The sequence below is a fragment of the Ixodes scapularis genome, unplaced genomic scaffold (genome assembly GCF_016920785.2).
Source record: "Ixodes scapularis isolate PalLabHiFi unplaced genomic scaffold, ASM1692078v2 PGA_scaffold12__126_contigs__length_90152505, whole genome shotgun sequence".
Lineage (NCBI taxonomy): Eukaryota > Metazoa > Arthropoda > Arachnida > Ixodida > Ixodidae > Ixodes > Ixodes scapularis.
The window spans coordinates 59,796,930-59,869,018 of record NW_024609838.1 but is presented as its reverse complement, the minus strand read 5'-3'; the positions used below and the strand labels follow the sequence as shown (position 1 = coordinate 59,869,018).

Below are 72,089 nucleotides of genomic sequence, written 5' to 3'. Positions count from 1 at the left end.
ACTATCCGAGTGTGTCCTGGTGTAAGCATCAGACAAACCGAATCTGATGTGATGTAAACACCAAACCATCCGAATATGTCCTTGTGCAAACACCAGACTATCTGAATGTGTCATTGTGTAAACACCAAACGATCCGATTTTGTCTTGGTGTGAACACCAAACTTTCCGATTGTGGCCTGGTGCAAATTCCAGACTCCTTTATGTGTTTTGGTGTGCACAATAATTCACATATTGCGTTTTGGTTTACACATCAGACTCATGTACTGTGTTTCGGTGTGCACATCAGACCCGCATATGTGTTTCTGTGTGCACATCAGTGACCCCACTAAAGTGTTTTGGTGTGCACATCAAACCCACTTAATGTGTTGTGGGTGCACACTACACTAGACTAGTAGTATTCTGATGTGCAAATCAGAGCAGCTAATCTGCCTTGGTGTGACAGTACACCAGACTAGCGTATGCTAATGTGCCCTACAGACCAGCCTAATGTGTTTTAATGTACATGAATGCACGCCTGAACACACACACACATGCAAAAAGTGTTTTGGAAATCACAAACATGCACAGATGCATACGAACACAAACACGCCCACGTACAGCCACATATAAGCACAAAGGCACCCACGCACAGCTGCACGCCTGCGCACACACGCGCATGTGCGCACGCTACTACACTCTTAATATTCTTCCACTTAGGTTCCAGTTAAGTTCCGCATAAGGTGGGCGTTCCACTAACTTCGACTGAGCCAAGGGCAATGTTTAGTGAAGCAGATGATTTTAAGTGGAAGGCTTATTTTTTGTTCCATAATCGACTTGTTTACATGGAACAGTGAATTTGAAACAGGATGATCAGCTGTTCCTCTTAAATCTGTTTCATTTACTAAAATCATGTTCCGCTTAAACTGTTCGCGCATTTTTTACAATTATATGCGACTCTTCTTTTATGTGATGTGTTGCGGAGAATCACGACAAAGTAGGAAGCTTTGGTTTTTGAAAATATGCCACTTTGTCAAGGACTGGGACATCCTGTACAAGCTTCTCATCCGAAAATAAAGAATAACTTTGAGCTCTCCACTTTAAGTGCAAATGCTTTCTAATGAAAATTGCATTCGCACGACACTCCCTGGAAGTCACGTGAAGTGCAGAGATGCTGCTTCGTTCCAGTGAAAGACTTGACAATTTGGTCTCTGGCCGAGGCGGCCACAACAGCAGTCGAGACGCTCTGCACGACACCACTGCATTCATTTTGGGAAACACAGATCTTTGGGCAGCCGAAGGAAGAAGAGTTTGCACCAATGGAGCACGGGCAGACAGAAACCTCGCACGAAACACAGTGGAAGTCACGTAAAGTGCAGAGAACCAGCTTCGTTCCAATGGAAGACTTGGCAATTTGGCGTCTGGCCGAGACGGACACAACAGCAGTCAAGACACTCTGCACGGCACCATTGCATCCATTTTGGGAAACACAGAGCTTTGGGGCAGCCGAAGGAAGAAGAGTTTGCAACAATGGAGCACGGGCAGACAGAAACCTCGCACGAAACTCGCTGGAAGTCATGGGAAGTCGAAAAGCTGCTTCGTTCCAAAGGAAGACGACAATTTGGCGCCTGGCCGAGGCGGACACAACAGCAGTCAAGACACTATGCGCGGCACCATCGCTTCCATTCCGGGAAACACAGAGCTTCGAGGCAGCCGAAGGAAGAAGAGTTTGCACCAATGGAACACGGGCAGATAAAAACCTCGCAAGAAACTCGCTGGAAGTCACGTGAAGAGCAGAGATGCTGCTTCGTTCCAGTGGAAGACTTGGCAATTTGGTGTTTGGCCGAGGCGGGCACAATAGCAGTCGAGACGCTCTGCAAGGCACCATCGCGTCCATTCCGGGAAACGCAGAGCTTTGGGGCAGCCGAAGGAAGAATAGCTTGCATCAGTGGAACACGGGCAGACAAAAAGATCCCACGAAACTCGCTGGAAGTTACGGGAAGTGCAGAGAAGCTGTTTGGTTCCAGTGGAAGACTTGGCAATTTGGAGGCTGGCCGAGGCGGACACAACAGCAGTCGAGACACTCTGCAGGGAACCATGGCTTCTATTCCGGGAAACACAGAGCTTTAGGACAGCCGAAGGAAGAAGAGTTTGCACCAATAGAACACGGGAAGACAGAAACCTCGCACGAAACTCGCTGGAAGTCACGTGAAGTGCAGAGAAGCGGCTTCGTTCCAGTGGAAGACTACGCAATTTGGCGTCTGGCCGAGGCGGATACTATAGCAGTTGAGACACTCTCCACTCCACCATCGCCACCATTCTGGGGAACACAGAGCTTTGGGGCAGCCGAAGAAAGAATAGTTCGCATCAATGGATCATGGGCAGACAGAAACCTCGCACGAAACTCGCTGGAAGTCACGTGAAGTGCAGTGAAGCTGCTTCGTTCCAGTGGAAGACTTGGCCATTTGGCGTCTGGCCGAGGCAGACAAAACGGTAGTCGAAACACTCTGCATGTCACCATTGCATTCGTTTTGGGAAGCACAGAGCTTTGGGGCAGCCGAAGAAAGAATAGTTTGCACGGATGGACACGGGCAGACACAAACATCGCACGACACTCGCTGGAAGTCATGTAATGTGCAGAGAAGCTGCTTCGTTCCAGTGGAAGACTTGGCAATTTGGCGTCTGGCTGAGGCGGACAACGGCAGTCGAGACACACTGCACGGCACCATTGCATCCATTTTCGGAAACACAGAGCTTTGGGGCAGCCGAAGGAAGAAGAGTTTGCACCAGTGGAACAAGGGCAGATAAAAACCTCGCACGAAACTCGCTGGAAGTGACGTGATGTGCAGAGAAGCTGCTTCGCTCCATGAAAGACTTGGCAATTTGGTGTCTGGCCGAGGCGGACACTATAGCCGTTGAGACACTCTCTACTGCACCATCGCCACCATTCTGGGGAACACAGAGCTTTGGGGCAGCCGAAGAAAGAATAGTTTGCATCAATGGATCATGGGCAGACAGAAACCTCGCACGAAACTCGCTGGAAGTCACGTGAAGTGCGGAAAATCTGCTTCGTTGCAGTGGAAGACTTGGCAATTCGGCGTCAGTGCAAAGCGGACACAATAGCAGTTGAGACACTCTCTACGGCACCATCGCGTCCATTCAGGGGAACACAGATCTTTGGGGTAGCCAAAGAAAGAAGTGTTTGCACCAATGGAACACCGACAGAGAGAAATCTCGCACGAAACTCGCTGGAAGTCACGAAGTGCTGAGAAGCTGCTTCGTTCCAGTGGAAGACTTGGCAATTTGGCCTCTGGCCGAGGCGGACACAATAGCGGTCGAGACACTCTGCACGGCACCGTCGCGTCCATTTTTGGAAACACAGAACTTTGGGGCAGCCGAAGGAGAAAGAGTTTGGAGCGATGGGACGGGCGGACAGAAACCTCGCACGGAGCTCGCAGAAAATCACGTGAAGTGCAGACAAACTGCTTCGTTCCAGTGGAAGACTTGGCAATTTGGCGTTTGGGCGAGGCAGACACAATAGCAGTCGAGACACTCTGCATGGCACCATCGCGTCCATTCCGGGAAACACAGAGGCAAAGGAAGAAGTATTTGCACCAATTGAACACGGGCAGACAGAAACCTCGCAAGAAACTCGCTGGATGTCACGTGAAGTGCAGAGAAGCTGCTTCGTTCCAGAGGAAGTCTTGACAATTTGGCGTCTGGCCGAGACGGACACAACACTAGTCGAGACACTCTGCGCGGCACCATCGCTTCCATTCCGGGAAACACATCTTCGAGGCAGCCGAAGGAAGAAGATTTTGCACCTACAGAACACAGGCAGACAGATGCCTCGCACAAAACTCGCTGGAAGTCACGTGAAGTGCAGAGAAGCTGCTTTGTGTCGGTAGAAGACTTGGCGATTTGGCTTCTCACCGAGGCGGACACAGAAGCAGTCGAGACACTCTGCACGGCACCATCGCTTCCATTCCCGGAAACACAGAGCTTTGGAGCAGCCGAAGGAAGAAGGGTTTGCACCAACGGAACACGGGCAGTCAAACCTTGAATGAAACTCGCTGGTAGTCACGTGAAGTGCAGAGAAGCTGCTTCGTTCCAGTGGAAGACTTGGCAATTTGGCGTCTGGCCGAGGCGGACACAATAGCAGTCGAGACACACTGCGCTGCACCATAGCGTCCATTCCGGGAAACACAGAGCTTTGAGGCAGCCGATGGACGAAATGTTTGCACCATTGGAACTTGGGGGACAGAAACCTCGCACGAAACTTGCTGGAAGTCACATGAGGTGCAGAGAAGCTGCTTCGTTCCAGTGGAAGACTTGGCAATTTGGCGTCTGGCCGATGCGGACACAGTAGCATTCGAGACACTCTGCAAGGCACCATGGCTTCCACTCCGGGAAACACAGAGCTTTAGGGCAGCCGAAGGAAAAAGAGTTTGCACCAATGGAACACGGGCAGACACAAACCTCGCACGAAACTCACTAGAAGTAAAGTGAAGTGCAGAGAAGCCGCTTCGTTTCAGTGGAATACTTGGCAAGTTGGCGTCAGTGCGAGGCGGACACAATAGCAGTTGAGACACTCTCTACGGCACCATCGCGTCCATTCTGGGGAACACAGAGCTTTGGGGGAGCCGAAGTAAGAATTGTTTGCATCAATGAAACACGGGCAGGCAGAAACCGCGCACGACACTCGCTGGAAGTCACGTATGTGCAGAGAAGCTGCTTCGTTACATTGGAAGACTTGGCGATTTGGCGCCTGGCCGAAGCGGACACAACAGTAGTCGACACACTCTGCATGGCACCGTTGCATCTATTTTGGGAAACAGAGTTTTGGGGCAGCCGAAGGAAGAAGAGTTTGCACCGATGTTGCACGGGCAGACACAAACCTCTCACAAAACTAGCTGCAAATCACGTGAAGTACAGAGAAGCTGCTTCGTTCCATTGGAAGACTTGGCATTTTGGCGTCTGGCCGAGGTGGACACAACAGGAGTCGAGACACTCTGCACGGCACCATCGCTTCCATTCGGGGAAACACAGAGCTTTGGGGCAGCCAAGGAAGAAGAGTTTGCACCAATGGAACACCGGGCAGATAAAACCTCACACGAAACTCGCTGGAAGTCACGTGAAGTCCAGAGAAGCTGCTTCGTTCCCGTGGAAGGCTTGGCAATTTGGCGACTGGCCGAGGCGGACACAACAGCAGGCGAGATACTCTGCACGGCACCATTGCATTCATTTTGGTAACAAAGAGCTTTGGGGCAGCCAAAGAAAGAAGTGTTTGCACCAATGGAACACCGACAGAGAGAAATCTCGCACGAAACTCGCTGGAAGTCACGAAGTGCTGAGAAGCCGCTTCGTTCCAGTGGAAGACTTGGCAATTTGGCCTCTGTCCGAGGCGGACACAATAGCGGTCGAGACACTCTGCACGGCACCCTCGCGTCCATTTTTGGAAGCACAGAACTTTGGGGCAGCCGAAGGAGAAAGACTTTGGAGCGATGGGATGGGCGGACAGAAACTACGCACGGAACTCGCAGAAAATCACGTGAAGTGCAGACAAGCTGCTTCGTTCCAGTGGAAGACTTTGCAATTTGGCGTTTGGGCGAGGCAGACACAATAGCATTCGAGACACTCTGCACGGCACCATCACGTCCATCCCGGGAAACACAGAGGCAAAGGAAGAAGTGTTTGCACCAATTGAACACGGGCAGACAGAAACCTCGCAAGAAACTCGCTGGAAATCACGTGAAGTGCAGAGAAGCTGCTTCGTTTCAGTGGAAGTCTTGACAATTTGGCGTCTGGCCGAGGCGGACACAACAGTAGTCGAGACACTCTGCCCGGCACCATCGCTTCCATTCCGGGAAACGCAGCTTCGAGGCAGCCGAAGGAAGAAGATTTTGCACCATCAGAACACAGGCAGACAGAAGCCTCGCACAAAACTCGCTGGAAGTCACGTGAAGTGCAGAGAAGCTGCTTCGTGTCAGTAGAAGACTTGGTGATTTGGCTTCTCGCCGAGGCGGACACAGAAGCAGTCGCGACACTCTGCACGGCACCATCGCGTCCATTCCGGGAAACACAAAGCTTTGGGGCAGCCGAAAAACGAAGACTTTGCACCAATGGAACACGAGCAGACAGAAACCTCGCACGAAACTCACTGGAAGTCACCTGAAGTCCAGAGAGGCTGCTTCGTTCCATTGGAAGACTGGGCGATTTGGCGAATGGTCTAGGTGAACACATCGGCAGTCGAGACACTCTGCACGGCACCATTGCATCCATTTTGAGCAACACAGAGCTTTGGTGCAGCCGAAGGAAGAAGAGTTTGCACCGATGGGACACGGGCAGACAGAAACCTCGCAAGAAACTCGCTGGAAGTCACGTGAAGTGCAGAGAAGCTGCTTCGTTCCAGTGGAAGACTTGGCAATTTGGCGTCTGGCCGAGGCAGACACAAGAGCAGTAGAGACCACTCTGCGTGGCACCATTGCATTCATTTTGTGAAACAGAACTTTGGAACAGCCGGAGAAAGAAGAGTTTGCACCAATGGAACACGGGCAGATAGAAACCTCGCACGAAACTCGCAGGAAGTCACGTGAAGTGCAGAGAAGCTGCTTCGTTCCAGTGGAAGACTGGACAATTTGGCGTCTGGCCGAGGCGGACACATAAGCAGTCAAGACACTGCACGGCGCCATCGCGTCCATCCCGGGAAACACAGAGAGCTTCTTGGCAGCCGAAGGAAGAAGTGTTGGATGAATTGTACACGGGCAGAAAGAAACTTCGCACGAAACTCGCTGGAAGTCACGTGAAGTGCAGAGAAGCTGCTTCGTGTCAGTGGAAGTCTTGGCGATTTGTCGTCTCGCCGAGGCGGACACAGTAGCAGACGAGACACTCTGTGCGGCACCATCACGCCCAATCCGAGAAACACAAAGCTGTGGGGCAGCCGAAGGAAGAAGAGTTTGCACCAAGGAACACGGGCAGACAGAAAACTCGCACGAAACTCACTGGAGGTCACCTGAAGTCCAGAGAAGCTGCTTCGTTCCAGTGGAAGACTTGGCCATTTGGTGTCTTGCCGAGGCGGACACAACAACAGTCGAGACACTCTGCACGGCACCATCGCGTTTATTCCGGGAAGCGCAGAGCTTTGGGCAGCCGAAGGAAGAAGAGTTTGCACCGATGGGACACGAGCAGACACAAACCTCGCACAACACTTGCTGCAAGTCACGTGAAGTCCAGAGAAGCTGCTTCGTTCCAGTGGAAGACTATGCAATTTGGCGTCCGGCCGAGGCGGACACAACAGCAGTCGAGACCACTCTGCACGGCACCATTGCATCCATTTTGGGAAAGAGAGCTTTGGGGCTGCCGAAGGAAGAAGAGTTTGCACCAATGAAACACGGGCAGAGAGAAACCTCGCACGAAACTCGTAGGAAGTCACGTGAAGTGCCGAGAAGCTGCTTGTTCCAGAGGAAGACTGGGCAACTTGGCGTCTGGCCGAGGTGGATACATAAGCAGTCAAGACACTCTGCACGGCAGCATCGCGTCCATTCCGGGGAACACACAGCTTCTTGGCAGCCGAAGAAAGAAGAGTTTGTACCAAAAGAACACGGGCAGACACAAACCTCGCACAACACTTGCTGCAAGTCACGTGAAGTCCAGAGAAGCTGCTTCGTTCCAGTGGAAGACTTGGAAATTTGGCGTCTGGCTGAGGCGGACTGAACAGCAGTCGAGACACTCTGCACGGCACCATCGCTTCCATTCCACGAAACACAGAGCTTTAGGGCAGCCGAATGAAGAAGAATTTTCACTAATGGAACACGGGCGGACAGAAACCTCGCACGAAACTCGCTGGAAGTAACGTGAAATGCAGAGAAGCTGCTTCGTTCCAGTGGAAGACTTGGCAATTTCGCGTCTGGCCGGAGACGGACACAACGGCAGTCGAGACACTCTGCACGGCACCTTTGGATTCATTTCGGGAAACATAGAGCTTTGGGGCAGCCGAAGAAAGTGTTTGCACCGATGGGACACGGGCAGACACAAAACTTGCACAAAAATCGCTGCAAGTCACGTGAAGTACAGAGAAGCTGCTTCGTTCCAGAGGAAAACTTGGCAATTTGGCGTCTGGCCGAGGCGGACACAACAGCACTCAAGACGCTCTGCACAGCACCATCGCTTCCATTCCGGAAACACAGAGCTTTGGGTCAGCCGAAGGAAGAAGAGTTCGCATTAATGAACATGGTCACACAGAAACCTCTCACGAAACTCGCTGGAAGTCACGCGAAGTCCAGAGAAGCGGCTTCGTTCCAGTGGAATACTTGGCGATTTGTCGTCTGGCCGAGGCGGACACAACGGCAGTCGAGACACTGCACGGCGCCATTGCATTCATTTCGGAAAACACAGAGCTTTGGGGCAGCCAGGGGAAAAAGAGTTCGCATTAATGGATCATGGTCGGACAGAAACCTCGCACGAAACTCGCTGGAAGTCACGCGAAGTCCAGAGAAGCTGCTTCGTTCCAGTGGAAGACTTGGCAATTTGGCGTCTGGCCGAGGCAGACACAACAGCAGGCAAGAAACTCTGCACGGCACTATTGCATTCATTTTGGGAAACAAAGAGCTTTGGGTCAGCCGAAGGAAGAATAATTTTCACCAATAGAACACGGGCAGACGAAAACCAAGCACGAAACTCGCTGGAAGTCACGTGAAGGGCAGAGAAGCTGCTTCGTTCCAGAGGAAGACTTGGCAACTTGGCGTCTGGCCGAGGCGGACACAACAGCACTCAAGACACTCTGCACGGCACCATTACATCCATTCCGGGAAACACAGAGCTTTGGGGCAGCCTAAGGAAGAAGAGTTTGCACCAATGGAACAAGGGCAGACAAAAACCTCGCACGAAAATCACTGGATGTCAGGTGAAGTGCAGAGAAGCTGCTTCGTTCCAGTGGAACACTTTGCAATTTGGCGTCTGGCCGAGGCGGGCGCAGTAGCAGTCGAGACACTCTGCATGACACCATCGCGTCCATTCCGGGAAAGAGAGAGCTTTGGGGCAGCAAAAGGAGGAAGGGCGTGCACAAATGGAACATGGGCAGACAGAAACCTCACACGAAACTCGCTGGAAGTAGAGTTAAGTACAAAGAAGCTGCTTCGTTCCAGTGGAAGACTTGGCAACTTGGCGCCTGGCCGAGGGAGACACACTAGCAGTCGAGACACTGCACGGCACCACCGCGTCCATTTTGGGAAACACAGAGCTTTGGGGCAGCCGAAGAAATTGGAGTTTGAAGTGATGGGACTTGGGCAGACCGAAACCTCGCACGAAAATCGCTGGAAGTGACGTCAAGTGCAGAGAAGCTGTTTCGTTCCAGTGGAAGACTTGGCAATTTAGCGTCTGGCCGAGGCGGACACAATAGCAGTCGAGACACTCTGCACGGCACCATCTCGCCCATTCCAGAAAACACATTGCTTTGGGGCTCCCGAAGTAAGAAGAATTTGCACCAATGGAACACGGGCAGACAGAAAGGTCGCATGAAACTTGTTGGAAGTCACGTGAAGTGCAGAGAAGGTGCTTCGTTCCCGTGAAAGACTTGGCAATTTGGCGTCTGGCCAAGGCGGACATAATAGCAGTCGAAACACCCTGCACGGCACCATTGCATTCTTCTTGGGAAACATAGAGCTTTGGGGCAACTAAAGGAAGAGTTTGCACCAATGGGACACGGGCACACCGAAACCTCGCACAAAACTCGCTGGAAGTCACGTGAAGTTTGGGTAAACTGCTCCGTTCCAGTGGAAGACTTGGCAATTTAGCGTCTGGCCGAGGTGGACACGATAGCAGTCGAGACACTCTACATGGCACCATGGCGTCCATTTCGGGAAACACAGTGCTTAGGGGCTGCCGAAGGAAAACGTGTCTGCACCAATGGAACAAGAGCACACAGAAACCTGCCATTACAGTAGCTAGAAGCCACGTGAAGTGCAGAGAAGCTGCTTGGTTCCAGTGAAAGATTTGGCAATTTCGCGTTTTGTCGAGGCGGACACAACAGCAGTCGAGACACTCTGCACGACACCATCGCCTCCATTCCGGGAAACACAAAGCTTTGGGGCAGCCAAAAAAAGAAGACTTCGCACCAATGGAACACGGGCAGACAGAAACGTCGCACGAAACTCAATGAAAGTCACCTGAAGTCCAGAGAAGCTGCTTCGTTCCAGTGGAAGACTTGGAAATTTCGCGTCTGGTCGAGGCGGACACAGCAGCAGTCGAGACACTCTGCATGGCACCATCACATTCATTCCTAGAAACACAGAGCTTTGGGGCAGCCTAAGGAAGAAGAGTTTGCACGAATGGGACAAGGGAAGACAAAAACATCACACGAAAATCGCTGGAAGTCACGTGAAGTGCAGAGAAGCTGCTTCGTTCCAGTGGAAGACTTGGCAATTTGGCGTCTGGCCGAGGCGGACACAACAGCAGTCGAGACACTGCGCACGGCACCATCTCGTCCATTCCAGAAAACACAGCTTTGGGGCAGCCGAAGGAAGAAGAGTTTGCACCTATGGAACACGGGCAGACAGAAACCTCGCACGAAACTTGCAGGAAGTCACGTGAAGTGCAGAGAAGCTTCTTCGTTCCAGTGGAAGACTTGGCAATTTGGCCTCTGGCCGAGGCGGACACAATAGCTGTCGAGACATTCTGCACGGCACCATCGCGTTCATTTTGGGAAACACAGAGCTTTGGGGCAGCCGAAGGAAGAAGTGTTTGCACCGATGGGACACAGGCAGACACAAACCTCGGCCAACACTTGCTGGAAGTCACGTGAATGGCAGAGAAGCTGCTTCGTTCCAGTGGAAGACAGCAATTTGGCGTCTGGCCGAGATGGATACAACGGCAGTCGAGGCACCCTGCACGGCACCATTGCATTCATTTTGGGAAACACAGAGCTTTGGAGCAGCCAAAGGAAGAACTGTTTGCTCCAATGGAACACGAGCAGACGGATAGCTCTCACGAAACTCGCTGGAAGTCACGTGAAGTCCAGAGAAACTGCTTCGTTCCAGTGAATGACTTGGTAATTTTGCGTATGGCCGAGGCGGGCACAACTGCAGTCGAGACTAGGGATGCCGGGAACGTTTTTCGAATCGAAGTTTCGATGATCGAATCAGGCGGTTCAAAAGGTTCGAAAGATATCGATTTTTTTAATATCCTGCATTGTAAAATTCGACGGAAGTCAAATTTTCGAACTTGTTAAGCTAAGACGTTCGACGCTTTTCGAACCATCGAACTTATTACGCTAAAAAAATTCATCTTTTTCGAACTTTCGAACTGATTGCGCTGCAAATTTCGATGCTTGTCGAACTTCCGAGCTTGACTGACCAAAACATTCGATGAATTTCGAAGTTTTGAGCCTATTTATTAAGGGAACTCGAAAAGTTTCGAAGTTTCGAATCCTGAAAAGTAAAAAGTTCGACGAACTTCGACCTTTTCGGGTAAAAGTTCGACGTTCGTCAAACTCCGAAAGACCGGCGGACGGTTTCATTTGAATTCAAGTAGTGAGGTACATTCGTAACTTATTTTCTCGAACTTTTACACGTGGTGCTGAGTTCCTTACGAAAGACAATGCCCTTTGTTTCATTGTTCTGGCATGCTTAGTTTTAAAGAAATAAATTCCCGAAGGCGCAACGAAGGACGACGGGTTTTTGACGATTATCGTTTGTGGCAGATTTGAAGCGCGCTGTTGCCGAAGCTGTTTGTGGTAGAGATGTTATATTTTTAAAAATGATCTATGTATAGCCTAGGTCAGTGTCGTTTTAAGATGTGATTATTGTTATTCAATGTGAGTTTAGAAGAAATGTCCAAACATGTACCCAGGTAGCACGCCCGGGGAATGCCCAACTTGTGCGAAGTTCTGGCAAACATAAGGGCCCAAGTTTGGCGCGGTTAGGTTTTTGCACCATGGCACTCATCAGTGCCAAAGTACGGTGCCTAACTGTAGACTTAGTTGAACGATCCTAGGGCATGCCAAAGTTTGTCTGTTCTCTGGTACGCCGGAGGAGTGCCAAAGTTGGTGCCACACTTGAGCAATAACTCCCATTGTAAATCCTAATCTGGGAATTCGGGGCATGCCAATGTTTGGCTTTTCTGTGGTCCACCAGAGGAGCGCCAAAGTTGGTGCCATACTTCAGCCATAACTGCCAGAGCAACGAATAATTTCGGTATTTGGGACGTGCCAAAGTTTGGCTTTTCTCTAGTCCGCCAGAGGAGCGCCAAAGTTGGTGCCATACTTCAGCCATAACTGCCATAGTAAAACCTAATCTAGAATTCGGGGCATGCAAAGGTTTGGCGTTTCTCTGGTCCGCCAGAGGAGCGCCAACGTTGGTGCCATACTTAAGCAATAACTGCCGCAGCAACACCTAATTTCGTAATTTGGGACGTGCCAAAGTTTGGCTTTTCTCTGGTCCGCCAGGGGAGCGCCAAAGTTTGTGCCATCCTTCAGCCATAATAGCCAGAGGAACGCATAATTTGGGTATTTTAGACATGGCAAAGTTTGGCTTTTCTCTTGTCCGCCAGAGGAGCGCTAAAGTAGGTGCCACGCTTCAGCCATGACTGCCAGAGCAACGTCTATTTTGGGTATTTTTAGACATGCCAAGTTTGGCTTTTCTTTGGTCCGCCAGAGGAGCGCCAAAGTTGGTGCCATACTTCAGTCATAACTGCCAAAGCAACGCCTAATTTGGATATTTTAGACATGCCAAAGTTTGCCTTTTCTCTTGTCCGCCACAGGAGTGCCGATGTAGTGCCATACTTGAGCCATAACTGCCGCAGTAAATCTTAATTTGGCGATTCGGGGCATGCCAAAATGTGGCTCTTCTCTGGCTACCCACTGAAGTGCCAAATAAGTGCCAAAGAAAGCCAAGACGCCTTCTCAAGTTTGGAATATCTCTGGTGTGTCACAGAAGTGCTCTTTCGCGCGCCCCAGAAGAGAATTAAATTAAATAAGCGTTGGAAACATGATGGTCAGACGTCATAACCTCCGTTCCAAAGCAGCACGGCAATACTTTGCAGTATCGTGACAGTGCCGGTCGAAACTCGGTTCCAATACCACTCAAACGTCCAGTTTTGCACCACCGTTTGATATCCGGCAAGCATTGCCGTACAGCCGTTTCGCCCCGGCCTAGCGTTCGCGCAATATTGTCCGAATACTCAACGATGCGTCTGCTCCGTTTTGACCGAACGTCGCCCAGGTAACAATTTATGTTGTGGAGACAGTCGGCGCAACAAAGTTCCGCAACAAGAAACAGTTTTACTGCAATCGCGCAACATTGTTGTAGCAACAGTCATAACACTGCAGAAGTGTCCGCTGCTAAAGCACTGTGGCAACTGTGTCGGTCAACCGTTGATTGTTACATGCTCGCAACAGTAACCGAAGCATTGCTTTTACCCAGCAAAATGTGTGCTGTCCTGATGTTGCTAAACTGTTCCTGTGGCGGGTTCCAAAACAGTTTGCGTTTACACTGCCAGAATGCAGTCGCCAAACATTGCTTTCCAAAAGTGTTCCAACCGTACGACACAACAGTTTCGCGCTAGGTTGGAATAGATTGTCGAGGAATTGTTGCGAAAACACTGGACACCATTGCTGGTTGACTGTTGCTCAAACCTATTCGGCAGACGTTGTGTGCCACAACGGGACTGTAGCTGAACATCATTTTTTGCCAACTGTTGCCGCATGCATCTGCTCAACATTTGCACTGCATGACCAGGCAGCACTCCTCGCGACAGTGCTTCCCCATGATCGGGGCAACAATGTCTTGCTTTTGTTGCTAGAGTCTGTCATGCCACAGCTGCGTGGCATAGTTTGGCGGGTGTTCCTCACTTGTCTCGCTACATTAGGAAACAGTCCGGCAGCCTTTTGGTAACTATTGCGGGCACCTTACAGCGGAACAGTAGTACAGCCAACGTTAATAGAACTCAGTATACTGCCATGGAACATTCCCCAGAGAAGTTGCACCGATCTGTACGTTGAAACCTAACTATCGGCGATCCCAACGCTGCCACTTCTCCCACTACAACCACTTAGGAAACAGCACAACTCTTTGAACTGGTTCAGAGTATCGGATTCGATAGCGTCTACTGCTACTCTTCCATTTTGGCTTTCATTGGCAATATCGTAGCCGACACAGACTAGGTAACAGGGATCTGAAGGTTGCCAAACTTCGTCTCCCCTGCGGACGTACCGTAGATGCCTGCGGAAGTCAGCACGCACCCTACTCTGGACTCGCTACCTCAAATCTCCGGTGAGTCGAGGTTGTATAAAAACAATAGTAATTATGCCGCAAAAGCTTGTAAACAAATTTTTTAAAAGCCATCCCGTGCCTGCCATTTTGTACCAATCTCCAATGAAGGTTCCTACAAAAAGAGTTTATTTCCGTTTGTTTTTATGCAAAGAACTAGCTTTCTTAAAACATGCCCGCCAAAGATGTTGCTCTTTCTGTGGATGCTAGTAGAGGGCGCCACCGCCGCGTTTTTTTGGAGTTCTCCGGCCCCGAGCACCGCGGGGGGAAGGGCGTAACCACACATGTTCGCCCTGCTGCGAGCGTTGGCGGGGCCTAAGCCGAGGCCGCCGTACAGTTCGCGTTTTCCACTTTTTCACGTTTCCTCCTCTCCTGCCCTCCTTTCCTTCCTTCGCCGCCCTCCGCCAAGGAGCCAACACGGAGAATGGATTAGGAGACGCCTCCGTTAATCCGGTTCAACCCGCCGAAAAGGGGGCCTGCTGCTTGACTATACTCCGTTTCTCCTTCAGTCCGAGCGCAGCGGACACTAGGAGTAATCCCAGCCAATCCAGCGTGGAGAGAGTGTCATGTGACCTTGAGCTCCCTGTGTCCCTCTGCCCAACCGGCAGGTCACGCGATTTTCTCCCGGCGCTGGATCGGCTGGGATGGCCTGTGGCGTCCACTGCGCTCAGACTGAAGGTGGAACGGAGTATAAAAATTATTTCCCTGCTCGATAAATACGAAAAAAAAAATTACAAAAACGCCCCGGGCATCGACCGAATGCGCTTTGCCGGATGCGCAACGCTTCGTCCGCCTTGAACAAGCTTTTATGCATTGGACTAGCATTTTTCGAAGCGCGGCAGGTTTAGAGTAGGTCCTATCATATGGTCCTGCAAGACCTCCCTGTCCGCCACAAGCTAGCCAATAATTGAAGGACATAACGACGGCAGCGTATTCAAACCGTGTAAAAAAATGTATATAATATTTATAAGAACACCATTGTCTTCACTGCTTGACTTTCAAATTTTTAGTACTGCAAATTATCGTAATCAAAATATTTTTATGATTGAAGACCCCTCGTCGTGCTTCGAACCCAAGATTACGCTTACGTGAAACGTGATTCGGCGCGGGTGCGAATCAAGTCACCGTAAACTTTTTTTTTTATTCAACATGGATAATGATATTTAATCTAGCTGAGGTACCACTGGCAGAATACGAATCACACACTTAAAAGGTATATACCGTTCCGGCGCCACTCATTTTCCAAGATGGCGGTTATAGTGAGGGTCGGAGATGCGTGCCACTGTTGAGCCTGTCTAGTGTGTTGGCTTCACTGAGCGACACAAATTATTTCCGGCAATACGAGGAAGCTAGGGTGTTATGACCGCAGGTCACCTTTTTACCCTGAAAACAAGAACGGTGTTAAGTGCATTATTTAAGCAAGGATGCGCATTTTAATTCTGGAGCTATACGGAAACTAACCTCTATTTTGGATTTAATTTCTCGATATAGGTCTTAATTTCGGATTCTTTCATAACTCCAGATGTGTCTTACATCGTAATTACTTGGTTAGAGACGTTGTTCGCGAAAACTTTATTTTGTGACATAAATGTTCGATACAGGCTGATATTTGTAGTTGTTGGAAGCATCAGTGCATATATTTGCGCGTTTTCGCTGCCTTTTCTCGCTCAGGTAATTGTCATGGTAAATTATGAACTGCGGGCCATTTAATTGGTTTTTTAGGTATCTAGATGATTAAGCACTGCAACAACCCAAAGACGAATCCATGTCCGATAGCTGAAATGTGTGTGTGCGTTTTTATAGCAACGCGTTACGCATATGACTTTATATTCCATCCAGTGTTTGACTGTTTGTCTATCTTGATAACGATGTCAGAGTTTTTTCATATGCTAAAAGAAATATACCTTTCTGCAAAGACTATTACGGTTAAATGGCGTTTTTTTGTGATCTTGGCATATATTGCCGTGATTTGTATTAATAATATCATTAAACTTAAGATATTTTAATACGTAATTTTTCAAGCTTTAATGTAATTGTTGCTTATGATCTAATTTCGAACGCGCGAGCACATATGACAATCAAAAGTGTGCTAATAATCGTCACTGGTGCCAATTGTAGCATTTTTAATTATTCAGAAATACAATAAAGATAGTCTGAAATCAATGAAAACATTCTAGCTAATGTAGAAAATCCATGTAAAATTACGTTAATTGTGGGTAAAGTATATTTTGCTATCAAAGTCGCGACTTTTGACAATGGGCAAAAGTCCAAAATCGGCGCCAATATTCATCTAGACAAAATTCCCCCCCCCCAAAATAAATGAAGTTTTTCTAATTACAAATTTTTTCATAACGTCTAGGTACTTTCATTTTTACGCTCCGTCGTCTTGACAATCTCAGCCTTTCCAGTTCGAACGAACGCCTACCTGCTTGCACCTCTGTTAATTGCGCCACCACGTCTTTCGTTGGCGTTGGAAGCCGGTCAAACAGTAGTAAGTCTTCGTACTGCTTATACGAGCGAACGCAAGCGCTGTGTGTTTACGTTAGCTTTGCGTGTTCCTCACTGCGCGTGCGCGGAGTCCAAAACTGCCGTCTTGGATGGCGCATGGTGATAAGGCGCACACACAACGTGGGGCACGCAACTCTAACGCAACCACACACCGCTTGTGTTTGCTTCTACGCGCAATACTAAAACTCTCCAGTAAGGTACAATCCCACACCGGCTTCAGCACTACGTTGGGACAGTGAAGAGTATTGTTTGCATACAGAAATGACAATTCGAAAGCCATGATCGCGACCAGCTCCACCATGCCCGTTGAGCAGGAGAATCGGGGGACCCTCACTAGAGCGCTTACCGTTTCCGCCGCGGAAGGGCGAGCGTCGAGCTGGAGACGCGAATACTCCATCTGAAAACTCATATACCTGGTTGGATGAATGCAATGCTATCGCATTAGTTGAAGCTCGATTTGTTGATTCAAACTTCAACAAATCACACGCACCCATTCTCCCTATTCCTGTTTACCCAGTCATAGTCGTTCCCTCACGATGCAACACGAGTACAAGTAATGCCAGTTTATACAATCTTGACGTTGCACAGCCGTGATCGCACGGTTTTTAGAAGCGCTCTAGAACGAGCACAAGCGTCGAATTTCGGTACACTGATTTCTGTCTCCGCGCCGTGACACCACACGAGAAAAGCGATTTCGTTCTGTCTGTGAAATTAGGAACACAGAAATCAAGATATAATCCCGGTAATAAAACAAAGCGAAATAGATATCTGCAGCCAATACCCAACCGTTCGGGAGGTGAATAGGCAAAAGCGTATATAATTTCCGTGCCTTTACCCTCTGCACACCCGCCAGAGAGAGTCATACAAACTTCTTTGCGCTATTATCCACACGATTGCTTTTGCAAGCCGGTAGTTTGACTCGGCTGGAATTCGTCCCTTCTGGCTTTCATAGCTCTCTATGAAACCAGAAAGGTAGATGATTTGCTACATAGGGTGGGCTTGCCCGGGGCCTCCAGTTATTTACGACCAAAATCACACTGGAGGCGCTTCAGCAATGTTCACTCTGGTCGACACACGTGCTCTCTAAAAATGCCCGTCGTCTACCTTCCCAAAAGTTACTTGAAGAGCCCATCATAGAGACCGACGGATAACGAGGCCGAAATTTTGCTTATATCTCAAAAAAAAAAAAAATAACACAAATTTGGCCTCGTCATTCCCCTACTGGTTGCCGGAAGAAATTCTCTATGCGAATTGCAAGCCAGGGTTGGTTATAGTAACATAAGATACGTACGGCAGAATTTCCTGCCATAAATAAAATGATTTGGGTAACGCCAAAGCAGCGCGAAATAGGTGCAAACAGTTTTGCGAAAGGGAGCGTAAACCGAAAAAAAGGGAAAAAAAGGCAGAAGAAAAGGAGAAGTAACAAAAAATCTCTAGGTGACGTGCCAAAAAAAATGTTTGTTCATGTGATTTTTCTTGTCACGTGACCGAACAAAAAAAAATAAACGAAATGAAAAAAGGAACACGATAAAAAAAAAAAAAAACAATCCCCTGCCCGGTTTTTAAGCTAGGCCCTCTTGATCGTGAAACTAGCGCGCTATCCGTTGCGTCAACATAACTTTTTTTTCTTTCTTTATTGTAAGTTGCGCCAACATAACTCTGCCTGTAATGCTCACGCATTCTCACATCATAGGCGAAAGCTTAGGTGCCTTCGAAGTTTTTCATGCATGTGTTATTTTTATTTGTGGCAAGGGTTCACGTTCCAGAATGCTTTTAGAGTTTTGGAGCAAAACGAGTTTTCTTCATCCGAGCCAGTAGACCGCACTTGGTCGTCGAGCTAATCAAGCAGCTATTTTCAAATTCTCTGACGTGCCCGTCCTCGCATCCAAGGTCGCCGTTTGACAAGCTCATCTTTCTTCCACCTGGTAGCCGGAACCCCCACGGCCAGCTTTGTTCCGTCCCCACTCTTTCTCGAGAGGATGGCTCGCCCCGAGACTAATCCCATTTTCTAGACGCTCTTTCCATCCAACGCTGGCCCTTTCCCTCCCCGTGCCCCAGTTTCGGGAGAGAAGGTTTTTCCCTACAAAACGTCCCGTTTGTACAGCGGCCTTTAAGGCCGCGGGCGTGCAAATTTTGTAAACTCCGCGCGTGCGCGCGCGTATGTGTGTGTGAGCGTGTATGCGCGCGCCCGCGCGCGCTTTGCTCTGCTTTGTTTTGGAATGGCGCAGGTTTGTTACCCGTTTTTACACGTGTATCTTTCTGTTTTGAGTTTGTATTTATTTTCCTCTCCCGTATCCCTTTCCCTGCTTGGTGGTGGGCTAGCAGCGTCTCATCAAGGGTGTCATCAACCTTTCTGCCTAGCCTTGCAAACTGCCAAGTGGGTATCGCAATCTGTGCGAATAAAAATTATCATTATTATTATTATTATCCCCATTGTCACAAGGTCTGTGCCGAAAAATACAGTCCTACAGTGGCGAAAATTCAAACGCTCCTTGCAACTAGTAAACACGGCCGTTCATTGGTTGTTGCCTTCTGGACGCAGCGGGAGACGCGACGCCTAGACGCAAAATATCTGGCTCCTCCAGATACGTCGGAATGCGCCTAAAAGCGCTGCGTTTCTACCCGGCGCCGGAAGTGACGTCAAAACGCAGGCGCAGACGCGACGCAGACGCGGAGAAAAACGCGCCATGTGGGCTAGCCTTTAGGCGAAGCTCTGTGCGACGACCGCCGTTTTGGTGGCATTTATTTTAAAACGAATTGTTCCGAAACCTTATGTTTTAGGAGTATCATGAAACTGCCTATTATTCACGTGCTTTACGGCTGCCTGTAGTTCACTAATTCGGTAAATGGTGCGATATCACCGTCCGCGCCGTTATGAGCACTATCAGGCTACCATGCCGCTGAGACAAAAAATAACCACCCAATGACTCAGCTGAAAGTGACATCCTCAAAGATTAGCAGAGCATCCCACTCACGTAATACACCCCCCCCCCTTTGCATTTATATTCATATTGTAATACGCTTAATGCAGTCATGAAATTAGTTTTCATTCCTCCTTAGCTTTAATCCTCAACTCAAAAGCGGATTGAGAAATCACGTGGTCGTGACAGGCTTTTGCATTGGTGCGATGACTCGAAGCTTTCACCGTGCTTTTTCAAGCACAACATATAACTTATCACGACAAGTTATATGTTGTGTTCAAATATCCGCCTGGTCCGGCTATCGAACCCGGGACCTCTCCACCTGTAATGGACAGGTCCCGGGCTCGATACTCGGACCAGGCGGATGTTTTCGGTCGCGCACCAGTCACCTAGCTGTGCTTGGAGATTGATGTTTGTCCTTTGTCCCTCTTGTTCCCCTCTCCGGGGTTTATTTTCGTGATTACAAGTAATTTGATTACTTGTAATCCGTACGGTACAAGTCTGCAGGTCACGCGCACCCAGTGGCGTAGCCAGGATTTTATTTCGGGGGGGGGGGGGGGGGTCGACACCCCCCCCCCTTTCCACTGTCTTTTTGTCTGTATCAAGACGACTGCTCAAAGCAAACAGTTAGTTTCATTCGCCTAGAGCATTTCGTTTTTTTTTTTTTTCCAGCTTACTTTGAGATAGCTGGGACACCCTGTAAATGCATTAAAATGCGATTGCTTCAAAAGACGTAGATTTATTTGACGACGCTGCAAGAGGGAACCACTTTTCCGGTCTTGACCGAGGAGTGACGCCAGGGCTTGCGAGTTTGGAAATATAAAATGAAGGGTGGAGAGGGCGACTTTTTGATTTTTCTATTTAGGACAAGGGGGAAACAGTTTGCGAAACAATGAACAAGAAGTTTACAACCTCTGCTGGTCCAGACAGCGCCTTAGCCGCTGAGGCGTTGCACCGGACAGACAGAGCTTGTGGGTTCAATTACCGCTCCTGGGCATTCCCCTATCTCCCCGACCCAGTGACCTTGCCCGCAAGGGCTCTCCTGAGTCTTCTCACCCCCGCTCGGGGGACGGCGACTCGCTCTGTGCTATGCCATGCTCTGCGGTTAGCGGGGTTCGTGACACAGAGCACAAAGACCGATGCCGCCTTCCGAAAAGTCGCCGAAGCTAGATGAGACATCCAGGAGCCCCTAATTGGAAAGCACCAAGGCTGGCGGGGTCTAAAAGCTATTACCTCTCGAAGGGGATTCCCGCCGTCCTTACGCAGGGGAAGAGAGGAGAGTTCCATGATAGTGTATGCAGGCCGCAGACCCCGGCTTTTACTTTTTCTCCCCATCCTCTTGGAGTTGCCGCGTCGTCCGCGGTTTCCTGACACTTTGCTTCGCAATTTTTTTCTGGAATTTCACGGACGAAGGTTGTGCCGCAATCCGGTGGGTAACCCGCACTTTGGCGCAGTCCGGCACGACGAGGCTCGTAGAGGCGTGGGAGCACCTGAGGTCGGTTGCCTGCGATGGATTCTGTCTCGACGTGGCCGCGGTGCGCCAGAGGCGGTGGTTGTTAGCTTCAGACGCTGTCGCGTCACGGACGGTCGACGCACTGGGGTATTCCGGCAGAGGAAGACCGCATGCAGAGTAGCATCACACGAGCAGGGGACGCTCTGTGTCCAGACGGGTATTCCCCTTTACCGCGGTGCCCGAGGTTACGCCCGGAGCCGATAGGAAGAGCGGGTTGCGCTCTCGAACCTCCCAAGTCGACTGCCGCGCCGTTTCCCAGTTTCAACCTAACGGCGCTCTTTGCTAATAAAGTAAACAAAACACACCCGCTCCCCTACAATCACGAAACACTCACACACACACACACAAAAAAAAAGATCGTCACTGCGGCGAAGACACTCGTTGCCCCCAGCTCCAAACAGAGTCAACACCAAAAACGCTCAACTGGGGCATCTGGCAAACTCATTTCCGGATTCTAAGAAGTGGTAGCGCCCAAGCATCGAGCAAAAGCGTCTCCCGAATGGGAGTCGCAGAGGCCATAAACAAGTCAAGTTAGGGTCCCAGTCGGGACCGGTGAGGTGCTAACTAGTGCCAACCAGGGAGTGTCACACCAGCCGCGGCGAGTGGCGACCATATGGTCCCGCAGGCAGCCGACGCGGCGCCCTTTACAATACACGTGGCCCGGCGGGACCAGGCCGGTTTTTGTTACAGAAAAACACGCCGGAAAAAGAAGATTCAATCGCCACACGTCGACGATACAATACGCGAAATCCCACATGTGAAATAAGAAAACAATACGAAAGATCCTCGCTTTTTTCAGTATGTCAAAATGATGAAAAAGGAGGCAGGAGAACCGACTGATACGGGCTGGAAGCGGTCTCCTGCTCTCTAGGGTTCCCCCCCCCCCCCCCGGAATATCGGGGGGTGGGGTTCTGACCCCCCAAACTCCCCCCCCCCCTATGCCACTGAGATCGACGGTCAGGTTGGCCACAAAATCGTTTAAACTTTTGATGACTAGGCTTCACAACTATTGCAAGGCGCCCCCTCTTACTGTTTAGACTCCTTGACGTTAGCCATAAATCGCTACCTGTTGCAGTCGTGGAACGGATTTGTCGCGGTAGTTCTCGAAGCAGCAAGATGTAACCCACCCCTCAGAACCACGATAGCGAAGCACACAGACCGGACTGGCGCGGCGTGGCGGTCATCTTCAATTGCGTCCCTCGCTCGCTTTCCCAGCCCTTATCCCGCCAAGACTCGTTTTACGAGACCCACGCTAGCACGCCGCGCTACGCACCTCGCTATTTTGGTCCGATAGCGCGCCTCTGCTAGCCTCGGCAGCTCCGCAGTGTTTCCGCTAGCAGCGCGCATTCGCAGTAGCGTCGTCGCTCTAGCGCGTAGCGTAGCGGGAGAGCCAAAACTATTTACTAAAACGCAATATCTTCGTCGCTGAAGATTTCTTTTCCCGTCGGGACGGCAAAACGGTCTTCTTTCGCAATGCTTTTTTGTGCAATCCTTAGCACTGCATAATGGCATCGCGTTGTCGTCGAAATCCTGGTGAAAACGAAAAAAAAAAAAAGAAAACGGCCGGACCGTAAACAAAGGAGCTACCGCTACGCCTCGCCCAGTGATGGCGTTGGTGGCTAGCAGACCAGCGAATCGCGCGGGGTCAGAAGAACGCAACGGTTACGTGTCGCGCCAGATCCAATTGAAGAGAGGGAAAAGAGAAATTTTGAGAGGGAAAGGGCACGGAGTAGGAGAAAGTTGTCTTCCCCATTTCAGACAATGGTTTGCGTTACCTTTCAGTCTCGATGGACTCTAGCTTCCCAGGTTTCAAGAGTGAGTTTCCCAACCCCAGAAGGCAACGCGCTGCCTTTCCTCGCCCCCATCTTTTCTTGAGCTACATCATGACACAAGAGAGCAAGGAATCTCCATCCGTCCGTTGTTTCCGAAAGCGTGTCCTATAATGCCTCTCCGCGCCTGTCTGCTCCCGCAGGCGGTCGTTGATACACCTGCCAGTCTGGCCTATGCTTTCTCCACCGCAGGGGAACGGGATGGAGTAGACCCTCTCTTGTTTACAGGGGACGAACTGATGCCCGCGCATCATAGAGCAGGTCTTACTTAGGGGAGTGCAATTAGCCATTTTGTTAACTGAGTTTGAATTTGCAGCGGAACGCCACCCCTACTTCGAATCTAGACGCGAGCGCTTTTAGCCGATGCGCTGTGTTGTGTATATAAGCAATGACGGCCACTTTTCCCTTCCCTTGCCTGGATGCCGGTGTTGGAGTAGGAGGGGCGAAACTTATCCTCTTGAGCAAGTTGTCCAGCAAGTAGTCGGGAAAGCCAGCCTTCCTCAAACTCCACGTCTGCAGCCGGACAATATTCTCCGCATAACGGGGGCAAAATCTAGAACGCGCTGACGTCATAAGGGACCTTACAAGACCTGGTTTATTTAACAGTCTTGGAGTTAGCGCTAGCGAAATGCAGAACTGGCTTCTTCCGTCCCTTGCCTAAACTCCTAGCAGATTCCCCCGGGATGGATTGCCAAACGCAGGTCTAAGTACCGGTCTAAGATTTGGAGAGTTCCGTCGGAGGTGTTTTCCTTTTTAAAGACGAGGTCTGCGGGACCCGACGAGAAGGCCTGCAGGATAGTCTCAGGGTCTGTCTGCTCTTCATGCATGATTAGGTAGTCATCTACATAATGGTACGGCCAGCAGCCCGGCGCGGAATCATTCAGTCGCTCCCTGATTCCCCGATTTACGTACGTGAGAATAAATTGAGCATAGTTGCAAACTAGAGACTGGGGGAGGAGGGGGGGGGGGGGTGACCAACAACAGTTTAGGAATCAAGCGAAACTTTGTATCGGATAATTATACGTCTACGTCGACTCCCATTTGATGATTATCGTGTTTTATATACTCCGTACACAGGGTGGTTTTCAGCGGTGGGCTTTTTATCTGACTGCAAGCTAGAACGCGAGCCAGAACGCACTACGGCCGCAAGCCGTCGCGCTCTTCCCCTTCTTCTACGTGTCAATAAACATTCAAATACCTGGGCGAAGCCGTCAATCGTGCTGGTGTCGGGAACCAGCAACCGCTCATTCACACTGGAAGCGGATCCGCATTCGCAAAGCGGTTGCGAACGCGGTTGTATAAAGATGCAGTACAATTGCACCCGCGCATGATGTCATCGAGTGCGCGTGCAATTTACTGGACCCTTTTAGAACCGCGTTCGCAACCGCCTTGCGAACGCGGATCCGCTTCCAGTTTGAATGAGCGGCAAGTCTGACCCTTGAAATGCAGGCGTGACGCAAAACCCAGAGGCGTCTCGTTCGCCCACTTACGTTCTTCCCAGGCGGTGCGGACTGTTGTTTAAAGGGGAATATCTTCTTAACAGTAATGCAATAGAGAGTTTTAGGGAACCGGAACAAAATACGATCGATAAACAAAAACGATCGATACCTCGGATCGGGCGTGTGGACCGATCGTGTGCCCTGAAACGGCTTTGGGGGAACCGTATTTGCAGACGATAGCAGACGGTAGGTACAGGTCGCGCACCCTGGCAACAGAAACTTGCATCCGCCTCATCGAGAAAAGACAAATCGGCGTGTGGTTGTACAAATCGCAGAAACTCAAGTAAATAAAGATCGCACCCTAAATATATAAAGAACCTAAAGTATTGTATACCTACTTATAATTCGTCTCGTTTTTTTACTGGAATGAATGCGCTTCCGTAATGCAAAACCTGGCGCCCCATGGCGTGGCGCCACTGGCATGCGAAGTTCTAAAATGTTCGTCTGCTAAAGGAGCAGTCGAGCTTTCCGACAAGAATGGCGCTCGATCTTTTTGACGATGGCTTGAAATTGGCTCTATTCGGCGAAAATAATTTAGAAAAAGTTCTTTTATACGACTGTTTGCGCACTAAGAGAAGGTGCCCTGGCGGCAAGGCATGGAACGTTTAACTTGGCCTCGATGTACGAGGAGGACGTCGTACGGCAGTTCAGGTTTACAAAGGAGGATCTGCCCCATCTCCGATCGGCGCTGCGCATCCCGGAGACGTTGACAACCAACGGCTGGGTCCGGGTGTCAGGGGACGAGGCCCTCGCGATCGGGCTGAAGAGGCTGGCCTACCCCAACCGCCTCTGCGACCTTGAGCTGATGTTCGGCCGCCACTCCTCGACGCTGTCCATCGTCTCCAACCAGGTGCATCGTCACATCGCGCACACGTTCGATCACCTGCTGAGAGATCTTACCGCACACAGCTGGCTTGACCCTGACCAGCTTGACGATTTTGCGGAGGTGAGCAACACTATTTCTTCTATATAAGAAGGCAGCTCTAACTGCAAAACACCTATAGATCCCGCGCGTGCATGCATGAGTGCTGCAAAACGTTTGAAAACTTGCGAAAACAAAAACACACGTCCTTAAAATATTTAGGCACTGTAAAAATTGTAACAATTGGCACGACAACCTCCGGGAAAAAGTTCTCCGCGAGAAAACATCCTCCGGAAACACAAGACTACAAATGTTTTGGAATATCGAATCCACAATTTGAACTTAAAATAGCTATCCCAAAAGATCCCTCTAAAACCAGAATTGGTGAAAAGGGAACAGGCAGGATGATATATCACAAAGAGAACTGCTCAGAACGTTTAATCAAAATTATTCACGTGAGAATGATGGGTTTTTAATTAGAAGCGGATAGTGGTTTTGGGCGAAGAGTTTTTAAATGAATATCGAATAGTTTCTTTGAGCCCTTCACTACTGCACAGTGTAAAAAAAAAAACCAGCTGAACTTGTGAAGGAATCGAACCCAAGCTTCCGCTTGTTTATGCCTAAACGAAGTTATTTTTATTAAACTCCAATGTTGATCGCGGCGGTTTAGTCCCGTTAAGTGTGCTTCTTTTCGAGAATCCGTGTACTGCGAAAAAGCAACATCCGTAAAAGCTAGCTTCGCAGTTGTGCTTCTCCGCAGTGCACCGATGCTCGGTAAGAAGCGCGCTCAACTGGGCGAACCCGCCGCAATGAACGCTTGAAAATGAGGAATATCGCGGTTCATATCGAAGTAAATAACGAATAGCGTAATATTTAGAACTACTATTCGAAAAGTTGAATACTGGCACAATCATAGTCACAAGACGACTTCTAGTCAAAAGCTCTTTTGGCCGGTCTTTTAAATGCATAAATCGCTTGACTATCACCAGTATCCCATTTAGTAGTCGGCTATCTTTCAGTGTTCACTTTAAGTGCAGCAAACTGAATGAAAATGAGAGGCTAATTTTTCGCACTCGGGTATCGCTTATAGCATAATGTTATAGGTATACTGCAAATGTAATCATTATAAGTTGAATAAGAAGATGTATGTAACCAATAAAGAAATTGTGCTGCTAAAATTTCAGGGTTGTATTTTTACACTCGTCATTAGGTCAAGTAAATTATGTGATAGGACGTCTTTGTCACATTTTGTTTCTGTGATCTGTCTAGATTCCTTTGTAAGCATAACGAAACATCAGCAAAAATATTTTTAACCAATCACTTTATTTTTTTTTAGGCCGTCCACAACCAGGGAGCCCCATTAACGAACTGCTGGGGGTTTGTCGACGGTACTGCCAGGGCCATGTGTCGGCCGACGTGGCACCAGCGGAAGTTTTTCTCGGGGCACAAGAGGTACCACTGCACCAAATACCAAGCAGTCATGTGCCCCAATGGCATCATTGCCAGGCTGGATGGGCCGTATAAGGGATGCAGGCACGACGCGGGTGAGGATTTTCTGCCACTGTTTTAGTTCCACTCATTGTGGTTTTCTGTGGAACTGACATTTTCTAAGACAGCTCAAAAGTCATTCAATATGTTTGTGTGCCAGTACAAAGAATGTGGCACAATTTAAATGAAATTATTTTTTTAACTAATACATGGATATTATGAATGGGATACAACACAATGAACTCCCTAGAAAGTACAGAGCAAAATCATCAACACTAAAATAACCGAACATACGTGTACTGTGGTGGAATCATCATTTATTTTGGGAAATATTTTAAATAACAAATCTTGGAGGACTACAGTGTGCATATGAGCATGTGCTTCTTGATAGTGTATGCGGTCCTCCAAATCTTCTCAAGTAATTAATGACATTTAATACGACAAAAGTGACGCAGCGTGAGCATGTAACATATTATATCAGCCTAACATATAGACATTACACTCCTCGGAGAGGTCATGAATAGGTTCGTGATGCACGCCGCCCAAGGAATCTTGTGACAGATAGAAGAATTAAGCTTGTCGTAAGCGTGAAATTACCTCAACTTGGAGATTCTAATCCTAAAAACATAATAAGAGATGCCATAGTACCATGGTACAAAAACTTACATTATCCTTATGATATAATTTAACTATAATTTTCGTTATTCTGCAGGCATCTTGAGGGAGAGTGGGTTGTACGCAGACTTGGAGGTGCTGATGAACCCGAAGCCCTTCGTTCTCTACGGGGACCCCGCCTACCCTCACCGAGAGCTGCTGCAACGCCCCTTTGGGGGTGCGAGCCTCACTGTGGGGCAGGCTACATTTAATTACAAGATGAGCCGAGTCCGCCAATCAGTTGAGTGGGGCTTTGGGAAAGTGGCCACTGAATTCGCTTTTCTTGATTACAAAAAAAATCAGAAGTTGTTTCTTCAGCAGTTGCCCATCATGTACAAGGTAGGCGTAGTCTTGACAAACTGCCACACCTGTTTGTACGAAAGTCAAACTTCGAAGTTCTTTTCTGTCGCTCCTCCAACACTGGAGGAGTACCTAACCGTATAACACATTTTACACTGTATTTTTAATACTATAAGGCAATACTTGATTTCATGATTATTTATTTAGAAGCTACTACTGACAATGTTCTATATATTTTCCAAACTGACTTTCCAGTGACCTGGAATGACTTGACAAACTGCCATAGTTCTTTATATGGCAGTGAAACTTGCAAATTTGATTTTTGTTTTGCTTCTTCTATGACACTGCAGGAGTACTGTGTAATGTCTTTTGACATATTCAATTTTATTATTTGGAAAACGAGTCTTTTTGAACATGATTTATTTCATTATTTTTTACCATTGACATTGTACATAATTTTCAAACTGACTTCCCAGTACACTGAACTCTAACCTGGCAAACTGCCATGCCTCTTAGAATATGACAGTGAAACTTCCAGGTTCTTCTCCGGTAATCCTTCGACACTAAAGGACTGTAAGGTAGTATAGCATATTCCAACACATTTGTTTTTGTTACTGCAAGAAAAGTTTTTTTAAGATGATTTAGTTTTGGTGCTGTTAACCATTGGCCAGGTATGAGTTCATTCAAACTTAGAATATAAGAACCTTGGATTAGCATGGGCAGCACAGGCATGTTACTAGGAAATGCAGCGCTTCTCCAGAATAGAAAAAGCCTGGCATGTCTATGCCATGATATTTGAAAAATTGTTTTGAACCAAACACGAAATGCCTTGAGAAATGGTGTCTGTAAAATATTCCAGGATTGGTTGACATGCGTTACGTTCAGAGGGTGTGATGGAGTCGTAAATCACAGGTAAAAAAAGAGATTGCGCATAACGATTAGATAAATGTTACCACACCTCAACGAGGTTCAAGTTTATATACTTTGATGGCCCTACAAGCATCGTCAGTTTAAATGTGGTAAATGCTGCAGGATGCAGGTCCCTGCATTAGTAGCAGTGCTTCATTTTTCTTGATTTCCCACAACAAATATATAGAATGTCCATAGCAGTTCAAACCAACTTGTGGCTGCCAGAAATATACATGGAACTGATTGCCTTTTATTATGATAGAAGTGCTTGTTGTGCCCTTCATGGTGGCTAAGGGTTTCACGAGTCGAACTATCCTTCTGGCATGTGCATGTGTAAGGGCAATTATTTTTTGTCTTGTTTATATGCATATGTATGTTTCCCTGAATGCTGTGCAATATGTGGTTTACCTTATTACCCTGTGCTGAGAAACAAGCTTAAATTTTTTTACTCATTCATTGAGTCAAAGGACCTAGAAAGCAAGAGCAAACATTACAGAGACAGAGTGTAATTACAATTGCAAGCAAGAAAATTTATGGCCATGATATTTTTTTTTTGTATTTACAATTCTTAGGTTCTTCCTTTTTGTTGGGTTAAAAATATTCTACATAAAAAGGAGTACTATCTAGATCCTCAGACAGATTGCTTTGATCAATTTGTGGTTGTCGCAACATAAATGCAACACTGTTCTTCAATAAACCTGTGTTCAAAACATGTTTCCTTACTGACTCACCCTTTTAATTTCTGTTTATCTATAGATGTGACTCAGAATATGTCATAGACATGACATAAATTTTGCCAGGCATATTTGTTCAACTTGTTTGTCAAGTGCCACAAATAGGAATGGTTTCATGTCTAAAAACTTTTCAAGGAGGACATTTACGTCAGAAGTAAACTTGAGGATAAGAACTTTAAAATACGGCAGCTATAGGAGTAATTGTTGTCTTTTTTTAAATAGACTGCCACAAGAAACACAGGACCCCATGTCCTTTGGGTTCACACAAAATGAGAGTGACTAGAAATAGAACACACAAGGACAAAACGAGTCCTTGAGAGATTTTATGCAGAATTATGTCAAAGCACGTTTGAATGTATTCGTGATAGGCACATGCAGCATGTGCATATAATAACGCACCTGTTTATCTCACTACATAGAAAAGAGCATACTAGGTATTCAGCTTTGCAAGGACAAACTACTTTTTTCTCCTGAGATGATGGCTTTTCCTTTTGGGCATTGCGGTGAAACCATAGAGTAAGTAATTTGCATGCAAATAATAAATAGCTTTTCCAAAGCCATAAGCTTCAGGAGTCAGGTGAACATTTCAATGTTTCCTTATCTCATTCGTCACATCACACTATACACTATTAGGGAAAGCTATCTTTTCAAAGCAACCACAGCCTGCTAACAAGTTGTATGCAGCTGTATGGCAAATCCAGGTGAGTGGGCATAATGTTCCTAGTGGCGTCTACGGCTCTTTTTTGACTTTATTTCAGGCTTATGCCAAGAATGTGATTAAGTGTCCTGCCAATACTGGATGAGGCTACAAATTCAACCTTAATGAAATATAGCAAAACGCAAATTGAAATTCGGTTAGAAACGGATCCGTTATCACAATATTTTAGACTATTTCAATTAAAAACGTCCCAGTCTACAGCGTATTCTTTATGCAGTTAGGTTTTTTGCCCCTAGTTTGCTCATACGCTAAAAACTACTTTTCAATATACTGAACTGAGGCACATTTTCTTCTTTGCAACTACTTCAACTACTTCTTTGCAACTACTTCGAGATAAGAGGGGTTGTGAGCTCAAAGAATGTTTCTTCGGCCGATGTTTTGATGTGTGTGTACCTTTTGTTAGTTCAGAGTGATTCATTGTTTTCTTTTTTTTGTTTTTTTTTTAAAGATTAGCGTGGTTGCGAAGTCAAGGCGTGTCCCCTTGGTGCCATTGTTGGGAGTGTTTTTATGGTGACGATTTTGGGTTCAGGATGTATAAAAGGAGGGAGCACTGAATAAAGTGGTTAGCTGTGTTTGAGACGTCATTGTGTTCCTTCCACCCAGTCTCAGGTGGTCTAAAAAATGGTACACTTACACCAGCTCGCCTGCGCCCTAACCGTTTTTTCATTACTTCAGGCACTTTGAAAATATTTGAACACATAGCTGTAATACATGCATCCCGATTGAAAAGACCAACAGACTTTCCTGATGGACCATCAAGAAAGTCTGATGGACCATCAGTCCATTCCTCACGAACCATCCGACTTTCCTGATGGACCATCAAACTTCTTTGATGGCCCATCAGGCTTCCTGATGGACCATCAAGAAAGTCTGATGGACCATCGAAAAGTCTGATGAACCATCAGATGCGTCTAGATGGTCCGTCAGAAGTTCCTGACGGCACCTAATGGTCTGTTGGACATTCTTGGTGGGCCATCAGAAGTTTCATGTTTTACTTCGGGTTCATCAAAAGCGTCTTAATGCCCGGCCGTCGGGACTTTCTTTGCACACAATGTTTATCAAAAGTGCTTGATTAATTGTTGCTCACGGTATTCTGACGGCGCTGTCAGAGGCGTTTCATAACATTTGATATATGGGTTGCGACATATTTGCCAGCATGTGATGAGTAGCGGGCTCGCTAGGTGCTGACACAACTAATATATGTCACGCGATTTCTCTTTACACAGTGAGCCCCCGATTCACGGGCAACTGTGCGTTCGTCTGCAGCGGCGTAGACTTTCCATTTTCTGAGGGGGGGGATAATTTTCTGCGCAATTTGTTTTACACCGGCAATTATCAGTAGTTTATTTTAGCATACATGCATTTTACAGCGTATGTATATCGCCATGTGTCCGTGGCTATGTGCGTTATTGTTTACATGCCACTACTAGAAGCTCGTTACATGGCACATAAACAGCCTTTCGGTAAAGATCATGGCTCGGGTAAGGCTCTGCCCCCCCCCCCCCCCGGATCGCACCAGGGGGGGCGCGAGCCCCGATGCATGCCCCCTGAAGTCAACGCCCATATGTTCGTCTGAATGAATCATGCACACCATGGAAGCCCATATTTACGGTAGGGTCCATCGTTTCGCATATGCTTCATCACGCGCCTTTCATTACCAACGAAAAGTCGACACTTTATGTTTTATCGACACCGCACCCCCGAGCCCCGCGACCGTTGTGGTGCGCGCATCGGACGGTCGCGGCGGCAATTAAGTTCAGCTTCCAAACAGACCGCGCGGCTATGCTTTACTTTGCTTTTCTTCGCTCAAAGGTTAAATAGTCGGGGGAATGGGCCACCGCCTAGCTGAATAAGCAGCCCAAAGTCGAGGAGGCTCCGCAACTTTCCATGCTACAAAATAGGCGACTTGAGGCTATGTTGCGAAAAAAAAGCTGTCGTTGAATCTCGCGTATGATATATATGATGGGCGGCAGCCATGTGGTCAATGGGTTGATGTGATTTTTTTTATTAAGGGGAAAGCATATGTCTCATCGTTCAGTAGACCTTCAAAGTTATTGAGCGAAAACACATAGTCACGAAAGGTACTGAAACCGGCAACACGAAAGGTAGAAGACCCACATTACTCAGTATTCAGCTGCACCAGAACCCTTTTTGACCAGGCCATTTGTTAGCGAAGGAGCGTCGCAGGCGTTGTAGACTCAATGGACTTTTTGTAGAAACATCGGTTCGAGAGTAAATGGTTCCAGTACCCTCTCTCTCTTCCTTCTGGCCGAGCAGAGAGGGAAGATGGTTTCGTTGTGTCGACTTCGGGGCGGAAGATTATGCACGATGGGGACAAAGGCGAGTTTGGGGGAGCCGTACCTAGGTCACAGCGCCCCAATGGGTGAACAAAGTGTAGCCGACGTTTTGGGTGTGGAACGGGTGGGAGAGGCCTTGCGCGCGCGTTGTTTTCTCGACACTTAGCCTCGAACCCAGTCGTGTGTCTAGGTGGCAGCACATATTTGCCAAGAGGTCCATTAAAGTCCTTACTAGGAATGTCGCGAACCGGCCGGGGTTCGAGTTCGACCAGGTTCAACTTTTTCGAACTTCTAGTGGAAAGTTCGACAAACCTTCTATTCAGGTTCGACTCGTGTGCGCATGCGCGACAGGCTGACCAGTTGGCTTCGGATTGGACGATAATGGCTAAGAGATGAGTTAAGTGCAGCACTGATTGGCTATTTCAGTTAATAGCTAGTACTAACAATAAAGTTATTAACTTCTTCATTGATTAGAATTAGTTTCTTTTATTTGCAGGTGTTCACAATATAAAATCCTTCTCTGCATAAAAAAAACTTTCCAAACAGGACATGCTTGCATTAAGGTCTGGCCACACTGTCCACAAAGTCGAACGTCGAACCCAAGGAGGTTAGAAGTACTAGGAGAGGGCACGTGGCTGTACTGGTGAAGCCTAGTCATAAAAAGTTTAAACGATTTTGTGCCCAGCGTTACCGCAGATCTCTCTGGCGATTGGTGCGCGTGACATGTCACGTGCGAGATGGATGGTTGATTCTAGGAGGATCCCTTGCAGGCTTGCGCGCGCTCCGTCCGGTAAGTTTTATCAGATCGAAGGCTAGGCTGTGGTGTATTCTAGTACACCATAGCTAGACGAAGGCTAGCTACGGTCACGTGACGTGGTTACGTTCGCCTGAAAAGCGAGGAGAGTGAGGAGGAAAATGAGAAAGAGGCGAGGCGTCAAGGTGGCATGGCTTGTGGAGCCTACACGGACGACGTCATGCCCTCTCCTACCCTCCTTGCTCGAACCGGTCGAATCTGGTGAAAAGTTTGAATGTTCGTCGAACCGGTTCAACCCAGTCGAACCCCGAAAGTTTGACCAAAAAATCTGGTTTGACAAAAGTTCGCGACACCCCTAGTCTTTACCACCACCACCACCATAGATATAATAAAAATACAAAAAAATATATATATTTATATTTTGTCTTTTGGTAGGCCTTTCGTTCCCCAGCCCGACGTGGTACCACTCCGCCACTCGCGTAGTTCAGAGCCGTATATGTAGAGAGTTTGGCCATTTGTTGGGAGGTATAGGAGACAAATGAGGAGGCGCCATTGGCCGAGAGCGGGCTGGGCGTGTTCCAGGGCGTCTTCAGAAATTCGAATGTGACCAACCAGAAGCCGGAAATAATACACTGGTGGCGGTCGCGAGAAACAAACCTGATAACAGCATTGGAGTAACTCTCGAAGGCTGAAAATATGGTACACGTGATATTTCAATTACGCGCATCCAAAATGATGGTGGAAGAGTGCGACTAGCGGAACGATCGACGCAATCCGTACGCCAAGCGCCGAGGGCCGGGAATCTGTCGTCCGAGCGGTCACCTCTGTCCGCGCAAAACAGAGTTGAGCGGCGCATTCGTTTCTTACATCTTTCTGCATTATCATGATCAAAACAACACGTGCACCCTATATTCAACCACAAAGAGTTACTACACTTCACTCTTACGCGCTTATTAAAACCATATACGAACATAGACCTTTGATTAGAACTGTTTCTCGCTACCACCGCTAGAGAACTCTTTTCGGCTTCTGGTTGGTCAAGAGAGCATGCCAAGCCCTCGTTCTGAGTCTGCCGCACGCCCTGGTTCTGCCCGCGCCTCCCATTGACCAAACTCTCTACATATACAGCTCTGGCGTAGTTGTGCCAACACACTTGTAAATCATGAACTAATCTTTAATGTATCGGCTGCTGACGGCGCTGTCGGAGCCGCTTGGATGCATGGATGGATGGATGGTAATGGCTATACCCAGAACCGTATATGGCTATACACCAACTCATGTTTACAAACAAACCGGAGCGCCCCTAGCAGACGCCACCGGCGCCGCGCATGCGCGATGGGGGTGTGGGCAAGAAGCTCGCCGTTGCCCATAAACAAACCATTGAAATGCGATGTTGTCGGCGTCGGTGTGAGTCCCCACGCTCTTTTTGACGTTGAAATTGTTGGTTCTACGTCCTCCTAACAATGTCTGACTACTGGAGCGGCGTCAGCGAAATTACCGAGGCTCGATACACCGCAAAACTTCGCGTGAATCATCTGACATGTGGCGATTCATTCCACGTGGACGCCGCAGAATGTACGCTAAAGCCTGATTCACATGATGATATTTCGCTCGCAATTTTCAGTAGCGACGTCGCTCGGACTGCAAAAGCGTGAACCGTAGCTGGAATGTCGACGTCAAAACTGAAAATCGCAAGCAGAATCTAACCAAGTGAATCAGGCATAACAATGGCCACTGGTAACAATGATCAACATCTCCTTGTATCTACTGTTTACGTCCAGCCTGCTTACCAACCTTCAAACTTAAGTCCTTTGAGGCCTGCACTTACTTCTTATCGCAAGTAACAGGCCCACGTTTCGTCTACGGGCCGGCGTCGTCTAAGGGAGCAGACGACAAGCAGAAACGTTTGAAAGAGCAGACGACAGTTTGAACGATCAGGCGGCCGTTTGAACTTGAAGACGCACTGAACGTAGTCCGCAGGTGATCCGTACAACTTGACGATTTTCCGGCGCTCATTTTGAAACAAAACAAATGAATCTGATGACCAGAAGTATCCGTGAATTCAACCCAAAATGCCTCCCGCCCAAGCAATCGTGGTCCGACGGCGTCTGGTTTTTCCTTTTCACGGCACATATCCGCGTTCTCGGACGAACCGAGCACATGAAAAATGACCTTCAAATCTTTCTCGACACTTTTGGTACAGCCCCAGTCGCAGCATTTTGACGAGAAGGCAGGTTTCTGTCTGGTTCCTTTCAAAACAACGCAGGAATACACGTCTCACATGAGCACTTCCGCCCACAGCCCAAAACCGGAAGTGCGTCCGACGCGCCACCACTGCGGTGTGACGTAACAGAGATGAGTTTGTGTATGTATAGACGCTTTACACATGCGCCAAATTACAGCCGCCATTGCTGACCTTCTCTAGTCTTACTGAGATGCCGAGCAACTGAAACGGTAGTTGACGATCCTCTACAAAGGCCGATGCTTTAGAAAAGGACACAGTTGAGTCCAATATGGCAATAACCTGGCCTGCTATTGTAATGATGAAGTTAAATAAACGAAATAAGAGGAAACAAAAACTGAAGGTCAGTTATGGCGGCGTCCATGCACAGCTGCTGCAAAGCGTCTATACCCTTTGTACGGGCTCAGCTTGCGCCACCTAGCCTAACATTTCGTCATCCCTTCTATTTTTTTTAATTGGCATGCATTTAGTTATAACAGACCCCCTCTCTTTCAAATTAAATTTATTGCCTATTTTTATACGTATTTTTTTATCCTTCCCTAGATTTTTTTTCACCAATCTTCCAATTTCCTCTTAGTTACCGCCAGCTTCTTTATATGCAGTGTTGACACTTGATTAATTTCTGTCAAAAATGTTCCCAATCAAGTTTATACGCAGTGTTTGACACTCGACAATCCGTTCATTTTAACTCTACTTTACATTTTGAAAAAGAAACTGCGTCTTCAAAAGCTTTGAATCCAAATCCAAATCCAGGTGTTTCATGCGTCTTGTTACCTTGGCAGCCTCGCCCATCCTCGTAGAGTGTTTTCGAGGTTTTTGATATTTAGGTAGGTTTCACTCGATTTTGCGAGAACGGAAAAATAAGCGGCGTCCATAAGGCCTTATTTAGGAACTGCAATCCTTCGAATGTGGTTGACTTCGAGCGTAGGACGGTGTGCAAGGTGTTTTGGAGGCTATTACGACGCCGAGATCCTCAAACTGACGGGTGAGTGTGTATTTTTACCATCCCAAAGTGCGACGTAGCCACAAGCAATCGCCGTTTTCTTTAATTTTTATTGCGACTGTGGTTAAAATGGAGTATTGTGGACTGTGCTTATTTGGGGCACCAAGCTAGGCAGATGAATGCATGGGCTGTCTAAAACTTCAGTTGAAAAGGTGTGGACTTAACTGCCTTGCACGTGACATCATATGGGCACAGCTGCCTTAACTGCCTTGCACAGACAAGGCAGTCTAACTGCCTTGCACAGATATATCATATGAGCGCAGCAACTAAACGGAGCATAGCGTACGGTGTCGCAACACGCCGAAACTGTCGACGAGCTGTATGAGCCACTTCAGACCGCATGTTTATGACGAATCCAGCATCTCGCGGATGCCGAAATTATTTTGAAGATAAATTGATTAAGGGCTCTGTAAACGAGCAGAGTAAAAGAAAAAAAAAATGCGCGGCGACGTTAGGAAATTTTTACGAATGTTTCCATATTTCTGAAAGCTCTGAAGACTCGCTTAGACCACTTATGCTGAACGTTACTTTGACCGATCTATTTATTGACAATGCATGTTGTTCAGATTTAAATGAAAGACAACGTTCTTGAACTCGCTTGTCAAGTCAAGAAACTCTCAAACTTGTCTGATATCTTGGGTTTCCGCCTTGCAGCGCGAGATGGAACCTGTCGATGGGCTGCTCCCATACTGGCGCACCACCGTTTAATGAATAGCACATTATTAGTTTTCAGGCGAGATGCATGAACAAACCTTTTCCGCAACGTTCTCGCTTTCCAATCGAAGTATCTTATTTGCAGGGCTGTGCATTCTACAAAGGGCAGCGAAACGACGGTCTTCTCATCCCGACAACTTTTCTGTCGCTGTACTATCATAACGCTACTGTTCGATAGATTAATTTGTTTTCAGGCGAGATTCAGGAACAAACCTTTTCCGTAATGCCAATTGCTGTCTTGGCTTTCAAATCAAATCATAATTATTTGCTGGATTAAGCTTTCTTCAACTGAAAAGAGGCAGCGGTCCACTGCACTCCTCGTTTTGACAACGTTTCTGTCAGCGCGAAGAAGTCACTTGCATTTCGAGAGATACTCGGTGCAGGAAGAGCGCGCTCGAGTGTCAGTCTCTGGTGGTGCTTCTTTCCATTTAATGAATAGAGCGCAAAACTCTTGCGCTCCGCAGCACGAACTTAACGTGCACAATCGTGGCTGATTCAACGTCAATCCATGCAAGTCATTTAATACATGGCTTGCATTGATGTTGCATCAGCTGCCATTGCTTCCTAACCAATTTATTTATTCATGATCCCAAATGTACCTACTAGGAGCCCAAGAGGAAATGGCAACTGAGCTGGCCAGGCGGGAACATGCAGCTGAGGCATCTGCAAGTTCACACAAAGCTGCACCTCCCAAAAAGGTCAGCCCTTGTGCCCTCTAATGCAAAGTGTTTTTTTGCGGAAATTCTGTCACCAGAATATGTAAAGTCACCTGTCTATGTAAATGTGGTGCAGCCTATTTTGCTGGGAGTGACCGAAAGCTAAATCTTAGCGCTAAATAAATTTTTAGTTGCGGTCTATGTCAGGACATAAGCAAAAAGTGACGATATTGCGGGGCTCTCAAAAGCAGCGCCAGCCACATAGGGCTAGCAGCGACCAAAACGGGCACACAACTGACCGGTCCAACTGATGCAGAACGAGAGCCGATCATGCACAAAATGTGAGTGTTGAAAGCAGCTTGGGAATCCCAACACTCAGCGTAATGTCATGCCGAGTCCTTAACATTTATACTTCCTTGGGATTGCTCTGTTTCACCACTCACGCAAAGCTTTGCAGTTTACCAAGCCTTCTCTATTTCCCAAAGGCCACTAAAGCTGTCGGGAGTTACAAGGGAGACCAAAGATTCAACTGAATCACAAGAAATAGCACAAGGACCCAATTTGACACCCGCAACAATGTGTTGTCATGATTTGTTGATGAGGAATGTTGTGCTTTCTGCCTACACCCCAATGTGCGTGAGTACTGCTGCTAGGGGGCACACATGCATAGCTGCTAGAAACACCTTTCTCTGACCCACCCTGCTCTATCAATTGCAGGACTATACTGCAGCCCAGCTTCCAGTTGATGCGGGGGGCACTATAGGGCCCTACTGCCTAACACGTAAGTCATTTATGGCCTTACCTTTGAGTACTCGTATGTTTACCATACTAACAGAACTCATGCTTTAGCATTGAAAAGGGAACTTTTTTAATGTGCCTGCAATATATGAAAGAAGTTTACTGTGCGGTGATAGAGCCAAACATGTCATATTGTCACGAATGACAAGTGATGAGGCGATAATAACTGAAAAAACGAAACGTTTCATGGGGCGAACTTGTCCCCAAAACTAAAAGGGAACGGAAGATAACAGCAGAGCGTCGCGGGCGTCGAAGTCGGCGTGACAGCAGAGTCGAACGCTGGGGCGAAACTGACTGCGGCTTGCCACGCAGAGCCCCTTTTGTACATGCGTGGGCTTCTCGAACAATCGGCGTAGAAGGTTCGCGCATAGAACATTCTAACCTCGAACATGCAACAGAGTTCTAGAATTTACCAGAACAGTAAATTGCAAGAATATAAAAGATGTGTCGCGTCCAAGAATCGAACCCTGGCTCTTCGCGTGTGAGGCAAGCACGATAACCGTCAGGCCACGGCCGTGCTGCCCACTTGGCCAGCTATGCGGGCAGCAATATGCAACACATCATCACTTATATCTTGCATAGAGGATATTTATTCATAAAGGGTGGAAAAAAATAATTCTGAGAAAGAAGGCATAAACGGCAAAGAGCTCTCTACTCTACTGTTGTGGCTGTGCTCTGTTGCTGAGCAGGATGGCCGAGGAATGTCCTTCCAACGCCATGACTACGTAGCAAGTTCCCCAATGTTGCTAGATGACCTCCCAGATAGGCTCCACATGCATCCACCAGGTGCACATTGAAAGATTGTATAATTAGCTTTAAAATTAGTTTGCTTTTGCCTTTCAACGAAAGACTGGTATTTTTGAGGTTATGTTGCAACATGCAACACATTAAAGCTAAAACCTGAGCGCTGGAATTTGGTTTCTGTACTCCTTTAATGTGAAACTGTTTTTCAGTTGCTGACGAGGATACCCTTGCGAAGAATGAGATTGTGGATCCTACCATCGGCCTCCAGAATAAGGATGGAATGGTAAAATAAAAAATGTTTCACTTTCATGCAGTGTATGATATACATTAAAAGTTTTTAGGATAGTGCAGGGGTGGCCAGAGTGACATTGAGTTAGAGCCGCAGGAAAAAAAGAAAGGGGGGGGGGGAAATTTTTAACAAGAAACGATATGGAGCAAACAGTTCTTTCCAAAGAGGAGAAGTATAATTGGCGACTACAACAAATAACACTAGGTATCAGGAGGTCTTTTCCACCGCTAAGCAAAAATTAATACACGATTCACTAGCCAGTCACTGCCCCTGACAACCATTATGCGTATACGTTTGAAAGTCTTTTTAGAACAATATAGAAAACAGGGTCACTGGACGCATCTGTGGCAAAAACCATTCAAGCTGTATGTATTTAGTGTGTTGCAAGGCTGCCAAGGCTGTGAGCTCTTTTTAAATTCTAGAACTCTTTTCGTCTAGGGGACACGCGTCATAGGGACACGTTTTCCGGGGAGCCGCGAGCCGCACTTGGACTTGCAAAGAGCCACGTGCGGTTCGCGAGCCTCAGTTTGGCCACTCCTGGGATAGTGTAAGCACATTAAATTTAATCGATTGCAACCAGAAGTCATTAAAACATTATTGTTGCCGCGCTCTGAATTGTAGTTATAGCCAGGGTCTGGAAAACATTCTATAGTCACGCTCACCTGATGCAACTAAGGGATTACGTACCTGTTTCATGCAAATGCCATGAAGCTTTGTAGGCCCATCAGCTTTGCAGATGCCCACGAAGATAGGAATTCATAGGTAGTGCTGTTTTAAATTTAAAGGCCTAAATTCCATGCATGTAATTATTTTAGTGCATTTTAAATGCATCTTGGAGTAAACAGGACCACTCTGCATCAACGACTGGTATATGTGAAGCTGTTTCTCGCTTTTGTTTATAACAGATCCATGTCGGGCAAGGTGTGCACGTCAACCAGGAATCCGGGCAACATGCAGAAGGCAGAGTGCGACTCCATGTTTCGCAAGATTGCTGCTGCTCCCATACGGCCAGTGGAAGTGCTTTTGGAGAGGTCGGTGACCGGCACCCTCTCCAAGAAGGCCAAGGCAGAGGGGCAAGAGAAGGTGTTTGCCTCACTCACTCCTCACAAGGTGCAGGCTCTCTCATTAAGCAAACATTTTGTTTAAAAGCTTGATACGAATCTCGCATAGTCGCGTAAAATATTTCATGTTAAATTCGCATCAATCAAAGCGAAACAAAATTTATATTTTGAAGCACAAGGAATGCATGAATGTGCATTTATTTATGGCAGAAATATCTTGTATGCAATTTGCACGATTCTAAAATGTCCCCGATAGTAACACGCAGTTATATTCAACCCACGAATGTTAAAAAAATTAATTAATGCCGATTCTACGGCGCAGATAAAATAATGACGGCTGAACAACATACATTTCGTGAAAAGCATTTTATCAAATGCACATACTCGGGAAGTGCACACACTAAGTGCTGGTGAAGCCCTACATCGAAAACTTGCGAGCGAAAATTCGGTTCTTTTGTCTTTCCAACCAAGCTCGCATGTCACTGTGGACCACACCGAACACACCACCAGCATCACTTTGTTTTCTGTTTTTGCCTACGCAATCTCTTTTTTTTTAGAGGCAACCTTATAGTAAAATCGGTTTTGCTTCTCCAAGGTTCAAACACCATTCCACAAAATCGCAAAAACGAAACAGTGAATTTGGATTCAGGTTGCATTGGACTTGAAACACGTGTTGGTGGTGATGGGGCTGGCCACTTAGCAGAGTTTTTTTAGCATTTTGTTTAGTTTTGGTTTTTGGGTCCGATTCTAACACATGTAATTTTGAGCTCAAGTCTTTGGGTAAACAAAGTATGGCTGATCCCTGGCAGCAGCAGGCAATCAGCCGCTTGGAGCCTTGGGAGCTTCCAGTCGCAGACCGTGGCCTCCTCGCCACCGTAGGTTGTGGAGCACGCATTCGTATCAGCCATCTCAGCGCGTCGAGGTATTCGAAACATTAAAAAAATTTGCACATTGTATACAATGCGCTTCAACTGGGAAATTTGCGAATTATTTTTATTCCGAAATTCATACCAATTAGTATCACCGAGATTTTACTCTAGTAGGTTGTCTGCTAACCCCTGGACGTGTGACAACGGTACCCTGCCAAGAATGAAAGTTAAGCATAACAAATAATAATCACACATTTGTATTTTGAACAGATGATCTTATTTTTCGTTCTAAGCAGCGAACTCGAGCAAGTGCTCGAAGAGAAGACAACGGAGAGCTCGATGCGTTGTGGGGTATCTGGCAAAGCTGGCGTGGTTACGAGCTGTGCCGTTCAGGTGCATAGTGGTGGCGTAGACGTGTTACCGCCTAGCCATTTGAAACACCTGTGGGCTTTACGTGGACCAACGCAGACTAAGCAGACTAAGCGTCCATGTGTGAGATAAGTCATGTCAAGGTCATCGCGTTCAGGGCAAGATTACTCCAACAGTTGAGTATACCTCTAGGAAGCGGCGCTGCTCCGATGTTTTAGTGCAGCTACATAGCGGTTTTTGCTATGTCACGACTACGTTTCAAGATATCCAACGAAGCTTCGGAGGCATCCACCAGGTGCACATTGAAAGACTGTATAATTAGCTTTAAATTTAGTTTTCTTGTGCCTTTCAACGAAAGTTTGTTGTTTTTCAGGTGATGCTGCAACATAGCCCACATCCAAGCTAGCAAATGAGCGCAGGAATTCCGTTTTCGTGCCCCTTTAAGATCTGCTGTAAGCTACTTTCTGGCATTTGTGTAACTTCTTGTGGAAGCACACTTCTTCGAAAAGCACCAATTAATGCCTGAAGGAAATTAATTTCGGCATTAGGAAAACTTTTTTGTTTTGCTTTGTTTATCTACTTATTTTTTCTTAGTGGGGAGAAAAATGCATCGGATTAAACATCAAAGCAGCATATTGAAGTAAAAGAGAAATTTGCAACAATGCAGGAACAAACACCTCATTGTTTTTAACAGCCCACGCTGTGAAAGGCATTCGATTCTATTGGCTTTTAGTTTCAGAGAAGAAAGGCAATGTAAACTGATCCTCTTAGCATTTGCATTTAATTTTCTTATGGTCATAATCTGCTTGCTGACATGTATATTGCAGGATTGAAATGCACCTTTCACGATGTATGCCTACTGTAGGGAGGTAAATGTTCTGAACTCATTTTAACCACCAATTTCTCTTCTTTCTTCAGGTGACTCCCAACCTAAGGATTACTTTGTTATGGAGATCTCAGATTGTTATATCAGATATGGGCATACTTATGACTACTGTCGTGAGTGTTCTAGAAGCAAACATCACTTTATGCAATAAGTAAAGAAATAATGGCTTGGAGACTTTTAGAAGGTTAACTAAAAACGAGCATTGCTCTAATATCCTGAGGGTAGCCTCACCTAAAATTGAGAAATTTGGTGAAAATGTAAGGTAGTCTACCTCGTAGAGTGCTACCAAAAAGGGTTATAAATATTGTAGCCAGGCCATGAATGGAAGACCTTTCAAGGAATGTGAGATTGTTTTTATATAGAACTGCATTGTTCTTTGTGCTGTTCATGATGCTATTTTTAAACTCTGTGGCCTGTCTAAGCTGTTACCACAGTGAGGGATGACAACCAAATGTAGGCGGTTTCCAATGTTCATTGTCTACTTATCTACAGCTGGAGCTCCTATTTCTTACAAAGTCACTGGCCTAGCAGTGAGATTTATAGACATGGGCTACCTGTTTTGTGCTTAAAAGAATCTAACAAAAGCCAGGGTGGGCTGTCTATTGGGAGTGGAACATGAATCAGGATACTGCAGTACTTTTCTTTTTATGGTAATCTCTGAACACTGTAAATACTAAGAAACTTTGAAGGTTTGTTAGGTGCCAGCTGCCATTTAACTACTTCCATTGAGACTAGTAATTTACAATTGGTCTTCTTAAAATATGACCCTCCAGCCTGTATGTATGATGTTCTATATTGTTTGAAGTCTGAGCACTGCAAAAAATTATTACCCTGGATTTTCAATATTCCAGGCTGCTTTTGGCTACACCTGAGAGAGAAGAGGTACCGCCAGGCTGGAAGGGTAGCCCGGCACCAGAAGATACGGCGGTACCTGTCAGAAAAGCTGTCCGATCTCAGGAGAAATCGTTAAAAAGGTATGTGCGTCTATACTATAACTTAATTAATTAAGTAACATACTATTTTGGATCTCAAGTTTACAAGCAATGATGGTATAGATAAATTATTTAGGGGTTAATATATTGCTGCAAGCGCAGCTGACAAGGCAGGCAGCGCGCTCGTGGCCTAGCGTTTATCGCGTATGCCTTCCACGCAGAAAGCCAGGGTTCGATTCCTGGCCGCAAGGACGCATTTTTGTTGCCTCTAACATAATGTTATGGTAAATTCGAGAACCGTGTTGGGCTTGTTCGAGGTCAGAATGTTCTACACGCCGAACCTTCTACGCCGATTATTCCAGAAGCCCACGCGTGTACATAAGGGGCTCCGCACGGCGAGCCGCAGTTAGTCTCGCCCCAGCGTTCGACTCTGCTCCTACGCCGACTTCGACGCCCGCAACGCTCTGCTGTTATCTTCCGTTCCCTTTTAGTTTTGGAGACAGGTTTGCCCCATTAAACGTTCAGTTTACTCAGCCATTCGCCGCTTCATCACTTGCCATTTGTGACAATATCTCTAAATGTTTATGCAAACAGCTTTAAAGTAGTGTGTTGATCAGCTGACCACCTGAAGAAGGCTGTGGGTTGCTTGGTCGCTACTGCCATCCCATCAGGCCGTGCTCGCTCACTCCAAAAAGTTGCATGGTCACACAATTACAATGAAGCATGTCACTCTTACTGTCCCTTAGTCGTCTCTAGGCAGACTTAGACGTAGTTCAACTACTCAACTCAAACTACTGTAGTTTAACTACTTTTCCGAGTAACCTGGTAACTTTCAATTACAACTTCATTTGGGTAATTAGTAGTTTAATTTAACTATGTTTTTCAAGTAACTTCTACTCAAATTACTAACTACTTTCAAAATCTAATCCTAATTTTTTTATAACAAATGTTTGAGCGCAGAAATAAATAAGACTGGCAGATGAAGTGGCATTCCCGAGCAAGGGGCCCCCTCACATTGCGTTCCCACCCACTTATACTCGGCAGACGTAGAAACTGCATCACAGGCGTCCTTGGGTCAAGGTGGCGACGAGCAGCCAAAATATAACACAGGCGCACACGAACGCAGGCAGAGATGCTTAACAAGCTTTGGTCGGGTATTGACCTAATCCAGTAATGCACGTAGGCGCCACGCCTCCAGCTGCAACCGTGAAAGACGGGGACGCTCTGAGGATTGTTATTGTTTTCATGTTGTGTGCCTTTAGTGAGTTCTGACTCAAGTGGTAGGCTCCACGGTAGGGGCCACTGGAATGACCTCGCAGCTGGGCGCCTGTTCTCATGGTCGCCTCATCGTCAGCGCATACTCCCTTCCGAAGCCGGACTCCCCCGCGCACAAATGCAAACACGGATAATTCGTTCATGGTAGCACGTTCCCGCTTCCTGCTTGGTCACGTAATCCTTCGCGTCCTTCCGACCTTCCACGCCAGGGAGACCTCCTCTTTGTTGAAAACGTTGTACTTGTTACCCTTGGGAGATCCTTTTCTTGGACCTAAAGTTAGCGGCGAAAAGCAATTTTTTTTTCTTTAGTGGCGTAGCATTAACATTGCAACGAGATGCGCAGTCTTTCAGATGATCCCATCGTCGTGGCGCGAGACTTGATCCCTTGACGGTCAGGTGCACTCGCTCGGCGAACTCTCCAAACGTCGTGAGAATAAAGAGGGGCCAGTCATAACAATCTCAACTTGCCAAAACTAAAAAAGGAAAAAGGAGGAGAGTTTGTTAGAAAAGACCCTTTAGCCGAGGCAAGCCTCACACGCAGCCTGCTTCTGAAATTGAACGCTGCCTTTGCATCCAGCGCCACGGTGGAACGTCTTTTAGCTTGACTGGGGACGTGATTAGAAGGAAAAGGGGAAAACTCTCCGATAACAACTCTGAACGACAACTGCTTCTGCTAGCAAATAAACTATATTGGAAGTCATAAAATAACTGCATTCATTTCAGGCTCGCAGGGTTCTTCACTGCTCAAAACTGCTGTTCCTTATGCTGCCACAAAATTATAGAAAGTAACTTCGAAAGTAACTTCAAAGTAACTCGCTTCTTTTTTGCAGTAGTTAGTAGTTTACTCAATTACTATTACAAATGCGTAATTTCTACTCTACTCCAACTACTTTTGGCCTCGATACTCAGTAACCTAACTACCTTTTTTGAGTAATTTGTACATGTCTGTCTCTAGGCCCACGCTGCTGTTGACGTATGTCAATGGCCGTCCTGTGTTTGGTCTCTTCGCTGATCACTGAATTGCCCTTGATATGTCCAGGCTCATCCCTTTACTGCCTGTCCTCCCTCGATGCGCGGTCCCACCGCGGACTGCCCATGCTGTTGCAGGTCTGCCATCACTTGCACCCCATGTTGTAGCCTTTTTACCCTTTTCTTTATATTAATTTAGCTTAATTTATATATTGCAAATACTATTGAAATCGAACAACGGTACTATTGCAGCCAATACAAGCTGAAATGCCACTACGCGTGGCACGCAATAATATGAGAGTAGTCTCTCAGATTGTTCAGCAAACCGCAGTATGCGCTGAGGTAGAGAGAAATCGTTTCTTGTGCTCGTTGCGCCGCTATGCCATTCCGTGTCAATTTCCAGCTCATAGTGGCGCAATGAGTGCAAGAAGCAACCTGCCTAAACCTCAGCAAACAAAGGTTCGCTGAAAAATCCAACAGGGGGCTGTGATAGTACCACATGCCATGCGTCATGGCGTTTCAACTAATATTGGTCACGATAGTACTTCCTCAAATGTTTCCGGTTTTTCTGTACCACCTTGCCATTCCTCCCAGCGAAACAATGTATGATTTCATAACTTCATAATAAAATATCAAAGCAACGCAGTTTGTTTGATTTTCTTCTTATTAGTAGCTGCATTTGCCGTTCTCAAATGTCAGGCTGGCAATTACCAATGTGCAGTGGACAATATAAATCAATTCTAAGTGGGATATGCACCTCGTCATGCTCCAGACATGGCGTAATTAAGTTTCCACATTATGCATTCACATATTGTCATGCTTTGCACTCAACCATTTGTTTAAGTGGTGGCCAACTCGAACTGTTTCAAATTAGCCATGAAACCACCATAATCAAACCGTAAAAAAATGGACGTCCCAAAATATGACAGGTCATTCGACCGTCAGACCAACAAACCATCAGACGTCCCAAAATATGACTCCATCAGACCATCATGATTCTCCTGATGGTCTTTTTGATACATCATATTTGAGCTTGGTGAAATAGAGTACTTCAAATTTGTGAGAACTGAAGCCAATACTACGAGCGCCTGTCATGGAGATGAGAAGGAGCCTGATCTCGAAGCTCGACAAATAACAGGTAATAGTAACCGTCCTGGTAACTCTTGTTCAACACGTGATAACAAAGAAGCAGTATGCATCTAATACCCCTGTCAGACGGGGACGTTAAATGACATTTAAGCGAAATGGCACAGCTTAAAGTACTTTTTTTTACTGCTTTTTATACTTAAGAAACAGCTTGCATTGTGACACTCAGCATATTGTTTTGTGTGCTTACATGATGCTCAGCGTCACAGCACAGACTCTTTGTTTAGCTCTTCAAGATATTTTCATGACTGGCTCTCTCTCCCCAGTGCTTTGCCGGAGAGTAGATGCACGGGATAGTTCGCGAATTTATACAGTGGCATAGCCAGCACCTTTTTTTGGGGGGGGGGGGGGGGGGGCGGAGACATGCGGAGATGCTTATGACTTGGTGAGTGATGGGGGTCACTTCAGCCCCATAAGCACGCCTCTCCTGGCTGCTCTGCAGCTCCCATAAAGGAGAATTTGGAACTCTCTATGGTTACATATCTGCTGAAACATTTTGTTAACTAAGACGTCTTCATTGCTTAAAAATGGGGAAGAAAGACACTTTAATTCTTGACCAAGAAATGTGAAAATTGTTTTTACATTACGCTGAATACTAGTTTTCGAACTGAACTTTATATAGAGAAGGATACCAAACAAAGTTTTCAACAGGGAGCCTTTCTTTCTGCTTCCCTTCCCCCCTCTCCGCAATGTCCTGTTTGCTACTCTAGAGTGCACAGTCCTGACAAAAAAAAAAGCTTATTAATCGGACTTTTTGGAGAGGAGCTGGGGGAGCAGCTGGTTGGTTTCCACCATCTGATCCACCATTTTTTCTATCATCTCGGCCTGTTGAGTCATCAGCTGCCGCTGGTGGAGCCTGTCCTCTTCCTCCATGATGAGCTTTTGGTGGGCCAGCTCGCCATCTGTCGTCTGCCTTTCTCTCTCCAGGCTGACTCGTGCCTCTTCTAAGTCGATACGGCGATTTTCGATTTTCTGCTGCTCCTTTCTTAGCTTTTGCTCTTCAATCATGACACGGTTCTTGGCCTGAAACTTCATATCAAGAAACTCAAGCCCCCGGCTGAGGTTTCTTTTTCTACCTCCTGCACAGAACATAAAGCAATAAATTAATATTGATACATATACATAACTACAGTATTAAGGCATCCTGAGGGTGAATAACACATTATCTACACTCTGACAGCAGAATTTATTTTAATCAAAACATTTTCAAACCCATACCTCTCATGGAGTATTGCGTAGACAATGCCCTGACTGATTTGTAAATGATTTGTTACATCATCGACTGTTACTCGTCTATCCGACAAAATCATTTCACGTGAACGTTCACTGTCATCATCAGCTGTGAACGCAGATGGGCGTCCGGCTCCTTGCTTATGGCTACTATTCCGTGTTTTCTGAGTTTATTCTTAGCTAAAAATTGGTTGTCCATCAAAGTTTATAATTGTTAAATTTCCAATTTTTCGAAATTCGGGGTTTAAATTTCCTGTGTTTTAAATTTGTCAAACTTCAAAATTAAAATCAATAATTGCTGGACAAAAACATACCCTAAGGTGATAAAAGCTCCCAGAATCGAAATATATTTCTGCAGGGGCATTTGACAATAACACGCCCTTGCAATAGGGAGTACCAACTATCCCACGAGAACTTTTGCAAAATGTGTTGCTTCAATAATCATCAGTACTTTGAAATATCCAAACTCCTGAACGTACTCATTGGGAAGCTTAAAAGCTTCAGCTGCCGTTTTATACACTCTACAAGTTTTTTCACTGTTATAACAATACAGCCCTCTTCCTCTATCGAAGAACCACATGTAGTATAGTCCAAACTGGAAACTGGACAAGTTACTTGTCACGACCCAAAACTACAATGACTTGTTGTACTCTACGAACCTTGACAGGATAAAAGTGGAACTTCATTTTGTTAATAACTCAAGATGAAAAAAAAATGAAGTGGCCTCATTTCAGAAGTGCTAACTCTGTGCTTGACGAACTTTATAAGTAAAATGTTGTATTTTTTGCTTTTCATTTTGCCATCGTCACCTCAAAGTTGCGAGCTTTTAGGATAAATAAAAAAAAAACTGTTCCAGCGAGCATTTGTCGAACTTTTTAGGATATATTGCAAAAATCGGAACCCTACTTATGGCTGAGAATTGTGCGTCCCTCATTAAACTTCTGTACCCATTCAACATACTTCGCAACGAAACATTTCCTTTGTGCAGTGCCAAAGTATTCGATAAATATCTTCGCCAGACAGATCCTCAGATCACAAAAACTGTCTCCCTCACTGGTGTGAACTAAGATTAAAGCAGTCACACTTTATCGCACCTCACACACAGCTGAATTGACTGTACACGTTCAAGCCTACACAGCAGCAACTTGTGACACAGAAAGCTTGTATGAAAAGCACTGATAATAAGCTAGTGAGACCAGCAAAGTTTTAAGATAACCGAGGTGAGAATAATTTTAATCACTTCTATAATACCAATGGGTACACCCTACAACCATAGATGGGTTGTTTAAAGAATATAATGTTTCGTATTACTATTCATGCAGAAAGCTGCGAGAATATGGGCTTCCGTAACAAACTGTCAAAAATTAAGGTGCACAATAATGTTCCTAACCCATGAAACAGCTGTAGGCTGCCTTTCAAACAACAAAAATTGCCACATGGTAGTCCAGAGCTTTCAGAAATTCTATCTACCATATAGATTCGTATAGGGTATGTTTATATATGCCACACAATACCGAGCAAGTACCCACAGAAACGTTGGAGATAATCTTGAAAAACTGGGAGGTCGGTTTGACAAGAAAATTCCTAAAGGAAGACATGATAGGGGAAGTTTCACTGCTTCGCACCAGTGTGCTAGGAGAAGCGGCTGATATGGCGGAGTGTCTTGGTTAGCTATAGCTAGGGCTCCGTGTTTTCGGAGTTTATTTTTCGTGAAATTCGGAGGGTGTTTTTAGGAGTTTATTTTTTATGCGAAAATTCGGTGTTTACCAGAGTTTATTTTTCGTAAACCCCCAATGTTCAGAAATTCTGAGATTCATTTCGCAGTGTTTCCCATCAAAAAATAATAACTAATAACCGGATGCTAACATATGCCAGATAAAAAATAAGACGCGCTTGTATCAATTAGGTAACATTTCTTCAGTTGAATTTGGCATTGTTGTCATTGGAAATACTAATTTGTCCCACAAAAAAGTCGCACACAAGTGTGGCTTCGATCAACTTCGATAGCTTAAAATCAATAAACTGACGGAAGTAGCCGCAAGAAGCTCGTAGTCATCCCATCAATCTATCCCGCGGCCGTGCAAGGTGGAGTGTAATAGAGAAGTTTCAACTGCCCCTCTTCCCTATACAATCTCGATGGTCCATAGCTTTCACTGTTACCCCCAGAAACATACCCTCTGCTTTCTCTAAATCCCAAATCCCATGGCCCAAACTGAAAACCAAAAGAGTGGCTTTTGTCGTGACACGAATGGTACGATGACCTGTTTCCCTGAACCAACCTTGACGAGGCAAGCCGTAAGACCTCCTTTTGACAACGGTCCGAGGCTTCAAACATAATTAGGGTGTCATTTACCCAGGACCATTAATCCTGCGCTGCTCAAATTGTTAAAAAAAATATTTTTTTTTGTTGCTGTTGGGGGAGGGGGGGAGGGGACGGGAGGGGGGGGGGGGGCTGGCATGGGCACATAACAATTGGGAGTCTATCGGATAAATCCGAATTGACAGAAATTTTTCCGGCGGGTGTTTTTCGGAGTTTTTCAGATTTATCCGAAAACATGGAGCCCTAGCTATAGCCTATACTTCGTCTCACTAAGGCAGTGCAACATATCCCAACCTATTCAAAAGAAGTGAAAGGAGGAACAGGAGAGAAAGGCTGGGATTCCCAGCTTCTCTCCTGTTTTTTTTTTCCCTCCTCTTGAACAGGTTCGGATACGCTGTCGCCACTGTAGCCTTGGCCATACAGCACAGCTTTAGTGAGACGGTGTACAGGTGAGCTCTGAGGTCTGTGCTGGGTACCTGAAGTGCCTTTTGCATATTTTTCTTTCATCCATAGGTAGCAGGAAGGCACTTATTGTGATAGCGGTACATGCTTGGTATTTTACAGTACTCTCTTAAGAAATCACGAATAATATCCTTTTTTTAGAACCTGAAAACACGTTTGACAACTGCAGTTCATAAAACATTTTGGGGTTGAATATATGTGCTTTGTGGCTTCCCAGAGCATTTGTGCATCCTTGTGCTCCCCTCATTTCATTACGAATCTCAGTGCGGCACTGGCAATGTAGCTGACCCTCAGCCACATTCCTAAAAAGGTTCTACATACCTGCAGAGTGGTCGAATCCCACACCAACTTAGTTTACGCTTTATCTAGGGTCTGATAACAGCATTATTCTGGTTTAGGGCACCTAAACAGAGGTTTTTTGTGCACATGACACGGCCAAAATATACATGTAAACCAAGGATGAGGCATTATATGTTGCATACAATATAAAAAGTACAAGGTTATATGTACAAAACATATTATTTTACACATTATTGCATGTTGTAGTGATTGACACTGATAGTTTATATTAAAAATGAATACCTGTACATTCACATCATCATTTGCAAGCCATCATAACTCAGTAGCTTGGATGCAGGTGTGATTTTAGTTAATTGCATGGCGATATGCAAGATGGAATTAGACATACCCCTTGTGCCTGGGAATTGTATTGTAAGCCAATAAATAATGCACACATAACTATAACTTGGGACTGCTCGGTTAAGATTCTCTCTGTCCTCCCTAATTTTTGCTTCATAATAGTTTCTTCGTGCCTTCTTTAGCAACCAAATGATTAAATATTAGACCATGCTATCATAAAAAAACTTGTTTTCTTTATGAAGTTATAAGCTATCAATTATTGATTGTACTATTAAAATCAGCCTTTGTTTTTCTTTTTTAGAAAGGGTTCTCTGCATGTGCTCGATGTAATTTCTACGCAATGCTAGCAAGAGAGAGTTCCCCTAATACATATCAGTTATGGCATTTCTTTAGGCTCACATACTGGCTGATACTAAATCATTTCAGATTATTAGGAAAATACTACATTCGTATGTTTTTCAAATGCACTTGTTTTTGTGGAAGAGTTATGGGTCCATCGTATAAATATTTCAAGCACAATTTCACCACAAGAACATTTTTGGTAGTAGGTTTGCCCACGTGGGACGAAACTCGCAACAAAATGGATTTCATGCAGTGCTGCGATTACTTAAGTTTGTGACCAATGGCAGTGAAGTGTATTGGACCTACTCTGTCTACATGACAGCGTCAGAGGGGGAGTTAAAATCATTATCATAAAAGCCTAACTTGTATCTCTAGACAGTTTAGGGTCTATCTGTGCAATATGACTTTCGACTGCATGGTTGCTGAACGTCATGCCTTGCAGTGTTGGCCTAGTGGCAGGTGCTGAATGTTTTTCAGCTGAGGTCAGGCCGTTCGACCCCAAGATCCCTGAAAAGGTAGGCTCCTGGCTGCAGAGTTCGGTTGGTGCCATCCCCTCCTCTTCTCCATCTGAGGGCACCGCATAGATTTCTTCCAGCAGTGCAGTGGCACTTTGGTCACCTTCATCACCTGCACAATAATGCCACAATGCAAGGCTTTCTCACAAACTTTAACTAAAAAGCAGCAGTGAAGTTCAAGCTACACATATGCTATCATTTATTAGTAAACAGTCCTATGGTTCTTTCAATCATCCGACATTCCCTCTGTTTTGTTCTGAGATGGCGGCCATTTAATACTTAGTGGGATATACTATTGCAAACAATATGAGCTGAAACAGTCATTTATGTTTCTTTGGCATACCTGCCAGTTTTTGGGTAAGCTGTGGCCCGAACCAGGAATGAAATGCAAAGTTAAGGTCCATTACTTACGACTATTTGACAGATTGAACGAAAATGAAGCTTGTGAGGACCACACAAGAAAATTCCGGATCAGGTGTTTCGGTTCATATTGTCTGTGGGGGTACATCAAGATCCTACAACTTGTATGAGTGTCGATCATCTCATGAAGTCACAAGCCATGCTACAGCAGCCTTGGCACAAGTGAATGCAGAATGGTTATTTCTGCATTCAAATGTTTTTTTTTTTTTTTGATGAACATAAAGATATTTTGCATGACATATTTCCGACTTGGAATTCTTGCCAAAATCCATGCTGGGATCCTTTGCCTTATTTGATTTATGCACAGAGGCAGTGTTTTTCAGATAGTTCGAGCTCGCTTGTGTTGTGATCCACTGAATCACCCAGGGCAGTGAGGAACATTAAGGACCATCGGTCAGTCCTCGAGAAGTCGACTCCTCAGTGGCCAAAATGAGTCCAGTAAATAATGGCGGGGCGGCAACGAAGAAAAAAACAAGCTACACTAACTATAGGTTTATGTGATCCAAACAAGTACTTTACTTCTTCAGTTCTGTCACTGGTGAAAGCACTCACCATGCCTCTGAATTTCACCGAAATAAAAAAAACAACTGGGATGCCTTGATCATATCTGATAAACTCAAGAGACACACAGAATGTGTAGTGAATGAGCTGGGCACATGCTATGTGTGTTTATGATGCCACATACATTGCAGTGTCACATGACGTCGTAGTGTCAAGCGATGTCACAGTTTCATGTGATTTCAGGTTGTAGAAGGGTTGAAAACTGAGATAGTTGGCAACTGTTCATTCTGGTTTAAAAGTGCACAACAGACGAGGACAAAGTCATCGTCTTTTGTGCATTTTTAATTCATGTCAGGGTATCACGTGACACCCTGATACGGGTCATAGAATATAGCCTCTATAGGGATATATTCCTTATATAACCTTGACCTGGATGTCAGTCGAGCGCACCACTCGTGCGTAATGTGTCTCTTTTCGCATTAAACCAGACATATAGCACATTTTCGTAAAAACGACACCAATGAAAAATCTTTAACAAGCGAAGGAATAAGGCAGGTTGCAGAAAACATTCAACATCATGGCCGCACATGACTTAGCAGAATGAAAACTTGTTTCGTGAAGCTGACCTATATCGTGGTTTTCTCGTTTTTTAACTCCTTAATATAGCGCAGTTCTTCAGAGCATGGGGAAACAATTGATGTTCAAACCTTATATTAACATTGCCAATATTTAAAGGATCATATTCATAAAAAATAACTTTCATAAAACAAAAATGTCATTGTAGAGAAACACCATGGGCTAAAGGCAACTACCTCCTCCTGTGCTCTCTTGCATGATCCAACTCACTGCCTCCTCCCGTTGTTGGCTGGCTGCATTACTTGTTGGCCTTTTACCCTTCAATGTTTTTGCTGCCAATATAAAATAGAATCAACAAAGTTGGCAAAAGTTAGTACAATAATTAGGGTTTACAGTACGCTCACGATAATTCAAACTCAAATATTTCATACTTTTGATTAAATAATATTCAAACAAATTGGGAACATTTCGTTATCCCGCTATGTTTTTAATAGGCCGCTTAATTCAAACGGTGTTTTCGTGTAATTCATACTTTTTCTTCATGCGGCCCCGTTGAGCGTGCTTCTTTCCGAGCATCTGGTGCACTGCGGAGAAACAACACTCACGGAGCTCGCGTTCGCGGGTGTTGCTTCCGGCAGTGAATCTTTGCTCGAAGCATGCTCAACGGTGCTAAAACAGGGGACACATGAGCGATGAAAACGGGTGCCGCGTGGTAGTTTCTATAGCACCTTACGCAGTCCTAGGTCTACGTCACAGCAGCCGCGCAAGTTGCTATGGGAGTTGCCGCGCCGCACCCGTTTTTATCGCTCATCCGTCTCCTGCTTAATAGTCCACAACAGATAACTTTATTCTTAGATAAAACAACTTAATTTTGTTTTGAGGTGTCGTATGCTGTCTAAACAGTAAATGAAAAACAACATTTCTTTAGGGATGAATAAGCCTATGTCATACATTTAATAAGGATAGATAACTAGGCAGGTTAATTGATAAGAGTTTGTGCTGAAAAAAACATGAACTCTTATCTTCGTCTTTTTGTCCTCATCTCAGTCGCGCCGTTTTTTCAACATGAGCTATGTCATACCTTTTGCCAATGTTCCATGTGTGGCGTACCTGCTTATGATATTAGTAAACATTTGTAGAAGAAGTCACCAAATATCTGCTTTGTATGTGTAGCCAACCATATAGCAAATCATAATTTTATCTTGCATTAAGTTTAGATGGCTCTTTAATAAATTAAGCTTATAATAGTTGAAACAAAACTCTTCCTGGGGTTTGAGTAAATGATTCTGCCTACTGGAAATGGCTTCTCTTCTGAAGTGTAAGATATGATAAATTATGAGCATTGTTAGTTAATTGCAACAGCCTAAACATATATGACAGAGGAGACATAGCTTGCAAGATGAACACTGTGTCAGTCTGAGCTCGACCGCCCCAATCATGAAGCACCAAACAATGCACTCTACAACAGTGAGGATAAGCTGTGCAGTAGACCGACAAACACTTGCAATAATATGTGCATACAAAGTTGCATGAATAACTTGAAAGAATAACAGTGCCAAGAGATAATGGACAAGTAAGACAGCAACAAAGCTAGCGCGTTCCACTTACAAAATGTCTCTTGGTGCTCTTAATCTTTCCAGGTTTGACATACCTAGAAAGGATAGTCATCTACCTGATTCGTAGACAGCTGAAGGTTATTACTTCACAGAAAGTAAACAAACAGAAAACAAAATATGATATATGGTACAAAAGCAAAAACAAGAAATGGTTGCCAAATGTACACCCCTTAACGAAATTAATGAAACAAATTAATCATCAAACACAAGTCAATTCACACATAAGAATAAAAAAATATGGTGCTACACAACTTAATTTCAATTAAAAAGGTAGCTTTAGAAATTGTCTTGCCTCTTTAGATTGTTTTGTCAGCAGCATGGCCTCGGAATATGATGCTTAAATACACTCGGACTGAATAGCCCGAGGCCACATAATTACATAATTGCAATCTCTGGAATAACTTGTAAGCTTTTTTTGTTTTCAAACACAAACATTCTTGTGGTATATAAGGACCTCCTCAGACAAACAACCTTGAGTATCAAAGCTGCACAGAACAAACCTGGCGTTCGTCCAAACTCATCATAAAGTGCTACGCACTCAAGCAGAAGGCGTGCCTTTTCGTCAAATTGTTCTTCAGTTCCTGATCTGGAAGTGAAATACATGCCTGCTGCTTTAGAATATTCAAAAAAACCTTTTTGTTAGCAATAGAAACATCATTGTACCTAAAAGTACGCTGAAACTTTTTGCCTTTCTTATGATAAAAACATTTGGTGTCACTAAAACAAAGTAAACTATTTGGGCCTAAACCTTTTATTAAAACATGTCTTCAGACCCTAGGCTTGGTGAGTTAAGCACGAGTAGCACAAGTTTTACCTTCAGAGAATGTGTGGCAGTACACATGCAACTTTTTCCATCTAGCCTCTTTGCAGTGTCTAACTCAACATGTTATGAAAAAGCCCATATGTCTACTTTTCTCGAAATCATGCATAAAGTCCTTCAGCATATACATAAACGATGTGTCAGATCAAATTTGTGGCAAAATGAGGAGTCCGAGGCTGAATATCTTAAATACAGTTCACAGATGTAATCTAGGAAATGTTTCAACTCCAAATTTTGATCTGTGCTATTTTCTTTGCTTATTTCCACAAATTGTGATATCTGACTCTCCACATACTCATATCCTATTCAGATATGAGGAAGTACTTATTAACCAAAGATTATGTAGAGTTTTTACCTTACCCATTTTACCCACCACGAGTCAATTTTTTTACAAGTGTTTAGATCAAACAACATTTACGTTCCCGTGGTAAGGTTTTGTTAAGAGCTTGTGAAATGTTGATGAGATCAGCTATAAAAAACATCATGAAGCACATTCTAGACTAAGAGTTTGATGTGCAGGTATAGGAAACAAAGAAACAATTGGAGGTTCACTACGAAACACCATAACCAAGCAATAAATGTAATCACAGTATAGAACCATGATTTGCTGAATATCTATGTGAAGCACTGGTATCACATGTAGTATACGGGCAGCTTGCACAGTGCGATTTTTAATGTGAGTATCGTATGAAGTGTAATTTGCAGGCATTCCTCTGTACGCTCACTTGTAGGAGCACGAATAGCAGAACTGAAAAAGAAAAATATAGATCTCACCTAACCTTTTATATATTGAGTTTAGACATTACTTAAAACTGTAATTGTTGAGGAGACAAAATATATAGTAAAAGTAAGGCTGTAAAGGTCTGACACATATGCGGAGTGCAAGTTCGTCTGCTTCTTTTGCAGGGGTTGTGGTAATCTCAGAACGCCGAGCTCTGGTTGGCTCTGGCTGAAGATTAGTAGGTAGTCCTTAAAGCAAGCTGCCTTGAGGTCTAACCACTATTCTTCAATCAGAGCCAATCAGAGATGGGCGTTCTGACGTCACCACAACCCCTACAAAAGAAGCAGACAAACTTGTGATTTGCGTATGACACAGATAGTTGTTGCTAAAACTTCTAGCTAATACTCTCGGTGTGGTGGCAGTCAAAGTGTACTAGTCAATCATGCAATGTACTTGGAACCACAGTTCATTGGATGCTCTGGCAGCAAACGCTGTTTTATTTGTGGATACTGGCGTGAAAGCTTTGGTTAAAGCAGATTTATTCTTACATAAACGCTGCTTGCCTGCCTGCCTATAAGTGGTGCTTCTCTGCATCATATTGCAGAGAAGCCACTGATAAGGAGGAAGGCACGGAAGGGTTCTGTTGCTGAAAGCTTTTAAGTAAACAAAAAAAAGTTGTGATACCACGAATAATGTGCGGCTCGTTTGCCACCGTATTTTTTTTTCTTTTGGTTTACCTGATTTATATACTCGGTGAATAAAATAATGCCTCGACCGTACATGTAACTTGTTTTCTAATACATCGTTTTCAGCGGGCAAGCTTTGGTGTTTGACATCAACCAAATATGATGTTTACACACACCACGTCCCGATATGCTGAAAAGTTGCCGACAGCAAACTCCATTTGGCACAAGAACACGCCCGCGCGCGCCTATCGTCAACATTCGAAGTCGTCTGCTAGCAATCCTGTCTCTTTCCCTCGAGGCCCACTGCAGGGCCGAGTATTAAGAAAGCTATGGACAAATAAAACTAGAAATATTAAATCGTGAAGAAAGTACAAAAATAACCAAAATATACTCACTTTCTCAAGTTGATGCGGTCATTTTTCTTATACAAAGTTACGAGGAGGTCGATCCGTTCCCTCGCTCCTCGCAACGAGAAGTTCTTTTTCGACGCGGCGTTTAAGCCTTTGAGGACGTCATTCAAAAGAGCTGGAGTCAAAAAAGGATTGGCGCCTAGCACCTCCCGAAGTAGAAAGATATCGTCTACTGCTGTAAATCGCTTGCGAGGAGGAGGCGGAGGGACGGAGGTAGATGCGGCGCTCATGTTGTTCGACGGTACAGATAGCAGACGATCACGGTCGTACGCCCGCGTACCGATCGTTGCGCCATGTACGGTACGACCACGAAGAAAACATAAAGGAAAACCTGTAACTTTACTGCTGTGCACTCATTAGAACTATCACGCAATATTCAAAGGGCTCGTTTTATAGGATATATGGGATTACCATTTGTACAGAAATTTTTAATTCATACAACATTTTTTAAACTAAAAATTATCCAGAGCCTTGATGCAGAAGGCTGTTGCTCACTCTGTTCAATATTTCTCTGTTGCCGCTACAGATAATCCTCAGTCAGAACAGCAGCTGTAAAAAACGGGTGATAAGTGCTCAAAATGCACATCCAATGTGTGTATAAAAAGAACAAAAAAAAAACAACTTAATATTTAATATGTAAAAAAAAAAAAAAAAAAGTGTCTGGGCCAGCGGGATTCGAACTCTCCACCACTGGTCCTCTACGAACACAAGAAATCGGTGATCCAATCCACTGAGCTACCGAGCAGACTATTCTTGGTTGCGCTAAACACCGATTTATTTCTATTGAAAAAGTCCTATTGCGTTTTGTTCTTTATTCTTTTTCTTTTTTGCTGACTCAAACTTTATGAACTTGCTGTCACACATGGCGCTCCCGCCAGTCACTGCCACGATTTATTTTATTCATGTTTGGAGCCACGGCACGCTCTCTCCGTCAGCGAAATCACCGTTTTGCTAACCAAGCGAGACTGTCCATGTCGGCCATTGGTCGTGCCGGTCGTGCCTTACGGTTCCCCCAGCGCATTACGGTAAGATCGCAGAAGGCAGGCGCATGCGCAGTTCGTACCGGAGGGCCCATCGTACCGTATCGGATGTGCAAAAGCGGTTCCCTAAAACTTTCTAATGTCGTTATTATTTTACTGTATCTGCTATAAAATTACGTTACCCATTACTCGGTACTTCTGATTAAAAATGGCCGCATGGTGGTTCGAAAGCAAACTAATTTTTATTCTGCGCACTACAAAAAATGTCAAAGAAACCCCAACAAAGCTATGTATAAACGACTTCATTTCAAACTCCCTCGGAAGACACTTTCAACGTTCCCACAACCGGGACCGAAATACGCGTGATTATCGCTTTGTCGAATTCTTGAGCGTCCTTGGTGCAGTCTTTGTATCGAAACTACTAAGGCCACCGTCGCCATGCCTTGAGGGAGAAGCCGTCTCGCTGGAAAGAGACATCCGCTCAGAAGGCAACAGTCTGCCGCCGCTCGAACGATTCTGCCGAATCGTTCCTAGTTACTCCAACTGGTCAAGCCTTTCTCTTCAAAATAAATATGTTCAATTTCTGTCAAAAACAGAAAGGATAAACGCTAAATCTGGAAGCATTAACGTTCCCACGCTTTGAACCAAAATAAGTGGCAAACTTATCGCAGGATTGAAAGGTGTCCGTCACCAGAAAGACGTCACCATCTTTTAGAATCTCTGCCGCCGTGGTACAAAGGTGCGTTCGCTCGCTGGGTAACGACTCCCGTTCAGAAGGTCGCCTCCCGCTAAATCCTCTGGTAATCCTTTCTCCCCTAGCGCCTTAAAATTAGACAAAAGACTGCGTAACCACCACGGACGGCACCTTCTTTGTATCGGGGTTAGACCCCAACTCCCTGGCATTCAAAGACTGAATTATGCTGGACGCTGCGCCCGCGTAATCCTTCTCGCAGTTCCTGGTTGCGAGTCAAGGCTACTATACCATTTCTTTAAAGAGACAAATTTCGTAGCAGTAATAATGATGGCTTTCGTCTGCTTCGCCCTTACTTTGCCGCTACCGGTGTGAAAAAAAAAAGTTTTTGGACACGAAAGACAAACTTAGGATAAAGGGCAGACTTGGAAGTAATCCTTTATAAGTAACGGGATTACTTGTAATTAATTACTTTTCTTGTAATTTAGTGATTAATCCGTCACTTTTTTGAAAATGTAAATTGTAATGTAATCTCGTTAATTTTTCAGTAACGAATTACTGAAATTACTCGTTACAATTCTTCCGTCCCGTCAGGGGGAGAAACAGAGTGGAAGAAGGGCCATGCAACCACATTCGCGCTTTCGGCATGGTTACGAGACTCTCGTGAGGTGCTGGTGAGGGAAAGGAATTCACGGACAGCACGACAGCCCAGCCAGAGACCGTTTCTCGACTTCGTTCGTACGGTCAGCCAGGCTGGGAGATTTCGACTAGGGAGCCTTCATGCGAAGCGAACATGAAGGCACTCTAGTCTCGACACTCTACAGAAAGGCAACAGGCTTCGACTTCTTGGAAAACGAACGGACTGCTCGGAGCTTACGAAAAAGCAGAAAACGGATGGAAAACCGCGGCGTGGGGTTCGTGTCGAGTGGGGCCGTGGACAGGGTGCCCTACTGAAAAAACCTGTACAAATGTATACCGGCCTATACCGGTTCACACCGGAGTCCTGTATTCTCATATCGGTAACCGGTAGCTCTGTACGGAGACCTGTAACCACGTACTGGCGAAGCCGATACGCCGTACCGGCTGCCCATACCATGTACAGGCGGCCGGTAAACACGTACGGGAACAGCCGGTAGGCCACACCGGTAACCGGTAACCACGTACCGGCGAAGCCGATACGCCGTATCGGTTGCCCATATCATGTACAGGCGGCGAGTGAACACGTACAGGCGAAGCCGGTACGCCACACTGGTGGGCCGTAATAACGTAGCGGTGGCCAGTAATCGATGCGCGGCTAACAGCAACCACGTATCGGAGCGACCGGTAACGCCTTACCGGCGCCGGCACTTAAACCGGCGGTCGGTAACCTTGTACAGGCTCTACCGGTATACACAATAACCCGATCTCACTAAGCGTTGGGCGCATGCGTAAAGCCGCCATAACTTTAGTTCACAGGAGGCAGACGGCCGTGCACGCGAGGGCTCGTGCCTTCTCGTGCTCTGCACGCAAAGAGCTCCAGCGAGGTTGTCGCACGTGCCCAAAGACTAAAGTTCCCTCGCTGCATTGCGGCAGCGGTGGCGTAGTCAAACTGGCCGGTGAGATCGGTCTATTTAACGCGGCCAGAAATTATCAGACCTCGATGGGAACGCGCTCACCGCGAAACTAATCTGTGATATTTTTTCAATAAAGAATTTTAATCAGAAAATCATATATTAGGTCATTTCAGTTTAACAGTTTCAGCTATCAAACTCAACCATTCTATGACATGCATATTTAAAGTCATAAAATGAGAAAACCAAATCCATGGGAAGCGAGGCCGAGATAAACTACAGTTTGCTTCATAGCTTTCAGCCCTGTACCGCGGTAGTTTCGGTTTCGGTTTATTGACGTCAGATTGGATTGGATTTCGTAGCTGCAAGCCAGAGTGCAGAAAAACAACCAAGGACGGACAAACAATGTTTTTCTTAACAATAAATAAACTTAACATGGTAAGTTTCTATGCTTTTAAATGTTCTAAAACTATTTTGAGCAATAATAGTATTAATATAAACTAAGGCAGACTATTTATTTAATCCAATCCAATCCTTACATACCAGCGCCGCTGGCCAGCCGGCCAGTGCCAGCCAGTGCTGTGAACCAAAGCCGCATTGACGTTAGGGCTATCTCGATCCGTGTGTATCGGTGTCGATATGTACTAAGCGTACGTGATTTATATTGATGGCGCGAAGGCAATAGTCAGCGTGGTGAACCGTATCAAGAAGTTCAAACCGGCGAGCGTTGGCGATTTCGACCCCGACGTGCCGAAAAGCGTCTACTGGGAGGCTGTTGGAGCGTGCGCCGGGGAATGGTAAGTTGTCTATGCATCAGGGGCTCGAAGCTGCAAACCGTTAATAGGGAGTTTTCGTAGATCGTTTTCGCTGTCCCGCAACGTCCTCCGCAACTCGCTATATACCCGGAACTCTACAGTCAAGACTGTTGGCGGGCAGGCGCATCTTCGTTGCGGAGGGGGAAACGCGGTCTACGAACACTCCCTAATGTTCGCCAGCCCCCGACTTTTTGCTAATTCCACGCGTCCAAAAATTAGCGAAATTTAAGGACACGTGGAAAGCGGAAATTTCGTGGGCCCCCGTTCCGGCGTCTAAAATTCGCGAAATGTGGTGGGCACGAATATGTCCTTGCGCCCGACTCGGTCCTTCCGCCCGATTTGTGAAGAACTGGGCGGCAGGAGCAAAGGTTTTTACGTTGTTTAACTACAGGGCGCTCTAGGCGGTAGCCACGACACTCAAAATAAATCGCAACAAATCGGCTTTGTAAGCTCGACGAATTTACCACATAAGTTTGACTAGGTGGTGCATTTAATGTGTAAAAATATCGAAAAAAATAATTTTTGAAACAAGGGTTATAGCGCAGGCTGGCTGGTGAACGGTCATATTTATAAACCCCGATACAAGAAGGGAAAGGGAGACGAACACGATGACTTTGAGATGTAATTTAGTGTGCATGTTTTGTTTTACAGAGACACGAGATGAGCTGGTTGCTGCTTTGAAAAAGAAGCACGTGGCCATCCCTATGGTATTGAACTCAAGGTTCGAGGTTTATGTGAGCCTTTAGGCTGTTTTTCTTATTTCATCTTCGACTCTGTTCAGAAGGAGGGGGTTCGTCTTTTGTTTCACTTTTTAAAATCAGCAGCATACTTCACTTCCGTTACCAGAGGGCAGTAATTGTGGGTAAAATTAAACGGTTAGGCTAAAGAATATCTTGCATTTTGTTCGCTTTATGAGTAATTGTGTCCATTCATTATGGCTGGTCAGGACTATTTGTACAGACACTTTTTAAAGTGCTTGCTATTCTGGTACCCAGATCCGCTGGGTAGAACGCTCTATGAAAGTGGACCACAAGCCCCACTTTAACACACAAAGTGCCGCAGCTTGGCCACTCCTGGTCTCGAATGTGCTGTAGCTGCATTTGTCCCTCTTCAATTTCAAGAGACACTCTCCTGCTCGTTTCTCGACCGCATTAAATCTGAATTCGACACTCTTCAGTCTTACGAGATGTGCTCACCTGCTCTAAGTCAAGTCAAAATCTCGCAGTACACGAAGTTACATCTCTTCTCCACTATCGCAAGACGTCCTCATTTGTTTGGCGTCCTGCTTGCGTTGCAGCCGAAGTTTCCTCTCTTTAATCTTTTCATCCGCTGCAATGGTCCTCTTGTTGCTAATTGCCTCTCCAGCTTTCAACAAACATGTTTTATGTTGTTCCGAAGTACCCTAGGCACTTTGCTTTCACTGTGCCTCAGCACGCTTGCGTAATGTTCCTCTGGTGAGACCTGCTTTCGCATACCGACACCGAAAGATGATACTCAAGTCTGGTTCACAGAGCTCTCCTCAGATGTGGCTGTGTGCGACTGCGACCAGAGGCGGCGCACATTGCTATGGCAACAACGGCGTTGAGCCACTGGCACGTGCATCAACGCAGCTCTTGCCTGCAACCAGTAGCTCTTTCGGAAATGCTTACCCATGTATGCTCGTAGTGAAGCGGATACGATGCCGGCTTAGACTCCAACAGTTGTGGGTTTGAGGCGCAGTGCCGGCGGCATGTTTTTCTTTTCTGAATTATAATGTGCCGGCACATGCTGTTTTCAAAAGCAGTTACAAATCCTCGGACCAACAGACGCCTAAAGTGCATATGCTTTGCTTATAGATGCTATCGTATTTAAAAGCACTGAATTGCAAGTACAAAGCAACTGAGAGTTTACGTTCCACATAGAAACTACACTGGGTGCAAAGTAGTATTATCATATATTACTTTCTAACTAACTTAGAAGTACCTTTTAACACAATATTTTATCATACTATTTCGTTTACCTACGCAGTGTTTTCTGACAACAGGTATCGTCCTTTACACACTAGAGTATGTAAAGGACGATATACCAATTATTTCCTGTACTGACAGTGAATACCGGATATCTTGTCAGGGGCGTCTGGAAGCATTTCTTCAGGGAGGGGGCAATCACAGGTATGGGGCTGAAACCTGCACCCAAAAAATAAAGGGGGGGGGGGGGGAAATTTGATGTGAACTATGGGTATCCCAATTATGTGTTGGAGTTTATATTAAATAACTATTACAACACCTGGACCTTTTTCTTTTCCAGATTTTGATGTCGCCATCCCCTGTAGTGGGTGGCAAGTACAAGAAAAAAAAAACAGAGGACAGGTCGTCAGCTGTGTCGCTTGGGGAGCATGCCCGACAGGTTGAAAAGCTGAGGTCGGCAAAGCAGAGGGTGCTGAACCTGGAGCAGGAGCCCCAGATAGAGAGGACGCTATCAAGAAGCAGCTGCTGGCACTACTAGGTAAGCGTGGAGGCACTTTCAGTTGCTTACCTCACACACTACACATTATGTGCTCACACTTTATCTGAGGTATCAAAAGTAATTTTAATTTTTTTTTTGTCGCAAACAGAAGTAAGCATATACTACAGGGGTGCCTCAATGTATCAATGAGTTTAAGAGGTGCCTATAATTCTCTTTTCTTCTCTTAGGGTGCAAATGGAGCTTTGAGAGCTTGTTTCTTGTTGCTGATGGTAATGAGCCCGTTTTGCTCGGAAGCACTTTTGCTTTGATTGAAGAAATATTTTTCTGAATCTGCAGTATGTCAAACAATTATGTCATACCAAGACACCATGGTCTGTGCGCATAGATGAGGCTTGAAGTGAAAGTTTGTTCTGTCAGTCAAGACATTTTAAATATGCGCTTTCTGATGAGCCCGGACAGCACACATCCTTTTGTCATTGGGGAGAAAGGAGTTCTTTTTGTTGAGGAGGAGGGAGTGAGGAAGCTGGTCGTAGGTATGACCACAGCACCAACAAGGCTGAACTTTAATCGGGCGGCAGATTGTGCCTAGCGAGGCAGCTGTGCAACTGGATAAAAGGTGAGCAGACGATCTGCTACAGCATTGGATTTCGTCAGAAAGATTGAGCTTATATCTCGCAAACCGTTGGAAATGCTTGGCATGAATATTCATTAGCTATTCACCGGTATTTTTTTTGTAAACTAAACAACCTCTCTGCCGCCCACTGGCGGCGAACTTGAGCGCATTTCTTTTCTTCCTCTTTTTCTTCTTTGGTCTTGTTTCTCGTCCTTTTGTTTTGTGTCCTGCTCGCGCTACTTTTCCAGTCCCGGTGTGTTACGGAAAAACAAATAAGCACACTGCCGGTAGTCTTCTGTGGCATGATGTACTATGAAGCCCTCATGCCATCAACGAACCAGGAAAGTGCTGAAGTCCGAATAATCAAGTTTGTCTGAATTTTTGGTGTCCGAAAAATCGGTTGACTCCTGAACTGTGTCTTGTTTCTAAAGAGTGTTTTATTATGTTGCAGTGGACAATGTCCCGTCTGGCGGTGTTGGGTCAGCTCCTCCAGCTTGCCCAGCAGTGGTTCCTGCAGCTGGGGCTCCTGCTTCAGTTCACGTAGTGCGAGCTGGTGTGGATCACGCTCGACCTGTACCGGCCGCTGATGCTGCTGTTCCAGCAGCGGATCTTGTAGCAGGCCCGCCGGAGGCATTTCCCGAGTGTGTGCCAGTGCTTGCAGAGGCTGATGACGAGTTAAGTTCAGAATTTCATGGAATATTCATTCCAGCTATTGGGCAAGTGACTAAATTTTATCGTTTCCACAGCTCCTTGAATGAGGTTATTTATATGCTTCCTTAAATTGAACCATCAGGCTGCTTCAAAATGCTGATGAATGTAAAGAATAGGGCCGGGCATCGATAAGATATTTCTTCCCAATTAATTGGCACTTTTCTGAAACGTTTTCTATCTAGTGTCCTTGTCTTATTTCGAGCTTTTTCATAAATCATGTACCAAGTAGCCCAATTAAAATTGTGTTATAATTGGTACCCTTCTTTCGCTCTCTCTCTTTACTCTGAACTCACTTAAACGGACATTTACACCCCCCAATAAAAGTTTCTATTTTTCGCCAGCCGATTTTTAATGGTGTCGAAAGACTACCATATTAACATTTTGCAACAGTCACATATATTTTTATTAAAGCCAAAAAACGCAACCGCTCATAACCGAAACTGAAACCCGCGCACGGAAGTCGGAGAAGTGGAGAGGAGAGAGTGAGTGGGCGGAAGTCACCTGGCTACACCCGACCGTGAGCTTTTTTGTTTTCCCCTCCGTGTTTTTTTTTTGTGTGCATAGCAGACGACATGCGTGGCTGGTACTATTTGCTATGCGATTCTTTTGCAGTTATGTTTGTTCCATTCTCTGTTCTGTACTTCAAGATGAGGTGTTCTTTACAGTGAGAAGTTGGAGACGAGTAGTGAGTGCCCGTGGTGAATTTCTGTGATCGGTTCCGAAAGGAATACCCCCAAGATGTTGCGTGAAGAGCTGCCTCGCATGTCCTGCGTCCGAAAAAAGTGGCATTGTACGGCAGACGTCAGCACAAGTTTCCGAAAGATCAATGAGATCGGGACCAATGGCTGGCTGCATTTCCTGTAGAGCATTTCTATCTATTTCTAGGTTCACCTTTGCCATGGTGTCTTGGTGGAAAAGGACAAACTGTTCTACATGAGGGGAGCCCGGGGAGACTCCATGTTCGTTAAAGAGGCCACGAAGTTGATCTTCGGCAGGGAGAACCTGCATGGGCGGAGTGTGACTGCGGTGCTATGCCGGCGCTTCAAGGGCGCCGTCGCCGAGAGGGCCCTGACTCCAGTCAAGTTGGCAGCAGCAAGTGCCCACTTCTCACAGATGTCTCATACTTGGTGAGTCACTCGAACCTTATGGCTTCTGAAGTTGCAACCTGCTACGACAAAATTAATGTGATAAAATATTCCAAGGCTTTCAGAACTTTCAGTGTTATAGGCTGTTGAAAGGTCACGGTTCGACTAGTTCGAGCTTTAGGAACGTGAAGCTCTGAGCGCAAAACCGAAATGAAGAAGCCCTATCTCCCTCTTTGTTTTTAATATATGAAGAAAAGTAAAGTGACCTTGTCATGGTCATCTAGGTCCCTTGGTGCTTTCTGATGTATTCACACTGAGGAGGTTTTACAGTAACATGCTCCGCATTGCAAATATCTGCTAATCCCTGCAAGTTTTGGGGGAGTTCCATGATATCAGTGGCCTGCTTGCTGGACCTTCTGCTGAGGCACTTATTTTTTTCTTTTGAACGAAAAGCTGGCACTAGCAAAGTTGTGAAAGTGAGTCTGTTTGTTCACTAGAACTGCTACAACCGAACTATGTTTGGCTCTGTCCTTTGAGTACTGCCCATTTTTTCTGAACCGCCTTCTCACCGTGGGTGTTCCTCCTTTCTAGTGCTCAGTTTTCTTACCAGGGAACTATCTCGTATGAATAGACCATTGAAGGGTCGTAACACGGATATTAAATTAGTTAAATGGTTCTTGATATCAAATCTGTGTTGTCAATTTATATACATGCCCAGAACAACAATTGCAGGTCAAAATCTTTCTTTCGCACTAAAACTGCCGGTCGAGGATTGTGTGTTCAGTGTTCCCTTTACTTGTTCCCATGGTGACGTTGTTGGGCATGAAATAAGTTAGAGGTTGTAGGCAATCAGAGGCCCATGTTCATAATTGAAAATACATATTTAGATTTATAGAACATACTTTTACTTAAGTTAACAGGCAGGCGAGCTGGTTAAGGATAGACGTGGTTACCCGGGAACGTGGGGAAAAAAAGGGACCGACAGACACGAAGCTCTGGAGCTTCGTGTCTTTCCGTTCCTTTTTGTCCCCTGCTCCAAGGTCTATAATTTTCATAAACACTGAAATGCAAGGAACACACTGTTGCAAGCAAACTTTAAGTGCATAGTTGTGGAAAGTCACACTAGGTCTTTTCGATTTGCTTGAACTGGCCGATCTAGTTCAAATAGTGTGTGAACTGACTCATTAGATTCAACCGGAAGTTGCATGGACGCTGAACTGGCCTGTTCGATTTATTCCAGTGCTGCACGAGCTCAGCCTCAGTTCCACAGAATCTTGCGCTGGCCGAAGTCAGTTCAGCGTTCATGCAATAACAGATGGCAACTCTTCGGTCTTTCGGAAACCAATTACAGGGTCGTTTGTAACGCTGCAGCTTAAGTTCACGCAGCCGCAGCCCGACTTGCGCACTGCTTCTGCACTCCTCTGAACTCGGTCTGAACTGGTTCAAAACTTTCGGGCCGAATCATGCATGCCTGCTGTTTTAAGCAGACTGCGTAATCGTAAGAAGTTACTCTTGGGTATCACAAGATATTAGCAAAGCATAAATTGTAGTGGAAATCGCTTACTTATAATTGCAGGAAGTAAAATATTAAACTTTTCAGGAAACTGTAGATATCCATGACTTATTGTTGTATTCTTTTCCCCTGCAGATGCCTTCAACGAGTACCTATGGAGGCATCCTTGAGAGGCCTCTCCAGGGAAGAGGACAGCTCGGGTGAATCTACGGCAGTATGCAAATTTGTTAATATCCTACTGCAGGATATTACCTAGAAGTTTGACTTCTAAGCTTGCTTAGAGGTTAAGCTTCTTGTTGGTGTTCTGCAGATGCCAATTTGCGTTCACTAAATACACGTATAACCTGAAATGACCTGGCTCATGCTCATTCTTTGCAAGACAAATGCATGTCAATTGTTAAACCTGCAAAGATCCATCCATCCGTTTGCAAATGTTAGACACCATGTTGATTCCTATTACTTCGTCAGAACGGATAAACCTTTAAAGATATAGGTTTCTCTATCTGAACAGATGAACATGCATAAATATTGGTTCCTATATCTAAACGGGTCGACCCGTACAGGCACGGTTTCCCTTACCTAAACGGGTCAACCCGTACAGGTACGGGCCCCGTATCTGAACGGGTTCCTGTATCTGAATGGGTCAACCTGTACAGGTACGGGTTCCCAGTATCATACGGGAGACCCGTATCCCATAACACCGTATGAGATATACGGGTCAACCAGTATGAATTTTTATACGTGCTTTTCAGTAGGGTGACCGTAGCGCATACGTCCGCTCCCTTCCCTCCTTCCCCCGCCTCTACCCTCCTTCTTCCCTCCCCACTCCTCCGCGCCTTGTTCCCCCAAAACAATTTTTTTAAAACGAAACCGTGCTTTGCCTTTGGGTTTTTCCGCCTATACCACGCTCACCCCGCGAACAGAGAGGCTATTGAGACCTCGACCCTGCACATCCTCGACAGCGCTGTGCAAGCTGAGTACTAACTGGGCCAACCAGCTATGTGGCTTTTTTCACTTGACTTTGCAATAGCGGATGCGTAGGCAAAAACAGGAGACGTGATGGCGGCAGTTCATTGGAAAAAAGAAAAATCTAGCGCCAACCCAGCTGTCAGTTTAAACAGTAACTTTCGACAGCAGGCAATATGTTAGTCGGGGAGCACAACAAAACGGCTTGAGTTCTCGACAGCGGGTCGAGCCTGCGGGAACTTAGACCGACATTTTAGGGAAAGGAAACATAGCCAGAGTTTTTTTAGAATAAACGGTGACTCATTTGGACACTGGAGCTGTGAAGCCGCCTGTAGTGTAAACGCGTGAAAGACATGGAAGTGTGCTGTTCACTGGAAGTTTGGCTCTCTTAAATATTTTTCTAGGCGGGAAAGTCAGTTCAGCTGAGAGATTGTGCATTATTATTTCGTGTGACGTCTTGGTTCTGATAAGTTTGGTGATCAAGAAAGAAGATCAAGTGGGTCATTCGGCCGGATAACAACCTTCATCAAGGAGGAGTCTTTGAGATGTACCGAGAGCCAAGTACCGCATGTTGGTCTCACAGCCAGTCCGTTTTAGTAGGTAAACCAGCCCATATTTAGGCAGCATGCAGCAAACATAGAAAAACCACATGTTGAAGCTCGCCGATTCTAAACTCGGATTAATTCGAATGGTGTGCGTGCCTCCACCGCCCAAGTGCATTCGTCGCATCTTGAGCACCTCTTCAAGCTTTTTAAAACTTTATAGATGCGTTCTCCTAAAATTATTAACCTACAATATCGGGTAGAAAGTAATGAATATGTTTATTTTTGTTTTAACTTTGATGGGGCCCAAAATGTTCACCTTCAAACACGCAGTATATAGTGTGTATTTTTCGTGTTCCTTCGGAGTAACGCGAAAGTAATCGAGTAATGTAACGAAGTAATTAATCGATTACTTTTCACGGGGAGTAATTTTTAACGGTTATTCATTACTTTTTAGCAGTCTTGGGTAAGTTACTTTTAAAAAGTAATTCGTTACAGTTACAGTTACTTTCAGAAAAAAAAAGTTGCAAAGTTACCGTTACAATTACCGCAGCAAAAAAGTAACTCGTTGCAGTTACAGTTGCTTTTAAAAAGTAACGACGTTACTTTTCTATAACACAAACCAATGAGGAAAAACTAGACCACACTTTTCACCAAGTTTATTGCCATAAAATTAAAAACAAAAGTGTGCTTTTTACTTTATGTTGTAACTTAGCAGTAGGTGCTTCTCAAAATTAATGTCTGAAAGTTTCCCTTGTTTGATAACGAACACGACCCTGCCCTTGCTGAACAGGCGCTCGTCTAACGCGCTGGATGGGATTGCTGTGTTCTTTCGCCGGAACAGGTTTTTGATTGCCGGGTAGGCGTTGAGGCAATATAGTGCCGTTTTCTGCGGTCTAGTTGTTAGTAACCACCTCCACCACAGAAAAATACACTCTGTACGCCGGCCATTTTAGTTCTTTGTTCTTATCAACATTCATATCCTTGGTAGCACTAGCACATTGCTGGCTCGTTGATGGTTGCGCTGGGTTCATAGAGTCCCTGGACATATTTCAGTTCGTACCCGGCAAGCTAAAAACAAACCCCGCGCAAACAGCCGTAAAATTTTCCTCGACTGTTAACACTACACCGGTGACCGGAGTAGTGGCGCAAATCAAAATACGAAGCAGGCGCAGTGCCCTCCGCGCGTATTGTTTCACATTTGATTCACCCGATTAAAAAGCGTTCGCGCAGAAAAAAGAACAACCCCAGTACAGATAGTTCTTTAGGATACTAAGATGCAAGTGTTTAGTCACAAAGTACACGCGCGTGCTAAAAATAACAACTTTTTTTTTTCACCAAACCTACAAATGGCTATATTCGGGTTGTGACTGGCGAGAAAGAACGTATTCAGAAGTTAATTTGTGCAAAAGATAACTTGACACTCGAAATGTCAGAATAATTTGGAAAGCGCAGGGTGGCTAAATTGTACTCGTTCAGTGATATATTATACATAAAAAACTGGAAAGTAACGACAAAAGGAACGTCGTTACTTTCATCGTTACCTCAGAAAACGTAACAGAAGTACAGTTACAAGTTACATTTTTAAAAAGTAACTCGTTACAGTTACAAGTTGCCAAAAAAGTAACGAAGTTAATGTAACGCGTTACTAGTAACGCGGTACGACCCAAGACTGCTTTTTAGGCCAAGTAATTGTAACTGTAATTAATTAATTTTTTTGAAGTAACGGGCACAAGTCTGGCTA

General features: G+C 45.7%; 1 protein-coding gene and 1 pseudogene across 1 annotated transcript; one reads left to right on the top strand and one right to left on the bottom strand.

The window, feature by feature from the left end:
- Positions 1–38,468: 38,468 nt before the first annotated feature.
- LOC120843267 lies at positions 38,469–46,142 on the top strand (annotated as a pseudogene).
- A 1,661-nt stretch (positions 46,143–47,803) lies between these two features.
- LOC115309092 lies at positions 47,804–58,586 on the bottom strand (the record flags this gene model as incomplete). Its single annotated transcript, XM_040214572.3, has 5 exons — positions 47,804–48,255; positions 52,605–52,796; positions 54,418–54,513; positions 56,298–56,383; positions 58,420–58,586. Coding segments are annotated over 5 exons (879 nt in total), but the record flags the coding sequence as incomplete, so codon positions are not given.
- Positions 58,587–72,089: the final 13,503 nt, after the last annotated feature.